This window comes from Triticum urartu, chromosome 4A, assembly GCF_056163025.1.
Source record: "Triticum urartu cultivar PI428250 chromosome 4A, HENAU_Tu73, whole genome shotgun sequence".
Taxonomy (NCBI): domain Eukaryota; kingdom Viridiplantae; phylum Streptophyta; class Magnoliopsida; order Poales; family Poaceae; genus Triticum; species Triticum urartu.
The window spans coordinates 487,880,883-487,952,971 of record NC_141876.1 but is presented as its reverse complement, the minus strand read 5'-3'; the positions used below and the strand labels follow the sequence as shown (position 1 = coordinate 487,952,971).

Below are 72,089 nucleotides of genomic sequence, written 5' to 3'. Positions count from 1 at the left end.
AGATCTACTCTTGTAATACTCATATTCATCAATATCAATCAAGCAGGACGTAGGGTATTACCTCCATCAAGAGGGCCCGAACCTGGGTAAAACTTCGTGTCCCCTGTCTCCTGTTACCATCAACCTTAGACGCACAGTTCGGGACCCCCTACCCGAGATCCGCCAGTTTTGACACCGACATTGGTGCTTTCATTGAGAGTTCCACTATGTCGTTGTCGCAGAGGTTGATGGCTCGACTTATCATCAAGGAAAATATCACCTCAGGAGGAGCTCTGGCCTCGGGCCAAACCCTCTGGCTGGGCGGTTTTACCATGATCGCCCGCTCGGCCTCTGAGCCGACGAGGATGACCTCCCGAGTCATCGAAAAATGCATCTATGTTGATTCTGAATACACCAAACAGATGGATCCGACAGAGTTATCGTCTTTGAACGAACTCCCAGATCGCATCACCGCCTTGGGAGTCGCTACAGACTACGGTCGGATTGGGCTTAAACCCGACCAGAGATAGATTAATTCTCCACCGACCACCCACCAAATAGCGGTAGTCGAGGAGCAAGATAACCCTTCCTCTATACTGAGGACGAATTACGTTCGGATCCCCGACATCGAGAAGCCGTACACCTACCGGCAGAAAGACACGCCTCGTCCTCCGAACTTTGAGTCGGACGGCGGGCTTCAAAAATCAGAAGATACTCTGGAGCCTGGACTGTTCAGTCCGGAAAAACCTCAGACTACGGATCATCGATCGGGTCAGGGTTCAGATCCAATTCCACCCACCCACCCAGACATAAGCGCTCTCACAAGCATCCAACAGCAGCCCCAGGAAACGGTCCACCACTTTTGGGCCAGATTCCTCCTTGTCAAGGACAAGGTCAATGATTGCCGCGACGAGGACGCAATAGTAGCATTCCGCAACAATTGCACGAACGAAGGACTCCTCAACGCCATTAATCGCCGCCGCATACTACACTTCGTCGACTTGGCAACTATTCTACAGAAGTACAATGCAATGGAGAGCGCCTAGAGAGATCAGACAGTCTGGGGGCCATCGGTCCCAACCCAACCACTGGTCTAGGAAAAAAAGGGCGCACCCTTGTAACGCGCCCAGACCAATAGCCAAAAAATGCAAACCCATTGCGCGGCGCGGAACCGTTCTGGAGGGATGGCTTGATGGCCCATGCAAAATACACACCACACCGGATACCATACCAACCCACAGCCTTAGAGCATGTTGGATACTCCGGCAGGTAGCCAAAAACGGCGAGGACATCCTCACCAAAGACACCCCAGAGCAACACCCTCCAAAAGATGACAAACCCAGAGTCCTGACAGTCTTTGAGACATTCACTTCAAACAATAGGCGCAAAAGAGCACTCCGCGAACTCGCCAAAGTCTGCCAGATCGCAACGATAAACCCTTGGAATGACACAACGATAACCTTTAATGCTGGCGACGAACCAAAACACATGACATTCCGAACACCAGCCGCCTTGGTCCTCAGCCCAATTGTGGATGGCTTTCGGCTCACCAAGGTTCTCATGGATGGCGGCAGCGGACTGAACCTCATCTATGAGGATACAATACGAAAAATGGAAATAGATAGGAGCCGCATCGAGCAAAGCAGCATGACCTTTTGAGGAATCATTCCCAATCGGGAGGCACGGTGTGCGTGAAAAATCACGCTCGACATGGTATTCGGCATGCCGGAGAACTATCGGTCCGAAGAGATAACCTTCCAGGTGGCCCCCTTCAACAGCGGATATCACGCCCTCTTAGGGCGAGATGCATTTACGCGCTTTCAAGCAATACCACATTACGGGTACATGAAGCTTAAGATGCCCGGGCCCAACGGTATAATCACTCTAGTTAGTGATCCGGATATAGCACTCCGCGCCGAGAATAAAACCGCGTCCCTGGCCCTTGAGGCATTATCTGAAGCCCTCGCGGCCGAAGAGTCTCCATGGTGGACAAAGATGATGTGGTCCTAGACAAATGACCCAAATCCACCTCATTCAAACCGACAGAAGAAATAGTCAAATTCCAAGTCCATCCAATGGACCCCAAGAAGACAGCATCCATCGAAGCACAACTAGACCCGACGGTTGACGCCGCTCTACGAGAGTTCCGGCGTGAGAATTGGGATATATTCGCCTGGCACCCTTCCAATATGCCAGGAATCCCACGTGAGTTGGCCGAACATAGCCTCAATATACTGAAGGGACACAAGCCGGTCAAGCAAACACTGCGGTGCTTTTCCGAACCCAAACGCCAAGCTATGGGGGAAGAGCTAGCCAAGTTAATCGAGGCCGGATTCATTAGAGAAATAAAACATCCAAACTAGCTAGCAAACTTGGGGATGGTACCAAAGAAGGACAAATCCTGGCGCCCGTGCGTCGATTTCAAAGACCTCAACAAGGCATGCCCCAAGGATCCCTTCCCCCCCACATCGATCAAATCATTGATGCCACCGCAGGACACGACTCACTATGTTTTCTTGATGCATATTCCGGATACCATCAAATCAAAATGAAGGAATCCGACCAAGCTGCAATAGCATTCATCACCCCATATGGGCCATTCTGCTTCAACACCATGCCCTTCAGGCTCAAGAACGCTGGCGCCACATACCAACGCATGATTCAAACATGCCTGGAGAAACAGATTGACAAAATAGTTGAAGCTTATGTGGACGACGTCGTCATCAAAACTAGGCACGTCGAAACACTAATAGACGATTTACGTCTCACATTCGACAACCTCCGCGTGTATGACATTAAGCTCAATCCGAAAAATGCGTTTTCGACGTCCCTGCTGGAAAGCTGCTGGGCTTCATCGTTTCCAATAGAGGAATTGAGGCAAACCCAGCCAAAACCCGATCTTTGTCACAATTGGCTAAGCCAACAGACCTTAAACAAGTTCAAAAGCTCGCGGGTTGCGTAGCAGCTCTAAGCCGTTTTATCTCCAGATTGGGAGAAAAGGCACTGCCACTCTATCGCCTTCTACGGTGAAATGACCACTTCGAGTGGACGGACGCGGCAACAGCTGGACTGGAGGAAATAAAAGCCCTTCTTGCAAGCAATCCAATCCTGGCCACACCAAACACCGGCGAACCGATGTTATTATACATATTGGCAACACATCAGGTGGTGAGCGCCGTACTTGTCGTCGAACGAGAACAGGACAGGCATAAATTCCCGCTTCAGAAGCCAGTATACTACGTATCTACTGTCCTTACACCATGCAAATCCTAGTACCCTCATTATCAAAAGATAGCATACGCGGTCTTCATGGCATCCCGAAAGCTCCGTCACTACTTTCAGGAGTGTTCGATCACGGTGGCCTCCGAAGTACCACTCAATGACATTATAAACAACCGCGATGCTACGGGCCGGATTGCTAAATGGTCCATCGAGCTCCTCCCGTTTGACATTACATATAAACCACGTCGAGCTATCAAATCCCAGGTACTGGCCAACTTCGTCGCCGAATGGACAAAGGCCGAACTCCCTAAAGAATACGACACATACTCCAATTGGGTCATGTATTTCGACGGCTCCAAAAATGCCGACAGGGTTAGGAGCGGGCGTCGTTATAACGTCCCCTACTGGAGATGTCGTTCAATACGTCCTCCAAATACTGTACACAGACTCCAATAATGCAGCCGAATACGAGGCCTTATTACGTGGTCTCCGGATGGCTGTCTCCATGGGCATACAACGCCTAGAGGTGCGCGGGGACTCAAGCCTGGCAATATCTCAAATAAATGGAGACTTCGACGCCAAAGATCCGAAGATGGCAGCGTATCGTAACACAGTCATAAAAATGTCGGCCCGGTTCGAGGGGCTCGAGTTCCATCATGTGGCTCGAGAAAGTAATCAAGCGGTCGATGTTCTTGCTCGTATCGACGCTAAGCGCGACCCCGTCCCACCTAATATCTTTCTGTAAAGGCTTTTTAAGCCATCCGTGGTGTGGCAGGGGGAAAACAACAATACTAGTCCGGATCCAAACATAACCCCAGATTCCGAAAACACCGACGCCGTTGGGGGCCTAGCCACCAAAATAACACCGTCGGCGCATCTCATCATGGCAGTCATTGCCCCATGGACCGAACCCTTCCTGGCCTACCTTAACAGGAAGGAACTTCCTGCGGACCAGAATGAGGCCCGCTGCATTGTCCGGCGTTCAAAAGCCTACACGGTTCATGATGGAGAGCTCTATAAGAAAAGCGCTACCGGAGTCCTTCAATGATGTATATCCGCGGAAGAGGGGCGGCAAATCTTGGCTGAAATTCATGCTGGACTCGGCGGTCACCACGCCGCAGCTCGGGCCCTTGTTAGCAAGGCCTTCCGTATAGGGTTTTATTGGCCGACGGCCCGAGCAGATGCACAGGACCTTGCCCAACATTGCGTCGGATGCCAACTCTTTGCCAACCAAAGCCATATGCCCCCACTGCCTTACAAACAATCCCCATCATTTGGCCTTTTGCGGCATGGGGGCTCGATATGGTCGGACCCCTTAAAGGGGGAAGTCATAAGAGAAAGTATCTGCTGGTCATGGTGGACAAATTCACTAAGTGGATAGAGGCCAAACCAGTCAAAACGGCTGAAGCGGGGCCAGTAATAGATTTCATATCTGGCGTGGTACACCGTTACGGTGTCCCGCACAGTATAATCACTGATAATGGCTCCAACTTTACAGCCGATGAGGTGAAAATCTAGTGCGCTAATCTAGGCATTAAGTTCGATTACGCCTCTGTCTATCACCCACAGACAAACGGTCAAGTCGAACGGGCTAATGGTCTTATTATGAGCGGCATCAAACCCATACTAGTGCGGTCTTTGAAGGAATCAGACAAACACTGGGTGGAGGAACTTGACTCCGTACTCTGGGGGCTGCGGACCACGCCCAACTGCACTACGGGATATACACCCTTCTTCATGGTGTACGGTGCGGAAGCAGTGTTACCCTGTGATATTATTCATGACTCACCTCGAGTGCGTATGTACGAAGAGAGAGAAGCCGAGCTCGATCGGCAGGACAGCTTAGATACCTTGGAGGAGGAGCGCGACGTCGCAAAAGCCCGTTCCGCGTATTATCAACAGCAGGCTCGCAGGTACCAAAGCAGAAAAGTGCGGGCCAAGACTTATAACATTGGCGAACTCATTCTACGCTTGCCAGAGAAGAAAAAGGACAAACTCAAGCCCAAGTGGGAGGTCCCCTTCATCATTGATGAAGTTCTCACCGGAGGAGCGTACTGCCTACGTGATGCATCAGACAATCACCTGGAGCCGAACCACTAGAACGCGGCCAGACTACGACGATTTTATGCCTAGCGCCGAACTTTGTGTTCGTTTCCTCCCTCCTGTTAGTACAATTATTTTTCTTCCCTCTCTTTTCATTTTTTCTTTAGCCTTATGGCTTTAGTATGGCTAGATGATACGTCCATTTTGCATCATGCTTTTATATCAATATTTATTGCATTATGGGTTGTTATTTCACATTATGTCACAGTACCTATGGTTGTTCTCTCTTATTTTACAAGGTTTACATAAGGAGGGAGAATGTCGGCAGCTGGAATTCTGAGCTGGAAAAGGAGCAAATATTAGAGACCTATTTTGCACAACTCCAAAAGTCCTGAAACTCCACGGAACACCTTATAATAAATAATGAAAAATCCTTGCCAAAGATGAAGACAAGGGGGCCCACACCCTTCTCACGAGGGTGGGGGCAAGGGCGCGCCCCCTGCCTCATGGGCCCCCTGGTGGCTCTCCGATGACCATCTTCTCCTATATGAAGTCTTTCGTCGAGAAAAAAAATAAGAAGCAACCTTTCGGGACGAAACTCTGCCGCCACGAGGTGGAACCTTGGCGGATCCAATCTAGAGCTCCGGCAGAGCTGTTCTGCCGGGGAAACTTCCCTCCCGGATGGGGAAATCATCACCATCGTCATCACCAACACTGCTCTCATCGGGAGAGGGCAATCTCCATCAACATCTTCATCAGCACCATCTCATCTCAAAACCCTAGTTCTCTTGTATCCAATTCTCGTCTCCAAGTCTGGGATTGGTGCTAGTAGGTTGCTAGTAGTGTTAATTACTCCTTGTAGTTGATGCTAGTTGGTTTAATTGGTGGAAGATCATATGTTCAGATCCTTTATGCATATTAATACCCCTCTGATTATGAACATGTTTATGCTTTGTGAGTAGTTACGTTTGTTCCTGAGGACAAGGGAGAAGTCTTGCTATTAGTAGTCATGTGAATTTGGCATTCGTTTGATATTTTGATGAGATGTATGTTGTCTAGCCTCTAGTGGTGTTATGTGAACGTCGACTGCATAACACTTCACCATTATTTGGGCCCAGAGGAAGGCATTGGGAAGTAATAAGTAGATGATGGGTTGCTAGAGTGACAGAAGCTTAAACCCTAGTTTATGCGTTGCTTCATAAGGGGCTGATTTGGATCCATATGTTTCATGCTATGGTTAGTTTTACCTTAATACTTTTGTTGTAGTTGCGGATGCTTGCAATAGAGGTTAATCATAAGTGGGATGCTTGTTCAAGTAAGTACATCACCCAAGCACCGGTCCACCCACATATCAAATTATCAAAGTACCGAACGCGAATCATATGAACGTGATGAAAACTAGCTTGACGATATTCCCATGTGTCCTCGTGAGCGCTTTTCCTTATATAAGAGTTTGTCCAGGCTTGTCCTTTGCTACAAAAAGGATTGGGCCACCTTGCTGCACTTTATTTACTTTTGTTACTTGTTGCTCGTTACAAATTATCTCATTACAAAACTATCTGTTACCACTTATTTCAGTACTTGCAGAGAATACATTGCTGAAAACCGTTTATCATTTCCTTCTGCTCCTCATTGGGTTCGACACTCTTACTTATCAAAAGGACTACGATAGATCCCCTATACTTGTGGGTCATCAAGACTCTTTTCTAGCGCCGTTGCCGGGGAGTGAAGCGCCTTTGGTAGGTGGAATTGGTAAGGAAAAATTTATATAGTGTGCTGAAATTTACTGTTAGTTGTTACTATGGAAAGTAATCCTCTGAGGGGCTTGTTCGGGGTATCTTCACCACGACCAGTAGAGCAAAGAGTTGCTCCTCAACCTACTGAACCTATTGAAAATGAAATTCCTTACACTACAAAAAAATACACTTCCGTGATGATACGTGTTTGTCACAGTAGGTTGCTTTTTTTGTCATGCATGTACATCCATGACAAATTTATGACAGAATCAAGATAGTCATACCTGTGTTGTCGTAGAAGTGTTTCATGACATTACCAAAATTATCATCACGGAAGTGTCCACTTCCATGACAATAAATCGCGCGTCACAGAAGTGCTTTCGTCAAGGGTGATTGTCGATGTCAAAACCAGCGGATCTCGGGTAGGGGGTCCCGAACTGTGCGTCTAAGGCGGATGGTAACAGGAGGCAGGGGACACAATGTTTTACCCAGGTTCGGGCCCTCTTGATGGAGGTAAAACCCTACGTCCTACTTGATTAATATTGATGATATGGGTAGTACAAGAGTAGATCTACCACGAGATCGGAGAGGCTAAACCCTAGAAGCTAGCCTATGGTATGATTGTATGTTGTCCTACGGACTAAAACCCTCCAGTTTATATAGAAACCGGAGAGGTTAGGGTTACACAAGGTCGGTTACAAAGTAAGATATATACATATCCGTATTGCCTAGCTTGCCTTCCACGCCAAGTAGAGTCCCATCCGGACACGAGACAAAGTCTTCAATACTGTATCTTCATAGTCTAACAGTCCGACCAATGGATATAGTTCGGCTGTCCGAAGACCCCCTTATCCAGGACTCCCACAGTAGCCCCTGAACCAGGCTTTCAATGACGATGAGTCCGGCGCGCAGTATTGTCTTCGACATTGCAAGGCGGGTTCCTCCTCCAAATATACCACGGAAGAATTTGAATATGAGGATAGTGTCTGACCCTGCAAAATAAGTTCCACATACCACCATAGAGAGAATAATATTTTCACAAATCCAATTTGCTGACTTGTTTTGGCAACACGACATTATGTCACAGCCCGGTGATTATTCGAACCGTTTCCTTTAACTAGCCCCGCACATAACGCGAGGCAGTTTTTTGACATGTCTTGTCAAAGCAGAGATCGTGTCCCCTTATCACGGGATTCTCATCAATACGGGTGTGGGTAACCCAACCGTGCCATCGATTACGGCGCTTGGGGGAGAAGCGAGTTTTACCAGGCTAGTGGGGACGCATAGTTTCGTCCGCCCATATAAAGGGATAAGGATTTACCTTTTCATCCACGCCTTCTTCCTCCTTTGCTCATCCACCTTCGCACACTCGAGCTCTAGCGCCCAAGTTCGTATTTCCCACCTCGACCTTCTCCAACCATGTCCGGAGCGGGAGGCAGGTGGATGATCTCCTCCGTCATGGAGGGACACGTCAAGAAGCTGAGGAGAGCCGGATACTTACCCGACGACATCGCGCACCGGCTCCCAGAGGAGGGGCAGCTCATCCCCACCCCCAGGCCCCATGAGAGGGTAGTGTTCCTCACCCATTTCCTCAGCGGACTGGGATTTCCTCTCCACCCATTTGTCCGGGGGCTCATGTTATACTATGGCCTGGATTTCCACGATCTGGCCCCGAACTTCATCCTCAACATCTCGGCGTTTATCGTTGTGTGCGAGGCTTTCCTCCGCATCAAGCCCCACTTCGGCTTATGGCTGAAGACTTTCAATGTCAAGCCGAAGGTAGTGAGCGGCCGCCAGGCGGAGTGCGGAGGCGCCATGGTGGGCAAGATGCCCAACGTCACATGGCTCGAGGGCTCCTTTGTGGAGACCATAAAGGGGTGGCAATCGGGGTGGTTCTACATCACCGAGCCACGTGACCCTACATGGGCAGCGGCCCCCGAGTTCCGATCTGGCTTCCCCACACGGCTTACCTCCTGGCAAGAGAAGGGCCTATCCTGGGGTAGTTCAGGAGAGCTGACCGGACTCCAAACATGTATTCAAAACATGGTGAACAAGAGGCTCAAACTTGTCAACGTAGTCCAGGTCATGCTCCACCGCCGGATCCTCCCGTGCCAGCAACGAGCCTTCAACTTGTGGGAGTTCGACCCGACGCATCACCGAACTCTGAACAGGCTCTTTGACACAACTCACGAATATGCCTGGAGGGTGCTGTTCAAGAGCGCTGAGGTCCCCCCTCCGATTACTAAGGATCGCGGATTCAGCGCGAAGCGCCAAGCCAGTGCGATAAGCTGCTTTACCTCTTACACGATACTTATTTTTCATAGATTGACTCCATGCGGGATCTAAACTCCCGTACCTTTGACAGGACTGGCAGGAGACGGCCGGACAGATCAACTGTCTGGCTCCTTTGCCCGAAGGCCCAGCAGACGCTCTTCTGACGAAGATGCTGACTCCGGCTCCTTATACGGTGCCGGAGAAGACCAAGAAGGCCAAGGGAACCCGAAAGAGTTCCCGACGCCAGGCGTCATCGGACTCACCGTCCGAGGACTCTACGGTGCAATCCTCCCCCGAAGACGAGGAGGCAGAAGAAGATGCTCCCCCTCCAGACGGGGAAGACAAGAAAAGGAAGGCCGCCCCAACTGGGGAGGCCAAAGGGTCCAAGAAGGGGAGAACTCTCCTTCCGGACAGCTCTACCACCGTCGCCGACGGCGAAGATGAGTGGCTGCCCAGGGCCAAGCCCCTGGGGAAGTCGTAAGTATTCGGATACCGGAGTAACTCATAGTATTCCTTTGCCGCACTACTTCACCTAACGCCGAAATATGATTATGCAGGCCGCCCCGAGCCCGTATTGATGTATCATCGGATGGCTCCCTGGGCTCATCGGATATGGATAGCGATCCAATCCCGACCGCCACCTCCCCTCATCCTGCAGATGACGCCGAGGTGCTATCTCACGAGGCACTGGGTCGAGGGGAGACAGTCCCGAAGGCGCCTCAAGGCGGCCTCCCGGACTCCGGGAGCCGAGGGGACAAGGCCCCTGAGAGCTCCGAGTTCGTCCCTTAGCCGAACACTATGCCGGGACCTCCAGTGGTTCCGGACTCGGGCAGGCGGCCTCCTTCTAAGAGGGGCGAGACGCCTGTACCGGTGACCTCTGTCCATCCAGAGGCGCCGGACAATCTGCTGGAAGCGCTTCGCAGCGCTTCCATCGATGAGGAGCACCGTACTATCATGAGTGCGGTGATCCAGAAGGTTCAGTCCGCCAAGAGAGGATTGGCTGAAGCCCGTGCCAGCCTTCTAACATGCTTTGAGGTAAGTGTTTAAAATATAGGAAAATATTACCGCATAGATAGTAGCCCCTGATGCTCCGTTCGGTGTTCACAAAGAAAAGCCGAATAGAGGATCAAACAATATCGCAGGAGTCTAATATGAGGATGTCAATATGCATATGCAGGCTTCACTGCTGGCGTCCGCCGCACTGACTGCGGAGGTCACCGTACTGAAGCAGGACCTTAAAGGGTCCTAGGACGAGCTCGGCCTTGCCAAGAGGCAGCTCGAGGAGAACAAAGGTAAGTAGTACCTAGTCTGTGGATGTGTATAAAAAGAGTGCGATTGCAAAATGACAGGATCATCGTGAATTTGCCAGGGGCCACGACCGAAGTGGCGACCCTAAAGCAAGTGCTGTCCGAGGCCGAAGATAAAACGGCCAAGGAGCGCACCGAGCGAGAAAAGCAAGAGGCTCGGGTGGGCGAGGTGCAGCAAGAGCTCCAGGATCTTGTGACGAAGCACGAGGCGTTGGAGCTTGACTCGAAGACGCAATAGTCTGAGCTTGCTGCGGCCCTTGAGAGCGCAAAAAGTGCCAAGGCTGAAGCCCACAAGGCCCTCCAGGAGATCGATGCAATGAAGAAGATAGCGGCGGGTAAGGCATTTTATATGCAGAGCAAGCATGTAAAAGTAAATTACCGATTACTTACCTGAATTCGGAGCTCTCTAGGAGCATTCACAGATTTGCCCCGCAGCGTGTCGGATGCCGCACAGTTTTACCAGGCCGAGGAGGGAAGCTCAACGGAGAAGCTGTTCTGGTCTCAGTATACTGGGACCGAACACCCGATGCCTCTGAGCGACCAGCTAAAGCAGCTGGTCGAGCTGCACAAGGCGGCCGAACAGGCCATGAAGGGCCTTATAGTCCGGCTGTGGCCTGGCGACGCCCTTCCGAACAGCTACTTCGGCCTGGTGAGGCGGCTTGTGGATGCCTGCCCACGGCTGGAGGTCGTCAAGCGGTCCGTCTGCATCGAAGGTGCACGCCGGGCTTTCGCCCGTGTGAAGGTGCAGTGGGCCAAGCTAGACGCCGTGAAGCTGATCAAGGAAGGGCCGCCGTAGGGCAAGGAGCATTGCACCCCCGAAATTTATTATGAGGGTGTCCTGAAGGGTGCCCGCCTTGTAGCGGACGAATGTTCAAAGGATGTAATATTTGAGTAAACTTGCTCGTGTGATCCTGTATGATGAAAACTTGTTTCATATGCGCTATGCAACGCTTGCGTGAATTTAAAATATTACCTTTTGTTTGGCTATTTATCCAATCTGAGAGATGGCTAGTCCTCGGCTTCTGCCCCCATGCCACGAGTGCTGGGGTGTTCGGGATAAACCTGAGCACTCTTGTTCCCATGTTTGGGTCATTCGAGGGAGGTGCTCAACACAATGAACAAGGCAACCGGACTAATAATGCTTTATCACTCTCACTTAGCCATAGAATTCTAGAATTTTAAATTTCGGTGAAGCCCCTGGTATTCGGAAGGCTGAATTCGGGGCGCGATACACCCCTTTAAGCCGGACAGGGCCGACCCCTCGCTCTAAGCGGCATAAGTCTTTAGGGACTCGAAAACCTCGCCGAACAGCGACCAGTCACTCGCCTTATCATGACAGTCAGTTTTAGCTTTCTCTACTGAGGTGCTTAGCCCAGCAGAACCGGGGCACAATCGCAGTAGTTCTCCTAGCGCTACCTTAGCTGATAGAGTGGAACATAAGGTACCAAAACATAGGAGCCGGGCAAACCCAACATTTGACCAAAGACATGATTCGGAGCTGATGCATATAATGCTATAAGTTCGGGGTGCCGCACTTGTGAAAGTGTTCAGACTTTTCACACCATATTGGGGGGTACGTAAGCCCCTGGTGTATTGGCCGTACCAAAGTGTACGGTTGCAAGGCGTCATTAATGAACACATATATGTATAACAAGAATGCAATAATAGTCGTAATGTTATGCATTGTTTATTCAAAAAGGTGCATTTAAAGCAGAATGATACAGATGGTGCGATAAGCAAAGAGTAGGACTATGTCCCTTCCAAGGGCAAGCTGAGGAATAGTATTAAATCAAATATTTCGCTTGTTATTGTAATCCACCTGGGAATTCCGTGGTGTGACGTAGCTTTCTGCCTCCTTGGTTGCTGCATCATGTGTTCGGCAATAGTGTTGTCGGGCAGGGTTTCCAGAGATTAAGGTCCTAAAAAAGAGAAAAATAACCAAACGGGAAGCCCCTAGTGCGGTTTAAGCCGCGTCTTGGGGCGTGCCGCAGTTGTGCCCCCCTCCCCACCTGTGCCCATGGTATTTTTAATGCGTAATTATGTATGCGTGGCACGAGTATCGCCGTTTGGCTGGGACTGGGGTGGGGCCGCATTGCTACGCAAGCTCAGATCGCGCCAGGCGGTCTAGTTGCCGATTGCTCCGAGCACGCTTGAAGGTGTTCGGGTCTTGAAACGCCGAACTGGTGGATTGCCTTGAGAGGCTGCTTTGCGCTTCTGCTGCGAGGGCCACGGTGTGCTCCTCCGTTCGGAGAGAGCGCTCTGTGTTTCCATTGACTATAATAACCCCGCGAGGTCCTGGCATCTTGAGCTTGAGGTATGCATAATGCGGTACCGCATTGAATCTTGCAAATGCGGTTCGCCCGAGCAGTGCATGATAACCACTGCGGAACGGGACTATATCGAAGATTAACTCTTCGCTTCGGAAGTTATCCGGGGATCCGAAGACCACTTCCAATGTAATTGAGCCTATGCAATGGGCCTCTACATCTGGAATGACGCCCTAAAAGGTCGTTTTTGTGGGTTTGATCCTTGAGGGGTCTATACCCATTTTGCGCATTGTGTCCTGATAAAGCAGGTTCAGGCTGCTGCCGCCATCCATAAGGACTCGAGTGAGGTGAAATCCGTCAATGATTGGGTCCAGAAACAGTGCGGCGAATCCGCCATGACGGATACTAGTGGGATAGTCCCTGCGATCGAAGGTGATCGGATAGGAGGACCATGGATTGAACTTTGGGGCGACTGGCTCCAACGCATATACGTCCCTGAGCGCACGCTTCCGCTCCCTTTTGGGGATGTGGGTTGCGTATATCATGTTCACCGTCCGCACTTGTGGGGGAAACCTCTTCTGTCCTCCGGTGTGTGGCTACCGGGGCTCCTCCTCGTCATCGCTATGTGGCCCCTTGTCCTTGTTTTTGGCAATTAACTTGCTGGCCTGCTTGAACACCCAACAATCCCTGTTGGTGTGATTGGCTGGCTTGTCTGGGGTGCCGTGTATTTGACACGAGCGATCGAGTATACGGTCCAAGCTGGACGGGCCCGGCGTACTTTGTTTGAATGGCTTTTTTCGCTGACCGGGTTTGGAGCCTTTGAATCCGGCATTGACTGTCGTATCCTCGGTATTATCGCTGTTAATGCGGCGCTTATGTTTGTTGCGACGTGACCTGCTATTGCCATCCTTGGTATCCGAAGTACCTGGTTCTTTGATATGTTATTACTATGAGCCAGCCAACCATCTTCTCCCGCACAAAAGCGGGTCATGAGTGTCGTGAGGGCTGCCATAGATTTTGGCTTTTCCTGACTAAGGTGCCGGGCTAGCCATTCGTCGCGGATGTTGTGTTTGAAAGCCGCTAGGGCCTCTGCATCCGAACAATCGACGATTTGATTTTTCTTTGTTAGGAACTGAGGGAGTCCTGGATTAGGGGGTGTTCGGATGGCCGGACTATACCTTCGGCCGGACTCCTGAACTATGAAGATACAAGATTGAAGACTTCGTCCCGTGTCCGGAAGGGACTTTCCTTGGCGTGGAAGGCAAGCTTGGCGATACGGATATGTAGATCTCCTACCATTGTAACCGACTCTGTGTAACCCTAGCCCTCTCCGGTGTCTATATAAACCGGAGAGTTTTAGTCCGTAGGACGAACAACAATCATACCATAGGCTAGCTTCTAGGGTTTAGCCTCTCTGATCTCATGGTAGATCTACTCTTGTACTACCCATATCATCAATATTAATCAAGCAGGACGTAGGGTTTTACCTCCATCAAGAGGGCCCGAACCTGGGTAAAACATCGTGTCCCCTGCCTCCTGTTACCATCCGACCTAGACGCACAGTTTGGGACCCCCTACCCGAGATCCGCCGGTTTTGACACCGACATTGGTGCTTTCATTGAGAGTTCCTCTGTGTCGTCGCTTTTAGGCCCAATGGCTTCTCCGATCATCAACAGCGATGCGATCCAGGGTGAGACTTTTCTCCCCGGACAGATCTTCGTATTCTGCGGCTTTGCACTGCGGGCCAATTCGCTTGGTCATCTGGAGCAGATCGAAAGCTACGCCCCTGGCCATCAGGTCAGATTTGGAAGTTTGAACTACACAGCCGACATCAGCGGAGACTTGATCTTCGATGGATTTGAGCCACAGCCGAGCGCGCTGCACTGTCACGATGGGCACGATTTAGCTCTGCCGCCAAACAGTGCCCTGGAGGCCGCACCTGTGTCTGCTCCGACCCCTAGCTCGGAGCCGATCACACCAACCGAGGATGGGTGGTTAGACACCGCCTCGGGGGCTGCAATCTCTACGGCGATCGAGCCGAACACCAGCCCTATTCTCTGCGAAGCCCGTGACTCCAAGGAGCCGGACTCCTCTCCGGACTCCGAGCCCTCCGCACCCCGACCGATCGAACCTGATTGGGCGCCGATCATGGAGTTCACCCCCGCGGACATCTTTCAGCACTCGCCCTTCGGCGATATTCTGAATTCACTAAAGTCTCTCTCTTTGTCAGGAGAGCCCTGGCCGGACTATGGTCGGCAAGGTTGGGATGCGGATGATGAAGAAATTCAAAGCCCACCCACCACCCACTTCGTAGCCAATGTCGATGATTTAACCGACATGCTCGACTTCGACTTCGAAGACATCGACGGTATGGACGCCGATGCAGGAGACGATCAAGAACCAGCGCCTATAGGGCACTGGAAAGCCACCTCGTCGTATGATATATACATGGTGGACACCCCAAAAGAAGGCAATGGCGATGGAACAGCGGAGGATGACCCCTCCAATAAGCAGCCTAAGCGCCGGCGTCAGCGGCGCCGCTCTAAATCCCGCCAAAACAAAAACGGTGATTCCGGCACGGGGGATAATAACACCCCGGACAGTGCCGAAGACAACCACCTCTAGCAAGATTCAACACAGGAGGATAGAGAAGCCAGCCCTCATGAGAGAGCGGCAGACAGAGAGGTCGAGGACGATAATTATATGCCTCCCTCTGAAGACGAGGCAAGCCTCGACGACGACGAATTTGTCGTGCCAGAGGATCCCGTCGAACAAGAGCGTTTCAAACGCAGGCTTATGGCCACGGCGAGCAGCCTCAAGAAAAAATAGCAACAGCTTAGAGCTGATCAAGATTTGCTAGCCGACAGATGGACTGAAGTCCTTGCGGCCGAAGAGTATGAACTCGAACGCCCCTCCAAGAGCTACCCAAAGCGCAGGTTGCTACCCCAATTAGAGGAGGAAGCACTTAAACCTACATCACCAGCGCATGATGCGGCCGACCGGCCACCCCGTGGCCGTGACAGAGAGGCCTCTCGGCTCTCCACTCAAGTCGCACCCCGGCGCCTCTCAAAAACTACCAAGGCATGGGAAAATGCGCCAGACCTGCGAGACACATTGGAGGACAAGGCAAGGAAAACAAGATCGATCTACGGATCACGTGGGTACCCCACGCCACGAGACGGTACTCGTCACGCTGGATATAGTAAATCCGGCCGGGTCGTACACAGTAGACAAAGCTCGTTTGAGTTGCGTCGTGATATAGCCCAGTACAGAGGCGCCACACACCAACTATGCTTCACAGATGAAGTAATGGATCATCAAATCCCCGAGGGTTTCAAACCCGTGAACATCGAATCATATGATGGCACAACAGATCCTGCGGTATGGATCGAGGACTATCTCCTTCATATCCACATGGCCCGCGGTGATGACTTACACGCCATCAAATACCTCGCACTCAAGCTTAAAGGACCAGCTCGGCATTGGCTCAACAGCTTGCCAGCAGAATCAATTGGTTGTTGGGAGGACCTAGAAGCCGCATTCCTCGACAATTTCCAGGGCACTTATGTGCGACCACCAGACGCTGATGACCTAAGCCACATAATTCAGCAGCCAGAGGAATCGGCCAGACAATTCTGGACACGGTTCCTAACCAAGAAAATCAAATCGTCGACTGTCCGGACGCAGAGGCCCTAGCAGCCTTCAAGCATAACATCCGCGACGAGTGGCTTGCACGGCACCTAGGACAGGAAAAGCCGAAATCTATGGCAGCCCTCACGACACTTATGACCCGCTTTTGCGCGGGAGAAGACAGCTGGCTAGCTCGCAGCAATAACATGACCAAGAGCCCTGGTAATTCGGATACCAAGGACAGCAGTGGCAGGTCGCGTCGCAACAAGCAAAAGCGTCGCATTAACGGCGACAATGCTGAGGATACGGCAGTTAATGCCGGATTCAGAGGCTCTAAACCCGGTCAGTGGAAAAAGCCATTCAAAAGAAATACTCCGGGCTCGTCCAGTTTGGACCGAATACTCGACCGCTCATGCCAGATACATGGCACCCCCGAAAAACCAGCCAATCACACCAACACTGATTGTTGGGTGTTCAAGCAGGCAGGCAAGTTAAATGCCGAAAGCAGAGACAAGGGGCTGCATAGCAATGACGAGGAGGAGCCCTGGCCGTCGAACAACAGTGGACAGAAAGGTTTTCCCCCACAAGTGCGGACGGTGAACATGATATACGCAACCCACGTCCCCAAGAGGGAGCGGAAGCGTGTGCTAAGGGACGTATACGCGATGGAGCCAGTCGTCCCAAAGTTCAACCCATGGTCTTCCTGCCTGATCACTTTTGATCGAAGGGACCACCCCACTAGCATCCGTCATGGCGGATTCACCGCATTGGTTCTAGACCCAATTATTGACGGATTTCACCTCACTAGAGTCCTTATGGACGGCGGCAGCAGCCTGAACCTGCTTTATCAGGATACAGTGCGGAAAATGGGCATCGATCCCTCGAGGATTAAACCCACCAGAATGACCTTTAAAGGCGTCATACCAGGTGTAGAAGCCAATTGTACAGGCTCAGTTACACTTGAAGTGGTCTTCGGATCTCCGGATAATTTCCGAAGCGAGGAGTTAATCTTCGACATAGTCCCATTTCGCAGTGGCTATCACGCACTGTTCGGGCGAACCGCATTTGCCAAGTTCAATGTGGTGCCGCACTACGCATACCTCAAGCTCAAGATGCCAGGCCCTCGAGGCGTCATCACGGTTAATGGAAACACCGAACGCTCTCTCCGAACGGAGGAGCATACGGCGGCTATCACAACGGAAGTACAAAGTAGCCTCTCAAGGCAATTCTCCAGTCCGGCCATTAAACGTCCGGACACCGTCAAGCGTGCCCGGAGTAACCTACACCAAGACCGCCCGGCACGTTCAGAGCAAGCGTAGAAATGCGGCCCCAACCCCAGCCCTCGCGAACTTGTGAAACTAGTGCTGCGCGTACATAATTACGCTCTGGAAATACCATGGGCACAGGGGGAGAGGCACCATCATGGCACGCCCGAAACGCGGCTTAAACCGCACTAGGGGCTGCCGATTTCTTAATTTTCTCTTATTTTCAGGACTCCATTCTTCGGAAGGCTTGTCTGGCAGTACAATTGCCGCACAAACGATACAACCAGGGAAGCAGAAAGCTACGCCGCACTATGGAACTCTAAGGTGGTCTTCATAACGAGCAGTATTCCTGTTTCACATAACATTCCGCAGCTCGCCTATCGGGGATATACCCCGTGGAGTAAACCGGCCGGAAGTATAACCCGGCAGGACTGGACGACTCACTGGTAACCCGCCCGGAGCTTGGCGGTTCACGGGCTACCCGCCCGGTCTTGGCGGTTCATTAGTAACCCGGCGGGCGGGTTAGATGGATGACGAGGCCCACGGCCCAGAAGGCCGGTTCACGTTTAATGGTGGGCCGGTTTATGAGGAAAGCGTAAGGACTATTCTCCTACAAAGGAAGCAAGACTAGGACTCCACTTGTAATAGAGTAATCCTAATCCAATTAGGACTAGTTATGTAACCCGCCTCTTCAACATATATAAGGAGGGGTAGGGCTCCCCAAAGAGCTACAAGCAAGAAGAAACAGTCTTAGGGCTAGACACAAAGAGGTGAGCCGGTTTACGGCGACTCCCTCATGATGATAATGAGACCTAGCCTCAAACAGCATGTAGGGTTGTTACCGGATGATGTTTCCCGGGGCCCGAAGCTGCCTAAATCCCTGTCTTGTGTTGCGTCTCTCGATTCCGCTCAACCCCTCTCAAGCTACCACATAGATGCGTTGGCCTCGCGACTAAGTCCTGACACTAAGGACATCTGCCGTGACAATTCCACGACAGTTGGCGCCCACCGTGGGGCCTGCACACGATGGTGTTGAGTTCTTGAAGGGATCTCTCCAAGGGATTGATAAGTTCGCAATTTTTCGAATGAGGAAAGATTCAGCATGAAAGGATTCATATCAACTACAAGTTCATGTGTCAAAATCAAAGAAGTTTTTAGCGGTAGCATATGCAAAATTCCGGTACAAGAGAAATTAGGGTTCCATCCATGTACGTCGCCGACGCGTCGTCTTAAACCGCCGAGTCCAAGTATGAACCGGTCCGGATTGAAGTCCGCAGATGATCTGATCCGGCATGTTTGCGTTGCTGCTGTGCATATGCGTTTTCAAGGCCGGAGGGTATCAACTGACAGCTGCTACTTTTTGCTGTAAATTGTCAGCCCGGTGAACAGCGATCCGTCACTATTATTTTTCTATCATGGAGACCAGAACGAGTTGAAATACTAGTCATCAAGTAGTACAACCATTATTACTACGTCAGGATCTTGTGACGAAGCACGAGGCGTTGGAGCTTGACTCGAAGACGCAATAGTCTGAGCTTGCTGCGGCCCTTGAGAGCGCAAAAAGTGCCAAGGCTGAAGCCCACAAGGCCCTCCAGGAGATCGATGCAATGAAGAAGATAGCGGCGGGTAAGGCATTTTATATGCAGAGCAAGCATGTAAAAGTAAATTACCGATTACTTACCTGAATTCGGAGCTCTCCAGGAGCATTCACAGATTTGCCCCGCAGCGTGTCGGATGCCGCACAGTTTTACCAGGCCGAGGAGGGAAGCTCAACGGAGAAGCTGTTCTGGTCTCAGTATACTGGGACCGAACACCCGATGCCTCTGAGCGACCAGCTAAAGCAGCTGGTCGAGCTGCACAAGGCGACCGAACAGGCCATGAAGGGCCTTATAGTCCGGCTGTGGCCTGGCGACGCCCTTCCGAACAGCTACTTCGGCCTGGTGAGGCGGCTTGTGGATGCCTGCCCACGGCTGGAGGTCGTCAAGCGGTCCGTCTGCATCGAAGGTGCACGCCGGGCTTTCGCCCGTGTGAAGGTGCAGTGGGCCAAGCTAGACGCCGTGAAGCTGATCAAGGAAGGGCCGCCGTAGGGCAAGGAGCATTGCACCCCCGAAATTTATTATGAGGGTGTCCTGAAGGGTGCCCGCCTTGTAGCGGACGAATGTTCAAAGGATGTAATATTTGAGTAAACTTGCTCGTGTGATCCTGTATGATGAAAACTTGTTTCATATGCGCTATGCAACGCTTGCGTGAATTTAAAATATTACCTTTTGTTTGGCTATTTATCCAATCTGAGAGATGGCTAGTCCTCGGCTTCTGCCCCCATGCCACGAGTGCTGGGGTGTTCGGGATAAACCTGAGCACTCTTGTTCCCATGTTTGGGTCATTCGAGGGAGGTGCTCAACACAATGAACAAGGCAACCGGACTAATAATGCTTTATCACTCTCACTTAGCCATAGAATTCTAGAATTTTAAATTTTGGTGAAGCCCCTGGTATTCGGAAGGCTGAATTCGGGGCGCGATACACCCCTTTAAGCCGGACAGGGCCGACCCCTCGCTCTAAGCGGCATAAGTCTTTAGGGACTCGAAAACCTCGCCGAACAGCGACCAGTCACTCGCCTTATCATGACAGTCAGTTTTAGCTTTCTCTACTGAGGTGCTTAGCCCAGCAGAACCGGGGCACAATCGCAGTAGTTCTCCTAGCGCTACCTTAGCTGATAGAGTGGAACATAAGGTACCAAAACATAGGAGCCGGGCAAACCCAACATTTGACCAAAGACATGATTCGGAGCTGATGCATATAATGCTATAAGTTCGGGGTGCCGCACTTGTGAAAGTGTTCAGACTTTTCACACCATATTGGGGGGTACGTAAGCCCCTGGTGTATTGGCCGTACCAAAGTGTACGGTTGCAAGGCGTCATTAATGAACACATATATGTATAACAAGAATGCAATAATAGTCGTAATGTTATGCATTGTTTATTCAAAAAGGTGCATTTAAAGCAGAATGATACAGATGGTGCGATAAGCAAAGAGTAGGACTATGTCCCTTCCAAGGGCAAGCTGAGGAATAGTATTAAATCAAATATTTCGCTTGTTATTGTAATCCACCTGGGAATTCCGTGGTGTGACGTAGCTTTCTGCCTCCTTGGTTGCTGCATCATGTGTTCGGCAATAGTGTTGTCGGGCAGGGTTTCCAGAGATTAAGGTCCTAAAAAAGAGAAAAATAACCAAACGGGAAGCCCCTAGTGCGGTTTAAGCCGCGTCTTGGGGCGTGCCGCAGTTGTGCCCCCCTCCCCACCTGTGCCCATGGTATTTTTAATGCGTAATTATGTATGCGTGGCACGAGTATCGCCGTTTGGCTGGGACTGGGGTGGGGCCGCATTGCTACGCAAGCTCAGATCGCGCCAGGCGGTCTAGTTGCCGATTGCTCCGAGCACACTTGAAGGTGTTCGGGTCTTGAAACGCCGAACTGGTGGATTGCCTTGAGAGGCTGCTTTGCGCTTCTGCTGCGAGGGCCACGGTGTGCTCCTCCGTTCGGAGAGAGCGCTCTGTGTTTCCATTGACTATAATAACCCCGCGAGGTCCTGGCATCTTGAGCTTGAGGTATGCATAATGCGGTACCGCATTGAATCTTGCAAATGCGGTTCGCCCGAGCAGTGCATGATAACCACTGCGGAACGGGACTATATCGAAGATTAACTCTTCGCTTCGGAAGTTATCCGGGGATCCGAAGACCACTTCCAATGTAATTGAGCCTATGCAATGGGCCTCTACATCTGGAATGACGCCCTAAAAGGTCGTTTTTGTGGGTTTGATCCTTGAGGGGTCTATACCCATTTTGCGCATTGTGTCCTGATAAAGCAGGTTCAGGCTGCTGCCGCCATCCATAAGGACTCGAGTGAGGTGAAATCCGTCAATGATTGGGTCCAGAAACAGTGCGGCGAATCCGCCATGACGGATACTAGTGGGATAGTCCCTGCGATCGAAGGTGATCGGATAGGAGGACCATGGATTGAACTTTGGGGCGACTGGCTCCAACGCATATACGTCCCTGAGCGCACGCTTCCGCTCCCTTTTGGGGATGTGGGTTGCGTATATCATGTTCACCGTCCGCACTTGTGGGGGAAACCTCTTCTGTCCTCCGGTGTGTGGCTACCGGGGCTCCTCCTCGTCATCGCTATGTGGCCCCTTGTCCTTGTTTTTGGCAATTAACTTGCTGGCCTGCTTGAACACCCAACAATCCCTGTTGGTGTGATTGGCTGGCTTGTCTGGGGTGCCGTGTATTTGACACGAGCGATCGAGTATACGGTCCAAGCTGGACGGGCCCGGCGTACTTTGTTTGAATGGCTTTTTTCGCTGACCGGGTTTGGAGCCTTTGAATCCGGCATTGACTGTCGTATCCTCGGTATTATCGCTGTTAATGCGGCGCTTATGTTTGTTGCGACGTGACCTGCTATTGCCGTCCTTGGTATCCGAAGTACCTGGTTCTTTGATATGTTATTACTATGAGCCAGCCAACTATCTTCTCCCGCACAAAAGCGGGTCATGAGTGTCGTGAGGGCTGCCATAGATTTTGGCTTTTCCTGACTAAGGTGCCGGGCTAGCCATTCGTCGCGGATGTTGTGTTTGAAAGCCGCTAGGGCCTCTGCATCCGAACAATCGACAATTTGATTTTTCTTTGTTAGGAACTGAGGGAGTCCTGGATTAGGGGGTGTCCGGATGGCCGGACTATACCTTCGGCCGGACTCCTGAACTATGAAGATACAAGATTGAAGACTTCGTCCCGTGTCCGGAAGGGACTTTCCTTGGCGTGGAAGGCAAGCTTGGCGATACGGATATGTAGATCTCCTACCATTGTAACCGACTCTGTGTAACCCTAGCCCTCTCCGGTGTCTATATAAACCGGAGAGTTTTAGTCCGTAGGACGAACAACAATCATACCATAGGCTAGCTTCTAGGGTTTAGCCTCTCTGATCTCATGGTAGATCTACTCTTGTACTACCCATATCATCAATATTAATCAAGCAGGACGTAGGGTTTTACCTCCATCAAGAGGGCCCGAACCTGGGTAAAACATCGTGTCCCCTGCCTCCTGTTACCATCCGACCTAGACGCACAGTTCGGGACCCCCTACCCGAGATCCGCCGGTTTTGACACCGACATTGGTGCTTTCATTGAGAGTTCCTCTGTGTCGTCGCTTTTAGGCCCAATGGCTTCTCCGATCATCAACAGCGATGCGATCCAGGGTGAGACTTTTCTCCCCGGACAGATCTTCGTATTCTGCGGCTTTGCACTGCGGGCCAATTCGCTTGGTCATCTGGAGCAGATCGAAAGCTACGCCCCTGGCCATCAGGTCAGATTTGGAAGTTTGAACTACACAGCCGACATCAGCGGAGACTTGATCTTCGATGGATTTGAGCCACAGCCGAGCGCGCTGCACTGTCACGATGGGCACGATTTAGCTCTGCCGCCAAACAGTGCCCTGGAGGCCGCACCTGTGTCTGCTCCGACCCCTAGCTCGGAGCCGATCACACCAACCGAGGATGGGTGGTTAGACACCGCCTCGGGGGCTGCAATCTCTACGGCGATCGAGCCGAACACCAGCCCTATTCTCTGCGAAGCCCGTGACTCCAAGGAGCCGGACTCCTCTCCGGACTCCGAGCCCTCCGCACCCCGACCGATCGAACCTGATTGGGCGCCGATCATGGAGTTCACCCCCGCGGACATCTTTCAGCACTCGCCCTTCGGCGATATTCTGAATTCACTAAAGTCTCTCTCTTTGTCAGGAGAGCCCTGGCCGGACTATGGTCGGCAAGGTTGGGATGCGGATGATGAAGAAATTCAAAGCCCACCCACCACCCACTTCGTAGCCAATGTCGATGATTTAACCGACATGCTCGACTTCGACTTCGAAGACATCGACGGTATGGACGCCGATGCAGGAGACGATCAAGAACCAGCGCCTATAGGGCACTGGAAAGCCACCTCGTCGTATGATATATACATGGTGGACACCCCAAAAGAAGGCAATGGCGATGGAACAGCGGAGGATGACCCCTCCAATAAGCAGCCTAAGCGCCGGCGTCAGCGGCGCCGCTCTAAATCCCGCCAAAACAAAAACGGTGATTCCGGCACGGGGGATAATAACACCCCGGACAGTGCCGAAGACAACCACCTCTAGCAAGATTCAACACAGGAGGATAGAGAAGCCAGCCCTCATGAGAGAGCGGCAGACAGAGAGGTCGAGGACGATAATTATATGCCTCCCTCTGAAGACGAGGCAAGCCTCGACGACGACGAATTTGTCGTGCCAGAGGATCCCGTCGAACAAGAGCGTTTCAAACGCAGGCTTATGGCCACGGCGAGCAGCCTCAAGAAAAAATAGCAACAGCTTAGAGCTGATCAAGATTTGCTAGCCGACAGATAGACTGAAGTCCTTGCGGCCGAAGAGTATGAACTCGAACGCCCCTCCAAGAGCTACCCAAAGCGCAGGTTGCTACCCCAATTAGAGGAGGAAGCACTTAAACCTACATCACCAGCGCATGATGCGGCCGACCGGCCACCCCGTGGCCGTGACAGAGAGGCCTCTCGGCTCTCCACTCAAGTCGCACCCCGGCGCCTCTCAAAAACTACCAAGGCATGGGAAAATGCGCCAGACCTGCGAGACACATTGGAGGACAAGGCAAGGAAAACAAGATCGATCTACGGATCACGTGGGTACCCCACGCCACGAGACGGTACTCGTCACGCTGGATATAGTAAATCCGGCCGGGTCGTACACAGTAGACAAAGCTCGTTTGAGTTGCGTCGTGATATAGCCCAGTACAGAGGCGCCACACACCAACTATGCTTCACAGATGAAGTAATGGATCATCAAATCCCCGAGGGTTTCAAACCCGTGAACATCGAATCATATGATGGCACAACAGATCCTGCGGTATGGATCGAGGACTATCTCCTTCATATCCACATGGCCCGCGGTGATGACTTACACGCCATCAAATACCTCGCACTCAAGCTTAAAGGACCAGCTCGGCATTGGCTCAACAGCTTGCCAGCAGAATCAATTGGTTGTTGGGAGGACCTAGAAGCCGCATTCCTCGACAATTTCCAGGGCACTTATGTGCGACCACCAGACGCTGATGACCTAAGCCACATAATTCAGCAGCCAGAGGAATCGGCCAGACAATTCTGGACACGGTTCCTAACCAAGAAAATCAAATCGTCGACTGTCCGGACGCAGAGGCCCTAGCAGCCTTCAAGCATAACATCCGCGACGAGTGGCTTGCACGGCACCTAGGACAGGAAAAGCCGAAATCTATGGCAGCCCTCACGACACTTATGACCCGCTTTTGTGCGGGAGAAGACAGCTGGCTAGCTCGCAGCAATAACATGACCAAGAGCCCTGGTAATTCGGATACCAAGGACAGCAGTGGCAGGTCGCGTCGCAACAAGCAAAAGCGTCGCATTAACGGCGACAATGCTGAGGATACGGCAGTTAATGCCGGATTCAGAGGCTCTAAACCCGGTCAGTGGAAAAAGCCATTCAAAAGAAATACTCCGGGCTCGTCCAGTTTGGACCGAATACTCGACCGCTCATGCCAGATACATGGCACCCCCGAAAAACCAGCCAATCACACCAACACTGATTGTTGGGTGTTCAAGCAGGCATGCAAGTTAAATGCCGAAAGCAGAGACAAGGGGCTGCATAGCAATGACGAGGAGGAGCCCCGGCCGCCGAACAACAGTGGACAGAAAGGTTTTCCCCCACAAGTGCGGACGGTGAACATGATATACGCAACCCACGTCCCCAAGAGGGAGCGGAAGCGTGTGCTAAGGGACGTATACGCGATGGAGCCAGTCGTCCCAAAGTTCAACCCATGGTCTTCCTGCCTGATCACTTTTGATCGAAGGGACCACCCCACTAGCATCCGTCATGGCGGATTCACCGCATTGGTTCTAGACCCAATTATTGACGGATTTCACCTCACTAGAGTCCTTATGGACGGCGGCAGCAGCCTGAACCTGCTTTATCAGGATACAGTGCGGAAAATGGGCATCGATCCCTCGAGGATTAAACCCACCAGAATGACCTTTAAAGGCGTCATACCAGGTGTAGAAGCCAATTGTACAGGCTCAGTTACACTTGAAGTGGTCTTCGGATCTCCGGATAATTTCCGAAGCGAGGAGTTAATCTTCGACATAGTCCCATTCCGCAGTGGCTATCACGCACTGTTCGGGCGAACCGCATTTGCCAAGTTCAATGTGGTGCCGCACTACGCATACCTCAAGCTCAAGATGCCAGGCCCTCGAGGCGTCATCACGGTCAATGGAAACACCGAACGCTCTCTCCGAACGGAGGAGCATACGGCGGCTATCACAACGGAAGTACAAAGTAGCCTCTCAAGGCAATTCTCCAGTCCGGCCATTAAACGTCCGGACACCGTCAAGCGTGCCCGGAGTAACCTACACCAAGACCGCCCGGCACGTTCAGAGCAAGCGTAGCAATGCGGCCCCAACCCCAGCCCTCGCGAACTTGTGAAACTAGTGCTGCGCGTACATAATTACGCTCTGGAAATACCATGGGCACAGGGGGAGAGGCACCATCATGGCACGCCCGAAACGCGGCTTAAACCGCACTAGGGGCTGCCGATTTCTTAATTTTCTCTTATTTTCAGGACTCCATTCTTCGGAAGGCTTGTCTGGCAGTACAATTGCCGCACAAACGATACAACCAGGGAAGCAGAAAGCTACGCCGCACTATGGAACTCTAAGGTGGTCTTCATAACGAGCAGTATTCCTGTTTCACATAACATTCCGCAGCTCGCCTATCGGGGATATACCCCGTGGAGTAAACCGGCCGGAAGTATAACCCGGCAGGACTGGACGACTCACTGGTAACCCGCCCGGAGCTTGGCGGTTCACGGGCTACCCGCCCGGTCTTGGCGGTTCATTAGTAACCCGGCGGGCGGGTTAGATGGATGACGAGGCCCACGGCCCAGAAGGCCGGTTCACGTTTAATGGTGGGCCGGTTTATGAGGAAAGCGTAAGGACTATTCTCCTACAAAGGAAGCAAGACTAGGACTCCACTTGTAATAGAGTAATCCTAATCCAATTAGGACTAGTTATGTAACCCGCCTCTTCAACATATATAAGGAGGGGTAGGGCTCCCCAAAGAGCTACAAGCAAGAAGAAACAGTCTTAGGGCTAGACACAAAGAGGTGAGCCGGTTTACGGCGACTCCCTCATGATGATAATGAGACCTAGCCTCAAACAGCATGTAGGGTTGTTACCGGATGATGTTTCCCGGGGCCCGAAGCTGCCTAAATCCCTGTCTTGTGTTGCGTCTCTCGATTCCGCTCAACCCCTCTCAAGCTACCACATAGATGCGTTGGCCTCGCGACTAAGTCCTGACACTAAGGACATCTGCCGTGACAATTCCACGACAGTTGGCGCCCACCGTGGGGCCTGCACACGATGGTGTTGAGTTCTTGAAGGGATCTCTCCAAGGGATTGATAAGTTCGCAATTTTTCGAATGAGGAAAGATTCAGCATGAAAGGATTCATATCAACTACAAGTTCATGTGTCAAAATCAAAGAAGTTTTTAGCGGTAGCATATGCAAAATTCCGGTACAAGAGAAATTAGGGTTCCATCCATGTACGTTGCCGACGCGTCGTCTTAAACCGCCGAGTCCAAGTATGAACCGGTCCGGATTGAAGTCCGCAGATGATCTGATCCGGCATGTTTGCGTTGCTGCTGTGCATATGCGTTTTCAAGGCCGGAGGGTATCAACTGACAGCTGCTACTTTTTGCTGTAAATTGTCAGCCCGGTGAACAGCGATCCGTCACTATTATTTTTCTATCATGGAGACCAGAACGAGTTGAAATACTAGTCATCAAGTAGTACAACCATTATTACTACGTCAGGTGAAGGCCCCCCAGCGAAGCTACCAAGTGCCACTGGTACTAATTCTTTGCAAAACCAATCGGTGAGCAGGACGAGCTGGATTAGGGAAAGTGATCAAGGAAAGGATACGGATCCAGTTAAACCGCCGAGCCAATTATGATCCGGACTCTGGCTGTAACCACACTTCCCACATGCCTCCGCTCGAACCGGCCTCGGCCTTTGCTGGCGAGCCGCCGCTTCGTCCTCAAACTGGCTTCCGCGGCACTGGCTTCTACTAAAGTACCTCGTCCGATCTCAAGTCGCCGGCCCAATCGCCGCTCCAGCCGCGCCTATCTCAAGTCGCCGGCCGCCTCAGTCCCTGACCGGTTTCAGCAGCCGGCCGCCTCCGATTGAGTGGTCAGCCTTCAGCGGTTGAAAGAGGCCGTTGACCCGCCCGCCTCCGCCTCTGCGCTGCACCTCTCGTCGCTTGGCCACGAGCTGCCGGTTCAGCCGTGCCGCGCCACTAAACCACCTGGGGCAGCCCTTGCCTATAAGCCGCCATTGCCGTCACCCGTCCACCGGAATCGCCATCACCTACCTATTTCCGACGCCGACGAGCCGCTTCAACGGCGTTGGCCTCGACGAGCAGCCTGCTCCACTACGGTCTGCCTTGAGCCGCCGGCCTGAACCGGCTGTTTCTGCGGTCTTCCTACGCTGGCGCGTTACCTCCGAGTCGCCGTGGTCCTATAATCGTTGTGGTTCTGGCTCGCGGTCATTGTCGCGCTGCCGGGACTGTTGTATGATTTGGCCGGCTGCCGTAGATGGATCCACCGGGTCGTTGCTCCCGCGTTGAACCGGCCATGGCCGCGCGCCGTTCCGCCCAGCACCCTTCTGCTTCTAAATTGCTGCGTCGACGGGTTGCCATCTACATCCACGCCCTCGCCAGCGCCTTCAACCACCGAGCCGACCACGCCTTTGCATCGGGGTCGTATCGTCCGGGCCGAGTTGACCCGACCTCGAATCACTTTCGCCGTGGTGTTAAGCGCTGAGCCGCCGTGCCTTGCCTCCGGACCACGGGAGACCGCTCTGAGTCACCCTATCTCCGGTTCCAACCCGGACCCGCCCGCCATCGACCCGCCATGGCCACGCCTCCTCTGCACCCCTTGCGCGCGCCGCTCCGGCCTTCCCTGCCTGTTGAGCCGTCGCTGCTGTTCCATTACTGCGCCCTGATGATCCTCTCGTGCAACCTGCGCCCCGTAAACCGGATCTTGCCAAGCCATCTATTACCTTACGTCTTTGAGGCCGCGGTGGACAAAGTGGTTACTAACCACGCCTTGACCAGAGTCAACAAAAAACGAAAAGGGGTTAGTATGCTTGGTGTTACATACACACTACGTGGAGTTGAAAAGCTACTGTTCACTTCGTATCCAGACAAAAGTATGGAGCTATCATCAAAGTACATCAGATGATATCTTTCCTATGTATTTTATCAGTATGTTAATTCGTCTGGGAACATTTACATGGCATGTAATATTGTTTTTGCAGATAATTGTTCATTACAAATGTGGCAAATGAGAACGTAAACTACGGGTACGGAGCACGCACTGGCGGCTGTTCTGACCCAGCGTTTCATCCGTGCCACATTACCCGATGAACGGACGTGCGCAAGTAGCCCGGTCTACATTAACTCGTCCGTCCGCACCGGCTTACCACATTGCGGCCGGTTCACCCATGACTGATTTCAGCTTCATCCGGTGATCATCAAGTCCGTGACGGATAATTTCTGACCTAAATGAATCAGGTGCTATCCATCTAAAGTCTATTTTATTAGCACGTGTTATTTTTTGTCAAAGAACAATTACTTTGATCTGTGTATTTTTATATACAGGACAATCATTCACTACAAATGTAGTTTATACCATGGGTACGGAGCACGCGCTGGCAACGCCCTGCCCGGTGTTCGTCCGTACCACGTTACACGGAGAATGGACGCGTGCAGGATGTCGCCCTTACGACCCGGTTTACATCAGCTTGCCGGGACCGCGCCTGCAATTGACTCCCCCATCCATACTGGCTTACAATGTCGCGACCGACTCATCTGTCTGAGCCGCCTCTGATGATGCGGTCATTTTTCCATCTGTCTCTTGCGGTCTGGTCTACATCAACACACCGGGCTGCACCTGTCTGCATGAGCTATTTATTGAGTATGAGCAAGTCACTGCTTGGGTAGCCCGGTTTTTCTTCCAATACATTGGAGGCAAATTATCATTCAGCCGCGTCTGCACTGGATGGATCAATGGACATGCGCACAAATTGCTGCCACTACAGTTTGGTCAAACTCAAACAGCCAGTTGGAAGGAACCATTGGCCGAGTTGCTGACACGGCTCATACGGATCATTTATAACCCGCCGCAGTCACCTCAATCTTTTGTGGATTTACATCGCGTTATTAACACCGATGATATATACCTTCTGCTATGGTCAAGTACGGAGAATCTCAAGACAACTCCTTGAGTCATCTTAAGACTCGGGGGCTACGATGATATGCCGCAGCAAGTCTTGCCAGTTTCAGCAAATTCAAGTGCCCCAGGATGTTGAAGGGAAACCCGGTCCCGGAGGCTACTGTTATATTGATGAAAATTTAAAGGCCGTCAGAAATATTCCGGCTCACAATGATACTTCCGGTTTATAATCCGGTTCAAGGGAGATCTATTCTCCCACAAAACTCTGAAGCTCTCAAATCCGGTTTAAAAATGTCCGGTTCAAAAAGGAATTAACTTCTCGCAAGTTCGAGTTTAAAGGCCGTCAGAAAATTTCCGGCTGAAAATGAAGATTCTGGTTTAAAATCCGGTTCAAGGGAAAGATGTCTCCCACAAAGATTTGAAGCTCTTAATATCCGATTTGACATTCGGTTCAAGAAGGATTTATCTCTTGCAAATAGTTGAAGGGTGCTAAAGAGGACCTGCTGCCATGATGCGCGGTTCAAACATGGGTATCCTGCCTTATTGGCTTATCATATTATTGATCACTTGGGGGCTTGGTCATGTCTGAACCATAGTCACACCTCTTGATCGGCTCAATGCCACAGCTTCACTTGGGGACTTGTGGTCACGTCTGAACCATAGTCACGCCTCTTGATCGGCCTAGTGCCACAACATCACTTGGGGGCTTGGTCGAACCCGAACCATAGCTACACCTCTTGATCGGCGTAATGCCAAAGCATCACTTGGGGACTTGTGGTCATGTCTGAACCATAGTCACGCCTCTTGATCGGCCTAGTGCCACAGCATCACTTGGGGGCTTGGTCGAACCCAAACCATAACTACACCTCTTGATCGGCGTAATGCCAAAGCATCATTTGGGGACCTAGCTGACTCGAACCATAGCTACGCCTTTTTGGGGGCTTGGTCGTGTCCGACCATGGTAATGCCTCTTGATCGGCTCGAAGCCTCATTTGCAATGGTTTTATTTTTTGCCTTTGCTTGAATTCTGTTCTTTTTTGCTAAAGACTTTTTACTTCTGTTGCATTTTTAAACCGACATTGTTAATCCGGTTCGACTGTCAAAATTACAAATTGGCGGAACACGGTCAAATCTTAATCCGGAGACTATCTACCCGGTTTGATTTTATGTTACCATCTTATCATGGAGTAATCCGGTGTTCGTTAACCCGGCTTGACTTTCAACTACAAGTTGTCAGTACATGACTAATTATAATCCGGCGATTATTAACCCGGTCTGGTTTTGACTACAAGTCACCAGTATTATATATGGTTAATCCGGTGTTTATCACAAACCCGGTACGGTTTTATCATAAACCGGCACAATATGGAAGGAGTTATCAGTACTCAAAATTTGGGTTATTACAAAAAAGTTGGTAAACCAACGATGTGATTCAATGTCACAGGTATGATATATTTCATATTTGATTATTCTTAAGTGTAGCCTTGGTTATCAACCCAGGTTATATGTTGGGCATTGTGACCCGTCCGGCGGTAAATCGCCAGGACACTTTAAACTTGTTGTATGCAGAAACAGGTTGAATAAAGTATGATGATAAATTATCCGGTGTTTATTAAACCGGCCTGGCTTTCGACTATATGGCGCCAGTATGATGATAAATTATCTGGTGTTTATTAAACCGGCCTGGCTTTAAGACGCTAAATCGCCAGTCTATGATGAGAAATTGTCCGGTGTTTATTAAACTGGCCTGGCTTTGGACTATAAGTCGCCAGTATATATTTGGATTGCACCATTGGAATCATGCGCTTATAAATCATTGGATTATATCATTCAAATAGCCAACATGGCTGGATTTTTATTATGGTTATTAATATTATGATTAAGGTTTTCAAAGTCGCTTTAGCGCAATGGATATGAATATGATTTATTCTGCAATGGAAGGAATAGTCCCAAGTCGCTGCAGGCTTACGACCCGACACTTGGGGGGTACATTATTCAAAGTTGAGATTATATCAAATATGCAAGTCTCATGTCGCTGCGAGCATGCACCATGACACTTGGGGGCTAATGCAAAGTCATATTTTGCTCATCTTATTGAAGACCCGACTCATCATATCATAATGAGCCGGCCCTTGGGGGCTACCAATTGCTCTTGTCAACAATTCAAGTCTACATGATCATATCTACAAAGTCCCTGCTCATTATTACATAATGACCCGGCCCTTGGGGGCTACACGTTGCTGTTCAAATCTATATGATCATATCTACAAAGTCCCTACTCATTATTGCTTAATGACCTGGCCCTTGGGGGCTACATTGGTTGAAGTTTTTATGAGTATAACGCAATTACAAGTCCCAGGTTGCTGCAAGCATAACAACCCGACACTTGGGGGCTACATATGTGGAATATTCAGTTGTGACTAGTAACTAAGATGAACAATCTGGATTTCTTCAAGGTTGCAACATTTATATTGACACAAGTCTTAAGCTATCATTATGTTCTCCTCTTAAGACTTGGGGGCTACAGGTAATATGCATATAAAGGAGGAACATCTTCAAATTCTCAGTTTTTGGCAAATCAGGAAGATTAATTGTGTGATCCGGCGTTGGCAACAATCATAACCCGGCGTCTATAAACGGTCATAATCCGGGATCATCAGTTTTTATAACCCGGCCATTTTGGTAATGTTAAACCGGCAAGTTTTTACATCTTCAAACCGGCTGAATATCAGATGAATATTTCAAGACCAATATTTCTTAAACCGGCGCTTTGGAAGCCGACTCAAGTGGATTATTCTTCACAATATTTTTCTGTGAGAAACCAATGTTAGCAAATTGAGTATGCCGCTGGCTTATTGACCTGGATTTTCTAGAAGGAGGAAATGACAAGGACTTAAGGATGATCAGGTGCCAGTTTACAAGAATTCTTAACCCGGAGCACAACCTGTCAAGTTTGTTCTTGTGTTTATTTTACAGGATCAGTTTAACATGGATAAATCCAAATTAAACTGGGGGCTAATGTCGGGGATATACCCCGTGGCGTAAACCGGCCGGAAGTATAACCCGGCCGGACTGGACGACTCACTGGTAACCCGCCCAGAGCTTGGCGGTTCACGGGCTACCCGCCCGGTCTTGGCGGTTCATTAGTAACCCGGCGGGCGGGTTAGATGGATGACGAGGCCTAAGGCCCAGAAGGCCGGTTCACGTTTAATGGTGGGCCGGTTTATGAGGAAAGCGTAAGGACTATTCTCCTACAAAGGAAGCAAGACTAGGACTCCACTCGTAATAGAGTAATCCTAATCCAACTAGGACTAGTTATGTAACCCGCCTCTTCAACATATATAAGGAGGGGTAGGGCTCCCCAAAGAGCTACAAGCAAGAAGAAACAGTCTTAGGGCTAGACACAAAGAGGAGAGCCGGTTTACGACGACTCCCTCGTGATGATAATGAGACCTAACCTCAAACAGCATGTAGGGTTGTTACCGGATGATGTTTCCCGGGGCCCGAAGCTGTCTAAATCCCTGTCTTGTGTTGCGTCTCTCGATTCCGCTCAACCCCTCTCAAGCTACCACATAGATGCGTTGGCCTCGCGACTAAGTCCTGACACTAAGGACATCTGCCGTGACAATTCCACGACATCGCCCCTGGAAAGGACATATTTGATAGTCCCATCTTTTGCTTATCGCACTATTTGTATCGTTCTGCTTTGATCACAGCTTTTTTAAATAAACAATGCATAGCTTCCGTCTATTATTGCATTACCCTTTTTTACAAATATATGTTCATTAATGACATGTTGCACCCGTACACTTTGGTACGGCCAATACGCCAGGGGCTCAAGTACCCCACAATACGACGTGAGAAGTCCGAACACTTTCACAAGTGCGGCACCCCGAACTTATAGCATTATATGCATCGGCTTCGAATCATGTCTTGGGTCAAATGTTGGGTTTGCCCGGCTCCTATGTTGGTACCTTACGTTCCGTTATATCGGCTAAGGTAGCACTAGGAGAACTACTGCGATTGTGCCCCAGTTGAGCTGGGCTAAGCACCTCAGTAGAGAAAGCTAAAACTGACCGTCATGATGAGGCGAGAGCTGGTCGCTGTTCGTGAGGTTTTCGAGTCCCTAAAGACTTATGCCGCTTAGAGCGAGGAGTCGGCTTTGTCCGGCCTAGGCGTGGATAGCGCCCCGAACTCGGTCTTCCGAACACTAGGGGCTTCGCCGAAATTTAAAATTATAGAATTCTATGGCTAAGTGAGAGTGTTCAAGCACTATAGTCCGATTGCCTTGTTCGTTGTGTTGAGCGCCTCCCTCGAAGGACCCAAGAATGGGAAAAAGAGCGCTCATGTTTATCCCAAACACCCCAGCACTCGTGCCATGGGGGCAGAAGCCGACGACTCGCCATCTCTCAAATTTGATAAACGGCCGCATAGAAGGTAATATTTTAAATTCAAAAAGCATTGCTTAGCGCACATGAACAAGTTTTCAGCGCATAGGACAAAACGAGCGAGTTCACTGAAAAATTACATTCATGGAACATTCATCCGCCACAAGGCGGGCACCCTTCAGAACGCCCTCATAATACATCTCGGGCTTGCGATGCTCCTTGCTCGGCGGTGGCCTGTCCTTCACAAGCTTCTCAGCATCCAGCTTGCCCCAGTGCACCTTCGCATGGGCAAGCGCCCTACGGGCACCCTCGATGCATACAGAGCGCTTGATGACTTCGAGCCTTGGACAGGCCTCCACCAGCCGCCTCACCAGCCCGAAGTAGCTCCCAGGCATGGCCTCTCCAGGCCACAGCGGGACTATGAGGCCCTTCATGGCCTGTTCGGCCACCTTATGGAGCTCGACCAGCTATTTCAGCTGGTCGCTTAAGGGCACTAGGTGTTCGGCCTCAGCATACTGAGACCAGAACACCTTCTCCGTCGAGCTTCCCTCCTCGGCGCGGTAGAAGGCGGCGGCATCCGACACGCTACGGGGCAAGTCTGCGAATGCTCCTGGAGGGCTCTGGATTCGGGTAAGTGACAAGTAATTCACTTTACGTGCTTGCTTTGCATAAAGAATGCCTTACCCGCCGCTATCTTTTTTATTGCCTCAACCTCCTGGAGGGCCTTCTGGGCTTCGGCCTTGGCAGACTTGGCATCTTCAATGGACGCTGCGAGCTCAGACTCTCGCGTCTTCGAGTCAAGCTCCAAACTCTCATGTTTTTCATGAGAGCCTGGAGCTCTTGCCGCACCTTGCCAACCTGCGTCTCATGCTTCTCCCGCTCGGTGCGCTCCGTGGCCGCCCTCTTTTTGGCCTCGGACAATGCTTGCTTAAGGGTCGCCACCTCAGTTGTGGCCCCTACAATAGTCGCGTTAATCCTGTCACTTTTTGCAATTACACCTTTCACATATTTCAATAAGGTATTTCTTACCTTCCTTCTCCTCGAGCTGCTGCTTGGCTAGGCCGAGCTCTTGCTCGGACCGCTCGAGGTTCTGCTTCAGCGTATCCACCTCCGCAGTCAGTGCGGCGGAGGCCAGCAGCGAAGCCTGCATACGCATATTGACTTGATTATGTTAGACTCCTGTGATTATTAGATCCTCTATTCGGCTTTTCTTTCCGAACACCGAACAGAGCATCAGGTGCTACTGTCTATGCGGTAATATTTTAACATATTCTTTACTTACCTCAAAGCTTGTTAGAAGGCTGGCACAGGCTTCAGTCAGTCCGCTTTTGGTGGACTGAACCTTCTGGATCACCACACTCATAACAGTGCGGTGCTCCTCGTTGATGGAGGCGCCGTTAAGCGTCTCCAGCAGATTGTCCGGTGCCTCCGGTTGGACGGAGGTCACCATCTCGGTAGGCTTGCTCCTCTTGGAAGGAGGCTGCCTACCGGAGTCCGGAACTGTTGAAGGTTTCGGCGCGGTGTCCGGCTCAAGGCCGGACTTGGAGCCCTTGGGGGTTCTATCCTCTTTACGCCTGGAGTCCGGGAGGTTGCCTTGCGGCGCCTCCAGGACCACCTCCTCCTGGCTTGGAACCTGTTGGGACGCCACCTCGGCGCCGTCCGTAGGGTGGGGGGAGGAAGCCATCGGAAGCGAATTCACATCCGACGAGTCCAGGGAGCCGCTCGACGACTCGTCGAGCCCGGCCTTGGGCGGACTGCACAATCATGTTCGACGTAAGGAAAAGCTGTGCAATCTGGGAATACTATGAATCACTCTGGTATCCGGATACTTACAATTTCGCCAGGGGCTTGGCCCTGTGTGGCCACTCCTCTTTGCCGTCGTCGGCGTTGGTGGAGTAGTCCGGAGGAGGGGTCTTCCCCTCTTGGACCCTTCGGCCTCCCCGGTTGGTGCGGCCTTCCTTTTCTTCCCTCCCCCCGCTGGGGGGGGGAGAGGTCTCTTCTTCCTCCTCCTCGTCTTCATGGGAGGAGTGCGCCTTAGAGTCGTCGGATGGTGAATCCGACACCTCCTGGCGCCGGGCACTCTTTCGAGTCCCCGTGGCCTTCTTCTTGGCCTTCTTCTCCGGCACCACGTAAGGTGCCGGAACCAGCAGCTTCGCCAAGCGAGCGTCCGCTGGGCCTTCGGGCAAAGGAGCCGGACAGTTGATCTGTCCGGACGTCTCCTGCCAATCCTGTCAAAGGTAAGGGAACTTAGATCCCGCATGGAGTCAAACTATGAAAAACTAATACCCTGTAAAAGGAGAAAACAGCTTACCGCACGAGCGTGACGCTGCGTGCTGAATCCGCGATCCTCGGTAGCAGATGCGGGGGCCTCGGTGCCCTTGAAAAGCACCTTCCAGGCATCTTCGTACGTCGTGTCGAAGAGCCTGCTCAGAGTTCGGTGCCGCACCGGGTCGAACTCCCACAGGTTGAAAGCCCGTTGTTGACACGGGAGGATCCGATGGATGAGCATAACCTGGACTACGTTGACAAGTTTGAGATTCCTGTCCACCAGGGTTTGGACGCATGTTTGGAGTCCGGTCAGCTCTCCTTTTTTACCCCACGACAGGCCCGTCTCTTTCCAGGAGGCGATCCGCGTAGGGGGTCCGGATCGGAACTCGGGGGCTGCGACCCATTCAGGGTCGCGCGGCTCGGTGATGTAAAACCACCCCGATTGCCACCCCTTTAGGGACTCCACGAAGGAGCCCTCGAACCATAGGACGTTGGGCATCTTTCCCACCATGGCGCCTCCGCACTCCGCCTGGGTGCCGTGCACCACCTTCGGCTTGACATTGAAAGTCTTGAGCCATAGGCCGAAATGGGGGCGGATGCGGAAGAAAGCCTCGCACACGACGATAAATGCCGAGATGTTGAGGACAAAATTCGGGGCCAGATCGTGGAAGTCCAGGCCATAGTAGAACATGAGCCCCCGGACAAATGGGTGGAGAGGGAAGCCCAGTCCATGGAGGAAATGGGGGAGGTACACCACCCTATCATGGGGCCTAGGGGTGGGGATGAGCTGCCCCTCTTCGGGAAGCCGGTGCGCAATGTCGTTAGACAAGTATCCGGCCTTCCTCAGATTTTTGATGTGTCCCTCCGTGACGGAGGAGACCATCCACTTGCCTCCCGCTCCGGACATGGCTGGAGAAGGTTGAGGTGGGGTGAGCGGACTTGGGCGCTGGAGCTCGAGTGCGCGGAAATGGATAGGCAAAGGAGGAAGAAGGCGTGGATAAAAAGGTGGATCCTTATCCCTTATATGGGCAGACGCGACTATGCGCCCCCACCAGCCTGGTAAAACTCGCTTATCTCCCAAGCGCCGTAGTCAATGGCGCGGTTGGGTTACCCACACCCATATTGATGAGAATCCCGGAATAAGGGGACACGATCTCTGCTTTAACAAGACCTGCCGAGGAAACCGCCTTGCTAAACACGCTGAGGTGGGACAATAAAACGATTCGAATAAGGACTTGGCCATGGTGTGATGTCACGCTACGGAATACGTCAGCTGACTAGATCTGTGTAAATATTATTCTCTCTATGGCAATATGTGGAAACTTATTTTGCAGAGCCGGACACTACCTTTGTGTTCAAAATCTTCTATGAAGTACTTGGAGGAGGAACCCGCCTTGCAATGCCGAAGACAATCTGCGCACCAGACTCGTCGTCATTGAAGCCTGGTTCAGGGGCTACTGAGGGAGTCCTGGATTAGGGGGTGTCCAGATGGCCGGACTATACCTTCGGCCGGACTCCTGAACTATGAAGATACAAGATTGAAGACTTCGTCCCGTGTCCGGAAGGGACTTTCCTTAGCGTGGAAGGCAAGCTTGGAGATACGGATATGTAGATCTCCTACCATTGTAACCGACTCTGTGTAACCCTAGCCCTCTCCGGTGTCTATATAAACCTGAGAGTTTTAGTCCGTAGGACGAACAATAATCATACCATAGGCTAGCTTCTAGGGTTTAGCCTCTCTGATCTCATGGTAGATCTACTCTTGTACTACCCATATCATCAATATTAATCAAGCAGGACGTAGGGTTTTACCTCCATCAAGAGGGCCCGAACCTGGGTAAAACATCATGTCCCCTGCCTCCTGTTACCATCCGACCTAGACGCACAGTTCGGGACCCCCTACCCGAGATCCGCCGGTTTTGACATCGACAGGAACCGAGTCCAGAATTGTCTGGCCGATTCTTCTGGCTGCTGAATTATGTGGCTCAAGTCATCGGCATCTGGTGGCCGCACATAAGTGCCCTGAAAGTTGTCGAGGAATGCGGCTTCTAGATCTTCCCAACAGCTAATGGACTCTGCTGGCAAGCTGTTAAGCCAATGCCGCGCTGGTCCCTTGAGCTTTAGTGGGAGATATTTGATGGCGTGTAAGTCATCACTGCGGGCCATGTGGATGTGGAGGAGGAAATCCTCGATCCATACCGCGGGATCTGTTGTGCCGTCGTATGATTCAATATTTATAGGTTTGAAACCTTCTGGGATTTGATGATCCATTACTTCGTCTGTGAAGCATAAGGGGTGTGCGGAGCCTCTGTATTGGGCTATATCGCGACGCAGCTCGAATGGGTCTTGCTCGCTGTGTTCGGCCCGGCCGGATTTACTTTTACTGTATCCGGCGTGACGTTTATCGTCTCGCATAGTGGTGCGCCCTCGTGATCCGTAGATCGATCTTGCATGCTTTGCTTTGTGCTCCAGTATGTCTCGCAGGTCTGGCGTATCTCCCCATGCCTTTTTATTTGAATGGCGTCGGGGTGCAGGCTGAGTTTTTGGCTGGAATGCCTCTCTATCGCGGCCACGAGGTGGCCGATCAGCCGCGTCATACGCTTCTTCCTCCAGTCGGGGTAGCAACCTGCATTTTGGGTAACTCTTGGAGGGGCGCTCGAGTTTATATTCCTCGGTCGCGAGGACTTCAGTCCATCTGTCAGCTAGCAGATCTTGATCAGCTTGAAGCTGCTGCTGCTTTTTCTTAAGGCTATTTGCCATGGCTATAAGCCGGCGTTTGAAGCGCTCTTGTCCGACGGGATCCTCTGGCACGGCGAATTCGTCATCGCCGAGGCTTGCCTCGTCTTTGGGGGGGGGGCATGTAATTATCATCCTCCGCCTCTCCATCTACCGCTCTCTCAGGAGGGCTGGCTCCTCCATCCTCCTACTCTAAATCTTGCTGGAGGGGATTGTTGTTGTCTTCGGCACTATCCGGAGTGTTATTATCTCCTATGCCGGTATCACCACTTTTGCTTTGGCGGGACTTAGAGCGGCGCCGCTGACGTCGACGCTTGGGTTGCTTCTTGGAGGGGTCATCCTCCGCTATCTCGTCGCCATTGCCGTCTTTGGGTGTATCCACCATGTATATATCGTATGATGAGGTGGCTGTCCAGTGCCCTATGGGCAGTGGTTCCTCTTCGTCTCCCGCATCGTCGTCCATACCGTCGATGTCTTCGGAGTCGAAGTCGAGCATGTCGGTTAAGTCATCGACAGTGGCTACTAAGTGGGTGGTGGGTGGGCCGCGAATTTCTTCGTCGTCCGCATCCCAGTCCTGCCGGACATAGTTTGGCCAGGATCCTCCTGACAAGGAGAGAGACCTTAATGAGTTCAGTATGTCGCCTAAGGGCAAGTGCTGAAAAATATCCGCAGAGGTAAACTCCATGATCGGCGCCCAATCAGATTCGATAGGAACGGGCGCAGGCGGCTCGGAGTCCGTGGCCGGAGAAGGATCCGGCAGTTTAACAACACGGCTCTCGTGCAAGGTAAGGTCGATGTTTGGGTCGATCGCCGCTGAGGGTAAGGCCTCCGTGGCGGGGTCCATCCACCCGTCCATGGACGGCGCAACTGGCTCCGAATTGAGGGTCGGAGCGGCTGCTTGTGTGATTTCCTGAACACTGTCCGACGGTAGAGCTAAATCGTACTCATCGTGACCGCGTGACGCACAAGGCAGAGGCTCGAATCCGTCGAAGATCAAGTCTCCACGGATATCGGCTGTGTAGTTTAAGCTTCCAAACCTGACCTGGTGGCCAGGGGCGTAACTTTCAATCTGCTCCAGATGGCCAAGCGAATTGGCCCGCAGTGCAAAGCCGCCGAACACGAAGATCTGTCCGGGGAGAAAAGTCTCACCCTAGACTGCATCGCTATCGATGATAGTAGGAGCCATCAAGCCTAACAGCGACGACACAGAGGAACTCTCAATGAAAGCACCAATGTCGGTGTCAAAACCGGCGGATCTCGGGTAGGGGGTCCCGAACTGTGCGTCTAAGGCAGATGGTAACAGGAGGCAGGGGACACAATGTTTTACCCAGGTTCGGGCCCTCTTGATGGAGGTAAAACCCTACGTCCTGCTTGATTAATATTGATGATATGGGTAGTACAAGAGTAGATCTACCACGAGATCAGAGAGGCTAAACCCTAGAAGCTAGCCTATGGTATGCTTGTATGTTGTCCTACGGACTAAAACCCTTCGGTTTATATAGACACCGAAGAGGTTAGGGTTACACAAGGTCGGTTACAAAGGAAGAGATATACATATCTGTATTGCCTAGCTTGCCTTCCACGCCAAGTAGAGTCCCATCCGGACATGAGACAAAGTCTTCAATCCTGTATCTTCATAGTCTAACAGTCTGGCCAATGGATATAGTCTGGCTGTCCGGAGACCCCCTTATCCAGGACTCCCACAGTGACCGACACATGGCATCCACCATAACTGAACGCCGTTAAGCTATCGGGTCGGGTTTTGGATCCGATAACCTGCTAACAGCCCCGACCAATGGGGATTTTCCACGTGTAAAATCATCATTGGCTAGAGGAAACACGTGTCGGCTCATCGTTGGGACAGATGTCATCCACTCACTGGACAGGAGGCGCCTATGATACGTCGACACGTGGCATGACCCAGCAAGTTTAAATGGGCCGGCCTAACTAAAGGCCCACAAGATTTTGTGGACCATAATGGGCCGGCCCAGCTAAAGGCCCATGAGATTTTGCGGACCATAATGGGCTGGCCCAGCTAAAGGCCCACAAGATTTTGCGGGCCATAATGGGCCGACCCAGGTAAAGGCCCACAAGATTTTTGTGTGCCATAATAGGCCGGCCCAGGTAAAGGCCCACGGTGACTCTAGCCCATAATGAACAATAATTTTCTTTATACCCGTTAACGACCTATGATTTACGGCCTATTAGCTTTCGGCCTATTGACGGCCCATACGTTCTTGGGCTCCTCTTCGGCCCTCGATTACTTCTGGCCCGTTACTGGCCTGTTCCCCCAATGGGCCAAATTCGGCCCATGGCAAGAGTCGGCCCGTTACTACCTGTTCCACTAATGGGCCAAATTCGGCCCATGGCAAGAGTCGGCCCGTTACTGGCCTGTTACCCTAATGGGCCAAATTCGGCCCATGGCAAGAGTCGGCCCGTTTCTGGCCTGTTAACCCGTTGCACCGTTTCCAGCCCGTCCTATATTCTGGCTCATTAACGACCCGTTATGCCTGTGACAGAATTAAGACTTTGCTGTCCTACGGCCTGTTACCGTGCTGGGCCGATACCAATTACGCCCGATTATGGCCCATGTAGACCCATTTATCCGACGGCCCGAGGCCCACCGATTACAGGCCCATTTATCGACGGCCCGTAGGAGACCCATGGATCCTACGGCCCGTATATGGCCCATGGTAGTTGCGGCCACTAGCAAACTAGGGAAAAAGAAGGCTAGGAAATAAATAAGGCCGAAACTAACGCTAGGCTATTAAGGCGATTGCACATATTACATCCACTCGGCATCAAAGATCGCCACCAGTGCAAATATAGGGAACACCCTGCACTATACAAAAATGGCTTGCTGTTTTCTTCAGGCGGTGGCTGCACGTTAAGAATAAATTTTGTATCGCACCAAAACAAATTACAACTATATAACAAAAGGAAGGTTGGCATAAAACTTAACAGTCTAGCAGATAAATGCACCACCAGAAGTTCAGAAGCTCAGTTCATTTGACCTGACTGTTACGTTTTCATGCTGTATTGTCCGATGGAGCACCATAACCCTCGCCTTCATTTCCCCTAGGCTCCTGAACAGCATAGCAAATGTCTGATAGTCTGGTTTCAAAACCATGCATATCTTGATGACATTGAGCAGTGTTTCTCCTTGTTTCACAAAGGGTCTCCGTTAGGGAATGGACTTGTGTCTGGAGCGCAGATACAACATTGCTTTGAGCTTGCATATCTTGATCATGAGGCAGTTTGGATGATATTGCCTTAACAACCAACCCAGTATTACGCAGGAACGTCCTTTTGGCACTATTAGTGGACAGGTACTGACCCACTGCAGCAAGAGCTGACATTGCGGTTATAGTTGCCTCGCCACCTTCAGAAGGTGGCGGTTCCACCATTTTTTCCATAGCTCGCTGAAAAGTTGAGGTTTTTACATTAGTAGTACCAGAACAGAAGATATTAAGGAGGCAGCAAAACCAAACAAAATAGCTTTGGTCTATATACATAACTTATTCTGGTGAACCCATGTAAAATATTAGTTGTATTTTATTGCAAAGTACATAATAAAACCAGGTTCCAAACATATGACCATGTACCATCGCTAATGTATTGTCTATTTCTTCACATTGTATTGAGGGCTAAGGATAAAGAGACAAAGTTTATAATACAGTAAGCATAGTATGACGTCATTCATATCACAAAACAACTGAGAATAGACAAACAGGCAATTGTAACATTGTGTGGGCAAGTCCGGCACGGAACTAGATTAGGGTCAAGATCAAAGGAACATCACTCCTCTCTTTTAAACCTTGTAAGGTGCAATGATACGCTAAAACAATTGTGTATAAAATTGAAAAGAGTAATAGACATTGGCTGCAAACCATGCAATTCAAGGCACAAGTGTCGGAGTAATGGGCCACGGGTAGGCCAACCCGAGTCCCATAATCTTTCAAGACATCAGGGCAGGCTGCGCCCCTCAAGACCCCAGGGCGAAGAGCCGACTCCTGAGGAGTCAACGGCAGGGCGGCCGACTGCTCGCTCACGGCCGAGTCCCAGGGACGACTTCCAGAGAAGCCGGCTTTGGGGAGTCGGCCGGCGACTCCAGCAAACCCATGACCTCATCAAAGGGGACGGGACAGAGGCGTGGCTACAATGAAGCCCACTCCCGCCCCTTACCAAGGGCAGGCATGGCCACAGCATGCTGTACCCGGGAAGATCTCCGTGCGGCGTGGCACTGTTGCCCGGCCGGCCCTGACATCAGCACCTCAGTACCAAGTCCCGCGCCCATGACGACTTGTCTGTACGGCCTGGAGGCAGCGGGGCCCACCAGTCAGCGAGACCTCAGGAGACGGCGGGAGAACCGCCAGTCGGACCCGTCGGGAGTCGGCTCGGGGGAGTCGGCCGAGCTCTCCCCCGGGGCCCACGCGCCATTAATCAAGATGAGATGGGGAGTGGCCACAGTGATCGCCCGCCAGGCGGCGGAGCTGTTGCCATGACCCCATGACCAAGCTTGCGTCATCAGAAGTACGGCTACAGTAATCAGCGGCCGGCAAGACCCGCCCGCGGCGGACGCGGCCTGTCAGCTCCGTACCAGACCAGTCGACGGGGCCCACCAGTCGGCGGGCCCCAGCAGTCGGCGGAGAAGTCAGAGGTCGGAGGCACTGACGGCTTGGCCCGTGCCCAGTCGAATTACCATTGTACCCCTGGGGGGTAGGCCTATATAAACCCCCCAGGGCACCCATGCAAGGGGTTGGATCCCAGTAGTTCTAGACCATATCAGATAGAAGGAGAGAGCTAGCCTTGCCCTCTTCTACCACCATAAACAGCTCAAGGAGCAACCGTGTAAACACTTGGCCATAGTGATCATGCGGAGACCTCGTAGAGTAGCAGTAGGGGTATTATCTCCCCGGAGAGCCCCGAAGCTGGGTAAGATTCGCCGGCGTGCATGTCTTCGCCTCATCCCGTTTCCAGGCACCGGCGACGTTCTACTCGCCCCCACCATGATAAGCCATCCGTTGGCATATGTCGCAGCAAACCCCCGACATTTGGCGCCCACCGTGGGGCTTGGTGCACCGCCGTCCAGAGATCTGTTCTGGACGGGAACCCTTTTCCTCCCTGGCAAGCGCAGCCAGCCAGGCACGCCAGGCGAAGTCTGCATTGACGCGCTGTGCGGCGTTGAGATCGCCTGCACAGCCAGCTCCTTGGCCGAACTTGTCAGCAAGGTCCGCCTCTCCGACGAACCTGCGTCCGACGCAGGCGCGGGCGGCCCCGAAAACCTCCTCGCGGGCCTTCTCGATCAACTCCACGTTTCCGGCGAGCCTGCCGTAGACTTGGAGTCCGTAGGCTCCACCGACCCGATGCTGGTCGACTCTGACACCGCGTCGATCGACGCGTTCCCCACCAATGTGGTGGTCTACGGCGAACCTCTCCCCCACGTAGAGAGCGATGGAAGCACCGTCACTGAGGTGCTAGTCATCAGTCATGACGAGTTCCCTAGCGGAGGAGCGCCCGACTCACTCGGCGCAGCGCTGCAAGACCTGACTGCGCCCATTCCGGAAGATGCTGACGCGGAGACGTTAGAAGCGCGTCGCCTTCAGCTCATTGAAGGTGCGAAGAAGGTGGCCAGCATGAGACGCTTGTCAGAAGCTTACCAGCGGGAGATGGATCGCGCCGTTGGAGGCTCGCCAGCCCCGGCAGGGCCCAGCCGCCTTGGCGCTGTCCAGCAGTGCGGCGTAGCCATCGCCAGCCTGTTTGGGGCTAGCCGCCCCGTGTACGCTACACCAGCGGAGAACATCCGAGCCACCCAGGCAGCGGCGGATGAGCTAGACAATTTCGAGGGCGAAGAACGCCGCCTCATGATGGAGCGAGTCCAGCGGCTCCTCGACGCGGCCGCCGTGCAGAATGAGGCCGGCTACCGCACGGAGGCGCCGCAGCGGCCAAACGACGACCAGCACCGAGATCAAGGTGCGACGTCTCGGACACCGACTGGCGGCGCCCGAGGAAGAAAGGACAAGGAGCCGGCTGTCAGCCACAGTCAGACTCGCATTACCATAGAGCGCGACCGATATGGCCGCCCGAGAGCAGTGGAACGACGGGACGACTGTCCGCCTCCCCCTCCCCGCAAGGAGAGGCGAGTCTCCCTGCCGCCTGTTGACCATCCGACTCTCGGTGACCACCTTGGCCGCCGAGAGGGAGTTGGAGAGAATGATGCCCGCCACCGGATCGACCGACTTCACCGGTCCCTGGCGCTGGAAGAAGAAGACGAGCTGGGTCCGCCTTGTTTCGGGCCCCGCATTCGGGACGAGCCCTTTCCCAGAGGGTTCACGCTCCCAAGAGACACGCCCAAGTATACCGGCTCCGTGAAGCCGGAAGACTGGCTAGTCGACTATTCCATGGCTGTGAGCATAGCAAACGGCAACAAGCGTGTCGCCGTAAAATACGTTCCGCTCATGCTCCAGGGCACGGCCCGGACATGGCTGAACAACCTAAAGCCCTGCGGCATCAACAGCTGGGTCGACTTCACTAAAGCGTTCGTCCGCAACTTCACCAGCACGTACAAGCGTCCTCCCAAGCCTCGTCAGCTCTCCTTGTGCGTGCAAGGTCCTGACGAGTCGACTCGCGACTACCTCACGCGTTGGGCTGAGCTCTGGAACTCCTGCGAGGGCGTGCACGAGGTGCAGGCCATCGAGTACTTCACAGCCGGGTGCCGAGAAGGCACCCTCCTCAAGCACAAGCTCCTCTGCGATGAGCCAAAAACCCTTGATGAGCTGCTGATCATAGCGGACAAGTACGCCACGGCCGACTCCTCCATGAAGGCGGAAATTCAAATCAGCATGACTGGCAAAGTAGCTCCTCAGGCTCCAAGAACTCCGGCGGCAGACGCCGGCCGACGACAACAGCAGGGTGACAACAAGCGCAAGGCCCCGCAGCCGGCTTCCGGCAGCCGGCAGGTCGCGACCGTTGAAGCCCAGCAGCCAGAAGAGCAGCCTCCGCCTAAGCGACAGAAAGGCGGCAAGCCAAACTGGTTGCCGGCCTTCTCCTATGAGCAGACCTTGGATGGACCTTACAAGTTCCACAGCGGCGCGAAGCCGTCGAATCATACCACCCGGAAGTGCCACTGGCTCACTAGGATCCCCAAGGGAGACGGCCTCCTGCCACCCTCGCCTGCTGGGCAGCCGCCTCCGCCTCCGCCCCAGCAGCCGGCAGTTAGGCCAGTCAGCGCAGTTCAAGATGAATACCCTGAAGAGCATGGAGCCTATGTGGTGTTCACCAGTGTGGCTGATGATCGACGCAGCAGGCGGCTGCAGCGACAAGAGGTGAACGCAGTAGCCTCAGAGACGCCAGAGTTCATGCACTGGTCTGAGAAACCCATCAGCTGGAGCAGGGCTGACCACCCAGAAGTGATGCCGAGTCCGGGCTCCTACGCCTTGGTCCTGGACGCCACCTTTGCCATGGACAAACGGGCCGTGCGTTTCTCGCGAGTTCTGATAGACAGGGACAGTAGCATCAATATCCTGTACAAGGACACCATGGAGAAGTTAGGAATCAAGCAAAGATAGCTTCAGAACAGCCGGACTGTGTTCCACGGCATTGTTCCTGGGCTTTCCTGCTCACCAATCGGCAAGATCCTGATTGACGTCCTCTTTGGGGACAAAGATCACTTCCGAAGAGAGTCTGTTTGGTTTGAGGTGGTGGACCTTGAGAGCCCATACCATGCGCTACTTGGCCGACCCGCCTTGGCCAAGTTCATGGCGGTCCCCCACTACGCCTACCTCAAGATGAAGATGCCCAGTTCCAGGGGAATTCTGACTGTGGCCGGTGACTACCGGAAGTCGTCCGCTTGCGTGGCCGAGAGCAGTCGGCTGGCCGAGTCCCTGGTGATCGCAGCCGAGAAGCGACTCCTTGAACGAGTTGTGGCGATGGCTGGCAAGCAGCCGGAGATATCGCCCGACCCAAAGGAGTCGGAAGCCGAAGGTTCGTTCAAGCCGTCCAAAGAGACAAAGAAGATACCCTTGGATCTGGAGCACCCAGAGAGGTACGCCGTCGTAGGTGCAAACCTCGACAGCAAATAGGAAGGCGAGCTCGTCGATTTCATCCGTGAGAATCGGGACATCTTCGCATGGTCTCCCAAAGACATGCCAGGTGTACCGACGGATTTCGCCGAGCACAAGTTACATGTCCGATCTGATGCAAAGCCGGTCAGGCAGCCCCTGCACCGCTTATCAGAAGAAAAGAGAAGAGTTGTCGGAGAAGAGATAGCCCGACTCCTAGCAGCTGGCTTCATTATGGAAGTTTTCTTACCGGAGTGGCTGGCAAATCCGGTCCTGGTGCTAAAGAATAACAAGCAATGGCGAATGTGTATTGACTACACGACCCTCAACAAGGCCTGCCCCAAGGACCCATTTGCTCTACCAAGAATTGACCAGGTGATAGACTCCACAGCCGGATGCGAGTTGTTGAGTTTCTTGGATGCATACTCAGGATATCACCAGATCAAGCTGAACCCGGCTGACAGATTGAAGACCGCCTTCATCACGCCGTTTGGAGCATTCTGCTACCTCACCATGACGTTCGGCTTGAGGAATGCCGGCGCCACCTTTCAGCGTTGCATGCAGAAGTGTCTCCTCAAGCAGCTCGGCCAGAACGCCCACATTTACGTGGACGATGTGGTGGTGAAGACGGAAAAGCGTGGAACACTGCTGGAAGACCTCAAGGAGACCTTTGAGAACCTGCGCCGGTTCCAGATCAAGCTCAACCCCGAGAAGTGTGTCTTCGGAGTACCAGCCGGCCAGCTGCTAGGTTTCCTGGTCTCTGAACGCGGCATAGAATGCAACCCAGTAAAAATCAAGGCCATCGAGAGAATGGAGGTACCCAGCCGACTGCTGGATGTGCAGAAGTTCACCGGCTGCTTAGCATCCATCAGCCGATTCATCGGTCGGCTGGGCGAGAAAGCTCTCCCCTTATACCAACTCATGAAGAAGACCACTTTTTTCGAGTGGAACCATAAGGTGGACGAAGCTTTTCACCAGTTGAAGAAGATGCTGACTACTCCACCCGTCCTGGCGGCTCCGACTCCTAAGGAACCTATGCTCCCGTACATCGCTGCCACCAACCGGGTAGTCAGCACAGTCATGGTAGTGGAGCGCAAGGAGGAAGGCAAGGCGCTGCTTGTCCAGAGACCAGTATATTACCTGAGCGAGGTACTGTCGACCTCCAAGCAGAACTACCCCCACCACCAGAAGATGTGCTATGGCGTACACTTTGCTGCCAAGAAATTGAAGCCTTATTTTCAAGAGCATCCAATCACGGTGGTCTGCATGGCTCCACTTGCCGAGATCATCGGTAGCCAAGATGCTTCTGGTCGAGTGGCCAAGTGGGCCATAGAGCTGGCTCCTTACACCATCTACTACCAGCCCCGCACCGCTATCAAATCACAAGCACTGGCCGACTTCCTCGTCGACTGGGCCGAGACCCAGTACCTGCCTCCAGCGCCTGACTCCACCCATTGGCGGATGCACTTCGACGGCTCCAAGATGCGACCGGCTTGGGAGCCAGCGTCGTCCTCACCTCTCCCAAAGGTGACAAGCTCAAATATGCACTACAAATCCATTTTGCCGCCTCCAACAACGTTGCCGAGTACGAGGCGCTCATTCACGGGCTCCGGCTTGCCAAAGAACTTGGCATCCGCCGGATCTTGTGTTATGGTGACTCGGATTTAGTGGCCCAGCAGTCATTTGGCGACTGGGACGCGAAAGACGCAAACATGGCGAGCTACCGTTTCCTCGTGCAACAACTCAGCGGGTATTTCGAAGGGTGCGAGTTCCTCCATGTGCCAAGAAACGACAACGACCAAGCAGACGCCTTGGCACGAATCGGCTCTACCCGCCAAGCGATACCATCTGGCGTCGCCCTTCAACGCCTCCTCAAGCCGTCTGTCAAGCCTTCACCAGAATCAGACTCCATTTTTGTGTCGGCTCCTCCCGAAGACGGCGGATCCGACTCCAGAGCTCCGGCAGACGGAACGGGGACTTTGGCGGATGACTCCAAAGCTGCAACAGTCGAGCCCGGCCCGGGGACTGCGGTGGCGGACTCGAAGATTCCAGAACCCGGCCCAAGGACCGCGCCAGTCGGCCTGGGAACTTCATCAACCCAGCAAGCGGCTGTTGACTCCAACCCGCCGCCTCCCAGCCCAGCTGCCCTCGTCCAAGTCGCAGTTCTGGTAGTCGAAGAAATAGCAGCACCCTCATGGGCCCAGCCCATCCTCAAATTCCTGGTGAACAAAGAGCTACCAACTGATGAGACCTCAGCTCGGCAAGTACAACGCTGGGCAGCAGCTGTAGGGTTTCGTAGTAATTTCAAAATTTTCCTACGCACACGCAAGATCATGTGATGCATAGCAACGAGGGAGAGAGTGTTGTCTACGTACCCAACGCAGACCGACTGCGGAAGCGCTGACACGACGTAGAGGAAGTAGTCGTACGTGTTCACGATCCAACCGATCAAGCACCGAAACTACGGCACCTCCAAGTTCGAGCACACGTTCAGCTCGATGACGATCCCCGGACTCCGATCCAGCAAAGTGTCGGGGAAGAGTTCCGTCAGCACGACGGCGTGGTGACGATCTTGATGAACTACAGCAGCAGGGCTTCGCCTAAACTCCGCTACAGTATTATCGAGGAATATGGTGGCAGGGGGCACCGCACACGGCTAAGGAATAGATCACGTGGATCAACTTGTGTGTTTCTGGGGTGCCTCTGCCTCAGTATATAAAGGAGCCAAGGGGGAGGGGGGCGCCGGCCAGGAGGAGGGCGCAGGAGGAGTCCTACTCCTTCCGGGAGTAGGACTCCCCCCCAATCCTATTCCAACTAGGATTCCCAAGGGGGAAAGAGGGAGAGGGGTGGCCGGCCACCTCTCCTAGTCCTAATAGGACTAGGGGAGAGGGGAGGCGCGCAGCCCTTATGGGCAGCCCTTTCATCTTTCCACTAAGGCCCACTAAGGCCCATATGATTCCCGGGGGGTTCCGGTAACCTCCCGGTAACCCGGTAAAATCCCGATTTCACCCGGAACACTTCCGATATCCAAATATAGGCTTCCAATATATCAATCTTTACGTCTCGACCATTTCGAGACTCCTCGTCATGTCCGTGATCACATCCGGGACTCCGAACAACCTTCGGTACATCAAAATGCATAAACTCATAATATAACTGTCATCGTAACCTTAAGCGTGCGGACCCTACGGGTTCAAGAACAATGTAGACATGACCGAGACACGTCTCTGGTCAATAACCAATAGCGGGACCTGGATGCCCATATTGGCTCCTACATATTCTACGAAGATCTTTATCGGTCAGACCGCATAACAACATATGTTGTTCCCTTTGTCATCGGTATGTTACTTGCCCGAGATTCGATCGTCGGTATCCAATACCTAGTTCAATCTCGTTACCGGCAAGTCTCTTTACTCATTCCGTAATACATCATCTTACAACTAACATATTAGTTGTAATGCTTGCAAGGCTTATGTGATGTGTATTACCGAGAGGGCCCAGAGATACCTCTCCGACAGTCGGAGTGACAAATCCTAATCTCAAAATACGCCAACCCAACATCTACCTTTGGAGACACCTGTAATGCTCCTTTATAATCACCCAGTTACGTTGTGACGTTTGGTAGCACCCAAAGTGTTCCTCCGGCAAACGGGAGTTGCATAATCTCATAGTCATAGGAACATGTATAAGTCATGAAGAAAGCAATAGCAACATACTAAACGATCGGATGCTAAGCTAATGGAATGGGTCATGTCAATCAGATCATTCAACTAATGATGTGACCTCGTTAATCAAATAACAACTCATTGTTCATGGTCAGGAAACATAACCATCTTTGATTAACGAGCTAGTCAAGTAGAGGCATACTAGTGACACTTTGTTTGTCTATGTATTCACACATGTATTATATTTCTGGTTAATACAATTCCAGCATGAATAATAAACATTTATCATGATTGTAAGGAAATAAATAATAACTTTATTATTGCCTCTAGGGCATATTTACTTCAGTCTCCCACTTGCACTAGAGTCAATAATCTAGATTACACTGTAATGATTCTAACACCCATGGAGCCTTGGTGCTGATCATGTTTTGCTCGTGGAAGAGGCTTAGTCAACGGGTCTGCAACATTCAGATCCGTATGTATCTTGCAAATCTCTATGTCTCCCACCTGGACTAGATCCCGGATGGAGTTGAAGCGTCTCTTGATGTGTTTGGTCCTTTTGTGAAATCTGGATTCCTTTGCCAAGGCAATTGCACCTGTATTGTCACAAAAGATTTTCATTGGACCCGATGCATTAGGTATGACACCTAGATCGGATATGAACTCCTTCATCCAGACTCCTTCGTTCGTTGCTTCCGAAGCAGCTATGTACTCCGCTTCACATGTAGATCCCGCTACGACGCTTTGTTTAGAACTGCACCAACTGACAGCTCCATCGTTTAATGTAAACACGTATCCGGTTTGCGATTTAGAATCATCTGGATCAGTGTCAAAGCTTGCATCGACGTAACCTTTTATGGTGAGCTCTTTGTCACCTCCATATACGAGAAACATATCCTTAGTCCTTTTCAGGTATTTCAGGATGTTCTTGACCGCTGTCCAGTGATCCACTCCTGGATTACTTTGGTACCTCCCTGCTAAACTTATAGCAAGGCACACATCAGGTCTGGTACACAACATTGCATACATGATAGATCCTATGGCTGATGCATAGGGAACATCTTTCAGATTCTCTCCATCTTCTGCAGTGGTCGGGCATTGAGTCTTACTCAACTTCACACCTTGTAACACAGGCAAGAACCCTTTCTTTGCTTGATCCATTTTGAACTTCTTCAAAATTTTGTCAAGGTATGTGCTTTGTGAAAGTCCAATTAAGCGTCTTGATCTATCTCTATAGATCTTAATGCCTAATATGTAAACAGCTTCACCGAGGTCTTTCATAGAAAAACTCTTATTCAAGTATCCCTTTATGCTATCCAGAAATTCTATATCATTTCCAATCAGCAATATGTCATCCACATATAATATCAGAAATGCTACAGAACTCCCACTCACTTTCTTGTAAATACAGGCTTCTCCAAAAGTCTGTATAAAACCAAATGCTTTGATCACACTATCAAAACGTTTATTCCAACTCCGAGAGGCTTGCACCAGTCCATAAATGGATCGCTGGAGCTTGCACACTTTGTTAGCTCCCTTTGGATCGACAAAACCTTCCAGTTGCATCATATACAACTCTTCTTCCAGAAATCCATTCAGGAATGCAGTTTTGACATCCATCTGCCAAATTTCATAATCATAAAATGCGGCAATCGCTAACATGATTCGGACGGACTTAAGCATCGCTACGGGTGAGAAGGTCTCATCGTAGTCAATCCCTTGAACTTGCCGAAAACCTTTTGCGACAAGTCGAGCTTTGTAGACAGTAACATTACCATCAGCGTCAGTCTTCTTCTTAAAGATCCATTTATTCTCAATTGCTTGCCGATCATCGGGCAATTCAACCAAAGTCCATACTTTGTTCTCATACATGGATCCCATCTCAGATTTCATGGCTTCAAGCCACTTTGCGGAATCTGGGCTCACCATCGCTTCTTCATAGTTCGTAGGTTCATCATGATCTAGTAGCATGACTTCCAGAACAGGATTACCGTACCACTCTGGTGCGGATCTTACTCTGGTTGATCTACGAGGTTCAGTAGTATCTTGATCTGAAGTTTCATGATCATTATCATTGGCTTCCTCACTAACTGGTGTAGGTGTCACTGAAACAGTTTTCTGTGATGAACTACTTTCCAGTAAGGGAGCAGGTACAGTTACCTCGTCAAGTTCTACTTTCCTCCCACTCACTTCTTTCGAGAGAAACTCCTTCTCTAGAAAGGATCCATTCTTAGCAACGAATGTCTTGCCTTCAGATCTGTGATAGAAGGTGTACCCAACAGTTTCCTTTGGGTATCCTATGAAGACACATTTCTCCGATTTGGGTTCGAGCTTATCAGGTTGAAGCTTTTTCACATAAGCATCGCAGCCCCAAACTTTAAGAAACGACAACTTTGGTTTCTTGCCAAACCACAGTTCATAAGGTGTCGTCTCAACGGATTTTGATGGTGCCCTATTTAACGTGAATGCAGCCGTCTCTAGAGCATAACCCCAAAACGATAGCGGTAAATCAGTAAGAGACATCATAGATCGCACCATATCTAGTAAAGTACGATTACGACGTTCGGACACACCATTACGCTGTGGTGTTCCGGGTGGCGTGAGTTGCGAAACTATTTCACAGTTTTTCAAATGTACACCAAACTCGTAACTCAAATATTCTCCTCCACGATCAGATCGTAGAAACTTTATTTTCTTGTTACGATGATTTTCAACTTCACTCTGAAATTCTTTGAACTTTTCAAATGTTTCAGACTTATGTTTCATTAAGTAGATATATCCATATCTGCTTAAATCATCTGTGAAGGTGAGAAAATAACGATATCCGCCACGAGCCTCAATATTCATCGGACCACATACATCGGTATGTATGATTTCCAACAAATCTGTTGCTCTCTCCATAGTACCGGAGAACGGTGTTTTAGTCATCTTGCCCATGAGGTACGGTTCGCAAGTACCAAGTGATTCATAATCAAGTGGTTCCAAAAGTCCATCAGTATGGAGTTTCTTCATGCGCTTTACACCGATATGACCTAAACGACAGTGCCACAAATAAGTTGCACTTTCATTATCAACTCTGCATCTTTTGGCTTCAACATTATGAATATGTGTATTACTACTATCGAGATTCAATAAAAATAGACCACTCTTCAAGGGTGCATGACCATAAAAGATTTTACTCATATAAATAGAACAACCATTATTCTCTGATTTAAATGAATAACCGTCTCGCATTAAACAAGATCCAGATATAATGTTCATGCTCAACGCTGGCACCAAATAACAATTATTTAGGTCTCTTATTAATCCCGAAGGTAGATGTAGAGGTAGCGTGCCGACCGCGATCACATCGACTTTGGAACCGTTTCCCACGCGCATTGTCACCTCGTCCTTTGCCAGTGCCCGCTTATTCCGTAGTCCCTGTTTCGAGTTGCAAATATTAGCAACAGAACCAGTATCAAATACCCAGGTGCTACTGCGAGCTCTAGTAAGGTACACATCAATAACATGTATATCACATATACCTTTGTTCACCTTGCCATCCTTCTTATCCGCCAAATACTTGGGGCAGTTCCGCTTCCAGTGACCAGTCTGCTTGCAGTAGAAGCACTCAGTTTTAGGCTTAGGTCCGGACTTGGGTTTCTTCTCCTGAGCAGCAACTTGCTTGCCGTTCTTCTTGAAGTTCCCCTTCTTCTTCCCTTTGCCCTTTTTCTTGAAACTAGTGGTCTTGTTAACCATCAACACTTGATGCTCCTTCTTGATTTCTACCTCTGCAGCTTTCAGCATTGCGAAGAGCTCGGGAATAGTCTTGTTCATCCCTTGCATATTATAGTTCATCACGAAGCTCTTGTAGCTTGGTGGCAGTGATTGGAGAATTCTGTCAATGACGCAATCATCCGGAAGATTAACTCCCAATTGAATCAAGTGATTATTATACCCAGACATTTTGAGTATATGCTCACTGACAGAACTGTTCTCCTCCATCTTGCAGCTATAGAACTTATTGGAGACTTCATATCTCTCAATTCGGGCATTTGCTTGAAATATTAACTTCAACTCCTGGAACATCTCATATGTTCCATGACGTTCAAAACGTCGTTGAAGTCCCGATTCTAAGCCGTAAAGCATGGCACACTGAACTATCGAGTAGTCATCAGCTTTGCTCTGCCAGACGTTCATAACATCTGGTGTTGCTCCAGCAGCAGGCCTGACACCCAGCGGTGCTTCCAGGATATAATTCTTCTGAGCAGCAATGAGGATAATCCTCAAGTTACGGACCCAGTCCGTGTAATTGCTACCATCATCTTTCAACTTTGCTTTCTCAAGGAACGCATTAAAATTCAACGGAACAACAGCACGAGCCATCTATCTACAATCAACATAAACAAGCAAGATACTATCAGGGACTAAGTTCATGATAAATTTAAGTTCAATTAATCATATTACTAAAGAACTCCCACTTAGATAGACATCCCTCTAATCTTCTAAGTGATTACGTGATCCAAATCAACTAAACCATAACCGATCATCACGTGAGATGGAGTAGTTTTCAATGGTGAACATCGTTTATGTTGATCATATCTACTATATGATTCACGCTCGACCTTTCGGTCTCTGTGTTCCGAGGCCATATCTGCATATGCTAGGCTCGTCAAGTTTAACCTGAGTATTCTGCTTGTGCAAAAACTGGCTTGCACCCGTTGTAGATGGACGTAGAGCTTATCACACGCGATCATCACGTGGTGTCTGGGCACGATGAACTTTGGCAATGGTGCATACTCAGGGAGAACACTTCTTGATAATTTAGTGAGAGATCATCTTATAATGCTACCGTCAATCAAAGCAAGATAAGATGCATAAAAAGATAAACATCACATGCAATCAATTTAAGTGATATGATATGGCCATCATCATCTTGTGCTTGTGATCTCCATCTCCGAAGCCCCGTCATGATCACCATCATCACCGGCGCGACACCTTGATCTCCATCGTAGCATAATTGTCGTCTCGCCAATCTTATGCTTCCACGACTATCACTACCGTTTAGTAATAAAGTAAAGCATTACATCGCGATTGCATTGCATACAATAAAGCGACAACCATATGGCTCCTGCCAGTTGCCGATAACTTGGTTACAAAACATGATCATCTCATACAATAAAATTCAGCATCATGCCTTGACCATATCACATCACAACATGCCCTGCAAAAACAAGTTAGACGTCCTCTACTTTGTTGTTGCAAGTTTTACGTGGCTGCTACGGGCTTAAGTAAGAACCAATCTCACCTACGCATAAAAACCACAACGATAGTTTGTCAAATAGACTCCGTTTTAACCTTCGCAAGGACCGGGCGTAGCCATACTTGGTTCAACTAAAGTTGGAGAGACAGTCGCCCGCAAGCCACCTGTGTGTAAAGCACGTCGGGGGAACCGGTCTCGCGTAAGCGTACGCGTAAGGTTGGTCCGGGTCGTCTCGTCCAACAATGCCGCCGAACCAAAGTATGACATGCTGGTAGGCAGTATAACTTATATCGCCCACAACTCACTTGTGTTCTACTCGTGCATATAACATCAACATAAATAACCTGGCTCGGATGCCACTGTAGGGTTTCGTAGTAATTTCAAAATTTTCCTACGCACACGCAAGATCATGTGATGCATAGCAACGAGGGGGAGAGTGTTGTCTATGTACCCAACGCAGACCAACTGCGGAAGCGCTGACACGACGTAGAGGAAGTAGTCGTACGTCTTCACGATCCAACCGATCAAGCACCGAAACTATGGCACCTCCGAGTTCGAGCACACGTTCAGCTCGATGACGATCCCCGGACTCCGATCCAGCAAAGTGTCGGGGAAGAGTTCCGTCAGCACGACGGCGTGGTGACGATCTTGATGAACTACAGCAGCAGGGCTTCGCCTAAACTCCGCTACAGTATTATCGAGGAATATGGTGGCAGGGGGCACCGCACACGGCTAAGGAATAGATCACGTGGATCAACTTGTGTGTTTCTGGGGTGCCTCTGCCTCAGTATATAAAGGAGCCAAGGGGGAGGGGGGCGCCGGCCAGGAGGAGGGCGCAGGAGGAGTCCTACTCCTTCCGGGAGTAGGACTCCCCCCCAATCCTATTCCAACTAGGATTCCCAAGGGGGAAAGAGGGAGAGGGGTGGCCGGCCACCTCTCCTAGTCCTAATAGGACTAGGGGAGAGGGGAGGCGCGCAGCCCTTATGGGCAGCCCTTTCATCTTTCCACTAAGGCCCACTAAGGCCCATATGATTCCCGGGGGGTTCCGGTAACCTCCCGGTAACCCGGTAAAATCCCGATTTCACCCGGAACACTTCCGATATCCAAATATAGGCTTCCAATATATCAATCTTTACGTCTCGACCATTTCGAGACTCCTCGTCATGTTCGTGATCACATCCGGGACTCCGAACAACCTTCGGTACATCAAAATGCATAAACTCATAATATAACTGTCATCGTAACCTTAAGCGTGCGGACCCTACGGGTTCGAGAACAATGTAGACATGACCGAGACACGTCTCTGGTCAATAACCAATAGCGGGACCTGGATGCCCATATTGGCTCCTACATATTCTACGAAGATCTTTATCGGTCAGACCGCATAACAACATACGTTGTTCCCTTTGTCATCGGTATGTTACTTGCCCGAGATTCGATCGTTGGTATCCAATACCTAGTTCAATCTCGTTACCGGCAAGTCTCTTTACTCGTTCCGTAATACATCATCTTACAACTAACATATTAGTTGTAATGCTTGCAAGGCTTATGTGATGTGTATTACCGAGAGGGCCCAGAGATACCTCTCCGACAATCGGAGTGACAAATCCTAATCTCAAAATACGCCAACCCAACATCTACCTTTGGAGACACCTGTAATGCTCCTTTATAATCACCCAGTTACGTTGTGACGTTTGGTAGCACCCAAAGTGTTCCTCCGGCAAACGGGAGTTGCATAATCTCATAGTCATAGGAACATGTATAAGTCATGAAGAAAGCAATAGCAACATACTAAACGATCGGGTGCTAAGCTAATGGAATGGGTCATGTCAATCAGATCATTCAACTAATGATGTGACCTCATTAATCAAATAACAACTCATTGTTCATGGTCAGGAAACATAACCATCTTTGATTAACGAGCTAGTCAAGTAGAGGCATACTAGTGACACTTTGTTTGTCTATGTATTCACACATGTATTATGTTTCCGGTTAATACAATTCCAGCATGAATAATAAACATTTATCATGATTATAAGGAAATAAATAATAACTTTATTATTGCCTCTAGGGCATATTTCCTTCAGCAGCCTATACCATAGTCAACAGAGAGCTGGTCAGGCGCAGCCTCACTGGTGTCTACCAGCGCTGCGTAGAGCCAGAGCAAGGCCAGGCGATTCTCAAAGACATCCATCAAGGCGAATGCGGCCACCATGCGGCTTCAAGAGCACTCGTCGCCAAAGCCTTTCGGCACGGTTTCTTCTGGCCGACTGCCTTGGAAGAGGCCAAGGAGTTGGTCCAAAAATGCAAAGGGTGTCAGAAGTTCAGCTCCAAGCCGCACCAGCCGGCTTCTGCGCTCAAGACCATCCCTATTGCCTGGCCTTTCGTAGTTTGGGGTCTAGACATGGTGGGACTATTCAAGACAGCATGAGGTGGTTTAACTCACCTACTTGTCACAGTGGACAAGTTCACCAAGTGGGTGGAAGCGAAGCCAATTAAGAAACTGAACGGTTCGACTGCCGTGACCTTCATCACCGATATCACCATTCGGTACGGCATACCACACAGCATCATCACCGACAATGGCACAAATTTTGCCAAAGGCGCCTTGGCCCGTTTCTGCGCAACACAGGGCATCCGACTGGACCTAGCGTCCGTCTCCCATCCGCAGTCAAACGGCCAAGTGGAGCGAGCAAACAGCCTCATCCTGTCCGGCATCAAGCCTCGGTTGATCGATCCTCTAGAGCGCCCGGCTGGCTGCTGGCTCGACGAGCTGCCAGCCGCCCTCTGGAGTCTGCGCACGACTCCAAACAAGTCAACCGGCTTCACGCCCTTCTTCCTCGTCTACGGTGCCGAAGCCGTCATCCCAACGGACATAGAGTTTGACTCCCCACGAGTCACCATGTACACCGAGGAGGAAGCAGAAGAAGCACGACAAGACGGCGTCGATCTGCTGGAAGAGGGCCGGCTGTTGGCACTCAGCCGGTCCAGCATCTACCAGCAGAGCCTGCGCCGATACCACAACAGGAAGGTCAGGCCAAGATCTTTCCATGAAGGCGACCTTGTGCTCCGGCTGATCCAGCGATCAGCCGGCCAGCACAAGCTGTCGGCGCCTTGGGAAGGCCCTTTCATCATCAGCAAAGTACTGGGCAACGATTCCTACTACCCGATCGACGCTTAGAAGCCCCGAGCACGCAAGAGGGACGACTCCAGCAAGGAGATAGAGAGGCCATGGAATGCAAATCTCCTCCGAAGATTTTACAGTTGATGCAGTATGTACCATGCTACCTTTTGTATTAAAGTACCAAGACTTCGGGCCCCCTGAGACGAGCTCGGGGACTGCCCTCTTTTGTCTGTATGATAAAAATTATGCCTACAAGTATGTTACTCTTTGTCATGCCGCTTGGCACCGGGCTCGACAAGTCGACCCGGGGACTTGCTGCCTTGCACTATGAAATGCTTCCTGCAGCCGGACAAGTAGTGTGTAAACACCTAAACCGTCTTCTGTCAGAAGCCGCAGCTCGCAGAGCGACTGTACGGTGGGCAGAGGTAAGGTAGAATGGGTGTTCGCATGAAAAAGGGTTAAGGGTTCAAAGCATAAAACATAGCTCAAGACGGTTTCCAGCCTTTCTCGCAAACCGACTCTCGGATAGTCGGATTGTCGTCTTCTATCCAACTTGCTCAAACAATCTTGAAGTCGGCTAAGTACTTGCTTTCCCAAAGTAGCCTAGCACTTGATCCAGCAACAGTCCGCAGAGCAGCTGTCCGATTGGCAGGGCAGGCAACTAAGAGAAAGCGGCAAAGGAAAAAGGCCAAAATAACAATGAGCAAGAAAAGATAGATATATATATATTTACATAACATAGGCCTTTGGTCGAATTGTCGAGTAGAGGTTCAAAATACACCCCGCGGGTGGAATTGTGCGAATTAATAAGTTCTTCAAAGACTACTGAAGTAGATAAAATAAAAGATACAACGGCAGCTCAGGAGGCAGCAGACGGATTCGGAGGGTCGGAGGAGGCGCCAGCGTCAGGCGTCGGGGCAGCCGGCTGGCTAGTCTCGGCTTGATCACCTCCGGTGGCAGTCGACTCGGTCGCACGCGGCTCGTTGCTGGAGGCGCGGTCGGGCTGAGGCTGGCCGTCTGCTTCGCCTTCTGGTGCCTCCACCTCGCCCCCATCCTCCGCCTCGTCCTCCTCCTCGACGCTGGAGCCAATCACCTCCGCCGAGTCTTTGCCGTAGTCTGGGTTCATCCCAAACCACTCCGGCGGTACCTCCTCGCCGTCTTCAGACCGCTCGGGGACTAAGATGCTGGTGTCGGTGTACTCGGCGATCGCCGCAGCATGTTTGACGAGGGTGTATTCCACAGCCGCCAGCTCCGGCTGGGCCTCTGACCGAAGCATGGCCAACCGGTCTAGATCCAGCCCCGGGTACCACACCTTGATGAACTCCAAGGCCTGGCGCACTCCAGCCCGGGCCGAAGAGCCCTTCCAGGCATCAAGACGACCAACCGCGACCTCCAGCCAGTTGGCCGTCAGGCTGGGGGTGCGCGGAGCCTGCATATCCGGCCAAAGGGCGGCAATCGCCTGGGCACCGACGCGCTGGAGCCGGTGCAGCATCCGGTGAGCCGGCCGGAGGCGAGCCTCGATGCTCAGAACGTGCTCGTCAAGAGTTCGGGGGGCATCGGCGGCGATCTCTGCACCCTCCGCCCTCCGACCTTCACGGTCAGCCTCGATGGCTTGGATGGCGGCCTGTGACTGCCCAGGGAAGAAGTCTGCACAGACACGAAGAAACGAAGAAGAAAGTCAAAAACCAGGAGTCGGCATGATCTAAGTCGGTAGCTCGAAGAAAGAAAATAAAGAGGCTCACCATCAACGATGTCTTCAATCTCGTGGAAGCCGGAGGATAGCAGCGCCTCCTTGTCAGACCAGGAGGAGCGCTCGCTCGCGAACTCGGCCAAGAGGGCGGTTTCCGTCTCCTCCGCCTCCCTCTGCGACTTCACAAGCAGCTCCTTCTGCTCTACCAACTGAGTGGCCAGCAGATCACGCTCTGTGGCGAGCTTGCTGCACTCCTCCCCTTTGGCGCGCAGGGCAGAGTTGGCTTCGCTCAGCTGCTGTTGAAGAGCAGCGTTGGCTCCTGAAGGAAAGGAAGAAAGATAACAATCGTCAATAAAGTAGGTCACCGGGGAGATCCGGCCCGACTGCTTAGCAGTTGGCCCGAATCTCGGGGACTACAGCCCACGGGTGCGCTAGCGCGCCCCCGCAGAGAAAAAAAGGGGGGACTTACTCCGGCTCTCCGCCAAGTCGGCGGTCCGCTTGCCCAGCTCTTCAACGTTACGGTTGAAGGCAGTGACGCGGAGGTTGTGGTAATCCTACGACAAGCATTTCAGACAAAGTTAGTACCCAGAAGTTCATCAATTGGAGTTCCGGGCCGCCTGCTCAGTAGCCGGCCCGAAACTCGGGGACTACACCCAGTGGGTGCGCTGGCGTGCCCCCACAGAGAGGAGCAAGAAAACAAAGACCAAAGGAAAAAAAACATACCCGGACGGCTTCCCGCGACGCTAGGAACGCCTTGGTGCAACTCTGGAGAGCGTCGTCCTCAGCATGGAGCTTCGCCTGGACGTCTAGGAGCGCCCGGTTCAGCGGCCCTGTGCCGCCTCCTCGCACCCACCCAACAGGTGCGGCGCTCGTCGCTTTGGCGTCTAGGGCCGCCGAGCTGGCGGTGCCGGCTTCCAGAGGGCGGGGTGCCGAAGTCGCCTTCTCCAGATGACGGCGCGTTGGCGATCCGACTTGGAGGAGTAGCCGCGCCACGGCCTCGTCTTCGGTCGGCGGCACCAGAGGGTCCGCTGGCTGCTCACCTTGCGCGCCTTCAGACGGCGGCGGAGGCAGCGGCGGAACGTGCGCGTCCGGAGTAGAGGGGTCGCCGCCTTCCCTCTCCTCGACGAGGTTCTCCCCGCCAGCTTCTCCAGTTGGCCCCGTGAACTCCGGAGGCGGCGACGCAGAGTTCAGCGGGGTGACAAGCAAGGCCGACTGGCGGCGTGCGGCTTCCTCAACCCGCTGCTTCACCGCGGCGGCGGCTTCGGCCTCCGCTAATTTTTTCTTAGCGGAGGCCTCCGCCCTGTCGGCCTCCGCCTTCTCCAGGCGGAGGGCCTCTTCTTCGTTGCACCTCTCCTGCGCATTCCGCTCCGTTGCCTCCCGGAGGTCAGTAGCGGGGTCAATCCACCGAGTGGTGGCGGACGTCTTCGCTGACCCCATGACGGAGGCGGCGGGGACCCGCTCAAGAGAGAGGGGAGCCCTGAAGAAAGAGGGGCAAGCAGAGACTCAGACAAATCACGAAGAAAGAATAAAACTTTGAAGATAGAATACTTACGCGGAGACCAACGACGGCTTCTTCACTTCCTTACGGAAGCGGATGGCCTTCGCGGCTGCCTCGTCCCGCCGGGTCGCCGCAGCCGAGCCCTTGGGCTTCTTCGACCGACTGCCGAACAAGGTCGGCACGGCCCTGCGCTTCTTCCCGCCGCCTGGAGCGCCCGACGCGGCAGAAGAGCCCGCGCCAGGCTGGCTGGCTCCTGGCCGATGGCGAGGGGCGACTTCTCCCTCGGCGCTGTCTTCAGGCCAGTTGGCGAAGGTAGCCGAAGGCCTGAAGTCGCCTGCTGTCCCTCCTCCTCCCTCAACGTCGTCTTCCAGAGCCGCCGCCCCCAGATCGGGGTCGTCGATGTTGCTCTCCGCCCGGTCGGCGAGGAACTCACGGGCCGGCCCCGAGGTGCCGGCTGGTGGATGAAGAAGGGGATTCTAACCAAAGCCGACTGGTCAAAACAAAACTTGGCAAGAAGAAGACAATCTAAAGAAAGAAAAGAAAGGCGACTAACCACGGGCGGGGGGTTGGCGCGGGAGTACGGCTCCTTGCCGAATCGCCAGTCCTCCAGGAGCCTGCTATCCGAGAGGTAGTTCACCATGAAGGCCACCTCTTCGTGAGGCATGTCCTTGGTGCACAGCCGACTCGGGTCGCGGTGCCCGCTCATCTGGCATATCATGTGAGGGCGGCGTTGGAGTGGGAGAACTCGGCATGAGACGAAGGCGGCCAGCAGGTCCGGACCAGTCAGACCCTCCGACTGCATCAGCACTCGGAGTCGCGTGATGGCGCCGGATCCCGCAGGCGTCAGCGACCTGGCCCGGTACGACCAGTTGGGCAGTCTCCCAGCCGGCGGGCCGGCTTCGAAAGCCGGCAGATTGACCCAGTCGCCCCTCGTGGCGACGTTCCTGACGTAGAAGTAGGATCTCTGCCACATCTTCACCGACTTCATCAGCGAGATGGAGGGGAAGGGGTTGTCGGCTCCTGACCTTCGCACGGCGATGAAGGCGCCGCATTGAGCCGGCACGCCCGTGGCCTGGGTGCCGAGCTTGGAGAAGAAGAACTCCCCCCAAAGCTCGAGGGTGGGGAGGACTCCGAGGAAGCCTTCGCACAAGGCCACGAAGGCGGACAGCAGCACCACTGTGTTGGGGGTGAGGTGGTGCGGCTGGAGGCCGTACAACTCCAAGAAAGACCGGAAAAAGCTGCTCGCCGGCAGCCCCAGCCCGCGCAGGCAGTGCGAGCGGAAGATGACCCACTCGCCCTCCTGCGGGGCGGGGGAAATCTCCCCCTCAGGCGCAAGACGCACCTGCACGCGATCCTCGCTGGGAAGTCGACCGGTCTGGCGGAGGAACTCAATGTGGTCTTCATGAACCTCAGAACCATCCCAGGTGCCGGAACGCACTGGGGGAGACGCGACAGCGGAGGAAGAACTCATCACGAGCTGTCGCCGCAGCATTCGCCGGAGCTTGGGCGTGTGGCGGAGCGAAGAAGAGAAGAGGAAGGAGGAGTGTGAGGAGCGGCAAGGAGGAAGAGAGCGAAGAGTAGTGGGAAGGAGGGGCGCGCGTGCCCCCCTCTTCCCCCTACTTATAGCCCTGTGGGCTGCGAAGCCGAGGGGGCGGACATGGGGATTTACTGCGCCCACAACCCCACGACCCCCACGATCCACGTAAAGTTACTGCGCGCAGTAACTCCACGGGAATCCCAACCGTCCACCGGGGCCGCGGCGGATCCGCTCGGGTGCCGAGGCGCGGTAGTGGCGGGCCCCGCCTGTGGGCCTGTCCCGTCGCACGCGTGGGCTGGCAGGACGACCTAGCCACGTGCCCTCGCGTGACAGGCCAAGAACGGGCGGTGGCCTGGAGGCTTAGCTAGCACGCCACTTGAAATCCCGCCGCGATGTTCGAAATACCGAGCAAGTCGAAATTGAGTGAAGTCCGAGTTGAGCAAGTCCGACTCCTTCTAGACGGCCCGGCAGAAGTCAATCAAGACCATGTGTTGAGCACCCGGAAAGAGAAACTGCTGAGGCTTCTCGGTCGATCGACCGTGGCGCCTCACCAGCTTAGAGGACTATTGTCGGAGTAATGGGCCACGGGTAGGCCAACCCGAGTCCCATAACCTTTCAAGACATCGGGGCAGGCTGCGCCCCTCAAGACCCCGGGGCGAAGAGCCGCCTCTTGAGGAGTCGACGGCAAGGCGGCCGATTGCCCGCTCACGGCCGAGTCCCAGGGACGACTTCCAGAGAAGCCGGCTTTGGGGAGTCGGCCGGCGACTCCAGCAAACCCATGACCTCATCAAAGGGGACGAGGCAGAGGCGTGGCTACAGTGAAGCCCACTCCCGTCCCTTACCAAGGGCAAGCATGGCCACAGCACGCCGTACCCGGGAAGATCTCCGTGCGGCGTGGCACTGTTGCCCGGCCGGCCCTGACATCAGCACCTCAGTACCAAGTCCTGCGCCCACGATGGCTTGTCTGTACGGCCTGGAGGCAGCGGGGCCCACCAGTCAGCGAGACCTCGGGAGACGGCGGGAGAACCGCTAGTCGAACCCGTCGGGAGTCGGCCCGGGGGAGTCGGCCGAGCCCTCCCCTGGGGCCCACGTGCCATTAATCAAGATGAGATGGGGAGTGGCCACAGTGATCGCCCGCCAGGCGGCGGGGCTGTTGCCACGACCCCATGACCAAGCCTGCGTCATCAGAAGCACGGCTACAGTAATCAGCGGCCGGGAAGACCCGCCCGCGGCGGACGCGGCCTGTCGGCTCCATACCAGACCAGTCGGCGAGGCCCACCAGTCGGCGGGCCCCATCAGTCGGCGGAGAAGTCGGAGGTCGGAGGCACTGACGGCTGGGCGCATGCCCAGTCGAATTACCATTGTACCCCTGGGGGGTAGGCCTATATAAAACCCCCCAGGGCACCCATGCAAGGGGTTGCTTCCCAGTAGTTCTAGACCATACCAGATAGAAGGAGAGAGCTAGCCTTGCCCTCTTCTACCACCAGAAACAGCTCAAGGAGCAACCGTGTAAACACTTGGCCATAGTGATCATGCGGAGACCCCGCAGAGCAGCAGTAGGGGTATTATCTCCCCAGAGAGCCCCGAAGCTGGGTAAGATTCGCCGGCGTGCATGTCTTCACCTCATCCCGTTTCCAGGCATCGGCGACGTTCTACTCGCCCCCACCATGATAAGCCATCCGTTGGCATATGTCGCACCAAACCCCCGACAACAAGTCAGAGTAAGTAGTAGTTAAAAGGCATGAAGATTAAGGACTTACAACAGCGGCTTTGACTGGTGTAGTCATGCCCTTCTTCTTGCTGGTGTGACAGTCCTTGAAGATTTCCACAGCATTTGGTTCAGGTACTTTTTGGTCCTTGCGGGCTTTCCTCTGCATTTGGAACAAGTCAATATAGATCTGATAATATGGTATAACGAAAAGAGTGAAACAGCAGCTAATTACAAGAGCCTCACAGTGTGCAATATAGCTACGAGATCCCGTCGTCTGTTGGAATTTCACTTTCATACGGTTGGCCTTGTTCTTTGAACAGTTCACCTACAAGAAGATAGATTTGTGTGGCACATGCGTAAATAGGACTTCAACATGTGATCTGATGACATATATATATATATAATGTACCTGATACTTCGGATCGTACCAGTGTTTAATGAGGCCTCTCCAGTCTTCATCAGATATATTTTCCACTGGAGATGTTTGGGTAAGTTCACTGTTAGCCTTGCCTTCAAAGTGAGTTTTCCTCAAGTTATACCGATACTGTTGCAGAGCAGACTTGAAAACATGGGTGCAAGCTTGTCTGGTTGCATCATCTTGGCTATCCAACTTGAACCTCATCTATAGAAAATTATGGGAGTCTCATTATCAGCAACCTAGAAAGTATTGGACAGAGCAAGACGATATTACTAGTTTCCATACATAACCATACCTACAGATAAATGGTCGAGGAAGATGTTCAACTGGGTTTCATCTTTGTCATTCCTGTACTGAATCCATGTTGGGAGGATACGTACATGACACCTAACAGCAACCGCTGCCTCTGATACTAACTTGGCTGACTCTGTAGCATCACGTGGCCTTTTTAAACCTGCCTCAAAACGGATCTCCATTCTTCCTCCTCTAGATTTAGTTAACCTATCGAGCATTATCCCTGATGTTTGTTTCCTCTTGCGCCTAGGTGCTAGTCCAACAACAAACATAGGAAGTGTTAGTGTACATCAAACTGTGAGACTACATATAAAGAAGCATGCAACTGTAACTTGACTCTAGCAACTACCTTCTTGCTGTTGAAGCTCACAAGGTTCATCTGATATTGCCAACTCGTCTTGTGTCAAGAGTGCTTGGGAAGTAATGTCAGGTGGCAAGGGAGCTTGGGAACGTGCTGCTAGCTCAGTTGACGCACGAGTACGTCGTGCAGCTGGTAGTACTGTGGTAGGTGCTGCAAGAACTAGGGTTGTCTCTACTTGTTTGGTGGCAGCTATTTGTTTTTGTTTGTCTTTTTTTGCAACTCGTGTAGCATGGGATGCCGTGTTTGTAGAAGTTTCTGCTGGACTTTGACCTTCTATTGCACCATCAGTACCAGCAGAATCTGCAGGATTCATCCGCTTCTCATTCCCTGCCATTCTGTGTTTCTTCCTCTTTCTCTGTGCCATGTGAAGTCAAGCCGACAAGAAAAATGAATAACAATTTAGTTCTTCAGAACAAATTGATGTGTGATGCAGACGAACTGAACTTTGATGTTAGACAACCACATGATAGGAGGATGTAATATGTATGAAAAGCAGGACGGAAGAGATAACCAGAACTATGATGTGTAAACTAAGAAGAAGACATTTCACCAAATTAGAAGCAATGGAATGGAAGGTAGACAACATATGAAAGATGCTACAAATATCGCTCTGCCAAGTTAACAGTGTCTCATCATAAATGGCGTTTAAACAAATGTGAAGCAGTACAAGAAATAAATCATATGCAAGATGCAAACAACATCACACTACCATGTTAGAGGTCTCTCGTCATTAGTGCCATTGCATATTCACAGCATTGCATATTCACAACTTATGATGTGTAAACTAAGGAGAAGGCATTTCAACAAATTAGAAGCAATGAAAGCTAGACACCATATGAAAGATGCAATGAATATCACTCTACCAAGTTAAAACTGTCTCATCATAAGTGCCATTTCAACAAATTAGTAATACAAGCTAGAAAAGAATGTGAGCTGTAACCTATATCACACTCCGAAGTCAAACGTGTCTTATGATAAGTGATTGTTGCAGGTTACACAATAGTAGTAATTTGATGTAAGAACATGGTGTGATAGAAAGATATTGTATGTTCTAGAAACAGGAACATGTGTCTTATTCAAGTATAATGTGTAAAGTAAGCAGATGGAATTCAACAAAATTAGAAGCAATACAAGCTAGACATCACACATAACATGCAACCACATATAACAGTGCCAAGTTAGAGGGAGCATCGGTGATGCTGCACTAGGGGAGACATGCTCATCATAAACACAGCTTTGTTGAGTGTCTATGCATGTGTTGTCTTGGAAATCATCTTGGGGGTGTGGAGGAGTAGAAACTGTAGAGGCCCTCCATTCGGAAGGAGCACCTTTATCCGCTGCCTTGCTAACTTCCTTCCGCTTTATTGATTTTGAATTGTCAAGTAAAACCGACAAGAAAAAGCAATAAAATTCTCTCTTCAGAACTCATTCATGCATGATACTGACAATCACTACTTTGATGTAAGGCAAACACATGATACCAGGATGGAATATGTACGAAAAACAGGACGGCATGGCATGTTCACAACTGTTTGTGTAAACTAAGCAGAAACCATTCCAGCAAATAAGAAGCAATGCAAGCTAGACACCACATGAAAGATGCAACCAATATGACTCTGCCAAGTTAAAAGCGTCCCATCATAAATGGAATTTCAACAAATTAGAAGCAGTGCATGCTATAAATCATATGAAAGATGCAACTAATATCGCACTGCATATACTAAAGGTGTCTCGTCATGTTGATTGATGCGGGATACAAAAAAAACAATAGTTTTATGTAAGGACATGCTTAATAGACAGATGTACTATGTACTAAATACAGGAAGGCATGTCACATTAACAGGTATAATGTATAAGCTAAGCAGACTAGCACATGCAGTTTAATTTAACCAGATAGGAAGAATTACAATCTAGACACCATATGCAACATGCAACCACATATCACGCTGCCAAGTTAGAGCAAGCACCTGCGATGCTAGTGTAGGGGAAATGCTGTAATCAACTACAGAGCTACGTTCACTATCTTCATCTAGCATTTTTGTTTCTTGAGAATCATGTTGGGAGGCTGACGCTGCATTCTTTAAATGAGGAGTAGTCCCCTTGCCTGCCTGCCTCGTCATAAGTGATTGATAAGGGATACACAAGAACATTAGTTTGATGTAAGAACATGGTTAATACATAGATGTACAAGTATGTACCAAAAACAGAAAGGCATGTCATATTCAAAGGTATAATGTGTAAGCTAAGCAGATGCAATTTAACCAAATTGGAAGCAATACAAGCTAGACATCCGGCTGGAGTGGTGAGCATGATCATCTAGGACCTGAGAGCCTGGTGGGAGGTGGGCTGCTTCGCCACCATCGTAGCTTTTTAGTTGGCTTCCAGGTGATGCCTATCTTTGCTGGGCTTGTCACTGGCTCGGCCAGTGCCCTGACTAGCTATTTGTCTTCTGGTGCTCACGGGATGGTGGTTCATGTAAAAAAAATATCTTTCCTTATCTTACCGACTTCGGCCTTTCGAATACAAGCTAGACACCATATGGAACATGCAACCACATATGACACCGCGAAGTTAAAGCAAGCACCTGGGATGGTGGTTCATTGCGAGCGAGGTCATCAACTCTAGAGCTACGTTCCCCGTCTCCATCTGCTCACACTACACCCTTTAAAGCGTTGAAACGTGTCTTGCCTAGCCGCACACCAAACTGGAGCGACTTCTCTCTTTTCTTTTTGGCTTCTCTCATGGAAGCAGAGTCTGAAATACCCTTGCATAAAAACACAACAGTGAGAGTAAGGGTGAAGTGTGTGCAGAACTACTGCACTGTAAAAGTAGCAGATAGTAGGTGGCTGAAAAATAAATGACAGGAGATATATGATAGCTCTACAACATTGCATGGCAAACAAAATTAGATTCTACTCTGTATGATTTTGTAATATATGAGCACAGGAAATGTAGGTACTCCTCCAGCACACCACCACATGTGGTCATATCTAAGATAACAGTTGACTAAAAATAAATAGGTCAGTCGATTTTTTAATGAACCGTCTGATCTATAAGGAACGGGCAGATGGCCTTCGTCTACCTCCCGCCAGTCACTGTTGATGTTCTTTCTCGAACCGCCAGTGACCACCGGCCCAGACCCCTGCCTCCGCCGCCCCGCCCTCCCATCGACCTCACACCACCACCGTGCTTAGCAGCGCCCCCAGGCCATCCCTTTAATCCCGGCCGACCTCCAGATCGGGCGCCAGTAGCTCTAGGCTGCACACGCCCCTAAGATAAACACCAATGCGCTACTTCCCCGGCGTAATAGGCGTACTAGCGCCTGTTACGCCGTGGAATGCTTCCGTTAATTAGGAATCAAGTGGCCAGAAATTGAAATTCAGGGGGGTGACGGACCTCTAGCTAAGGTGAAATAGTATATGAGGAGAAACCTTGTGCATCGCGAGTTACTAGGAACATCTAGTATCAAGAAGAAGCGGTCAACTAGTGTCTTCTGTGGGATGAATACCGTGCAAGCAGAGACGTAAGATTTGCATGAATAAGGGAAGAGGAGTACCTTTCTCGGTTGCCGGTGTGGTCACCTCCACAAGTCGCGCCGATTTTCTTCTTTTTTACCGGGGAAACCGATGTTCTGGAGGGTGCAGGCTTGGACGAACCCATGGAAAAATTGTTGACTGTGTTGCCGTGGCCGTATGTCGGCGGAGGGGAAGTAGATCTGAGGCGGCGAAGGACGGCGTAGCAGGAACAGCTCCGGTGCGGTGGAGGGTGGCGAAGTTGGAGCGGCAGCGGTGAGGCGTAGGACGGCATGGTTGAACAAAGGAAGAGATATACATATCCGTATTGCCTAGCTTGCCTTCCACGCCAAGTAGAGTCCCATCCGGACACGAGACGAAGTCTTCAATCATGTATCTTCATAGTCTAACAGTTCGGCCAATGGATATAGTCCGGCTGTCCGGAGGCCCCCTTATCCAGGACTCCCACAGTGACCGACACGTGGCATCCACCGTAACGGAACGCCGTTAAGCTATCGAGTCGGGTTTTGGATCCGATAACCCGTTAACAACCCCGACCAATGGGGATTTTCCACGTGTAAAATCATCATTGGCTAGAGGAAACACGTGTCGGCTCATCATCGAGACATATGTCATCTACTTGGGACTTGGAGTATAATTTGGTGCATCCATGATTATCTGGCTTTGGGCACTATGTCAGGGCGAACGACACATGGTTACAATGCATGTGTTCGCTATGATAGGAATCCGCTGTCATACGCAATACTTAGCAAGATCTGTTACATTGGACACTACCATTTCCTTGCCAAGGACAAGCCGCATCCTAGAAAATACCGAAGACATGTGTTCAATGCAAAGCATGAAAACTGTGATGCGCCAAAGAGGCTCACTGCCGATGAGTTGCAAGTGAAATTAGAGAAGGTTAGACATATTACACCAGGAAACCATCCTGGTAATGGTAGCGGGAAAAGGAAGCGTGGCAGGGTAGAAGAGAGATTATTGTTTACCCGCAGGTCCACTTTGTGGGACTTGGAGTATTGGAAAGATTTGGATCTGAGGCATAATCTTGATGTGATGCACATCGAGAAAAATATATGTGACGACATTATCGGCACACTTCTTAATATTGAAGGCAAGACGAAAGATAGCTTAAAATCTAGGATTGATTTGGCACACCTGGGTATCAGAAAGGATTTGCAGGTGCAAGATGAAGGTAAACCACGGGATATGGCACCAGCTGTGTACGTCTTGGACAAGGTAAAAAGAAAAGAATTCTGTGAGGTCCTGTCACGTGTGAGATTCCCACATGGATTTGCTTCCAACCCTGAAAGGAGAGTCAATGCAGATGGAAACAAGGTACAAGGGTTGAAAACTCATGACTGCCACGTCCTACTTCAAAGGGTTTTACCTGTTATCCTTAGAGGATTGGGCCGCCCTTACTTATACAGAGCAGTTGCAGAGTTGGGACAATTCTTCAGGGAACTCTGTAGTAGGAATATCAGGATAGATG

At 51.5% G+C, this 72,089-nt stretch overlaps 1 protein-coding gene across 1 annotated transcript; it reads right to left on the bottom strand.

The window, feature by feature from the left end:
• Positions 1 to 29,878: 29,878 nt before the first annotated feature.
• LOC147976261 (uncharacterized) lies at positions 29,879 to 64,217 on the bottom strand. Its single transcript, XM_087520797.1, has 2 exons — positions 63,228 to 64,217; positions 29,879 to 29,935 (listed from the first exon to the last, which is right to left on the bottom strand). The coding sequence occupies exons 1-2, from the start codon at positions 64,215 to 64,217 to the stop codon at positions 29,879 to 29,881; spliced, it is 1,047 nt and encodes a 348-aa protein (XP_087376923.1).
• Positions 64,218 to 72,089: the final 7,872 nt, after the last annotated feature.

Coding starts and splice junctions, on each gene's coding strand:
- LOC147976261 (XM_087520797.1), bottom strand. CDS start 64,217: ATGAGTTCTTCCTCCGCTGTCGCGTCTCCCCCAGTGCGTTCCGGCACC. Junction 29,936..63,227: donor GTTTTGACCAGTCGGCTTTG/GTTAGAATCCCC, acceptor ACCAAACTGTAG/TGGCAGCAATTTGTGCGCAT.